The sequence below is a fragment of the Homarus americanus genome, unplaced genomic scaffold (genome assembly GCF_018991925.1).
Source record: "Homarus americanus isolate GMGI-L3 unplaced genomic scaffold, GMGI_Hamer_2.0 scaffold48202, whole genome shotgun sequence".
In the NCBI taxonomy this organism is placed as follows: Eukaryota; Metazoa; Arthropoda; class Malacostraca; order Decapoda; family Nephropidae; genus Homarus; species Homarus americanus.
The window spans coordinates 8,542-80,630 of record NW_024754487.1 but is presented as its reverse complement, the minus strand read 5'-3'; the positions used below and the strand labels follow the sequence as shown (position 1 = coordinate 80,630).

General features: G+C 42.9%; 1 protein-coding gene across 1 annotated transcript; it reads right to left on the bottom strand.

The window, feature by feature from the left end:
• Nucleotides 1-26,370: 26,370 nt before the first annotated feature.
• Nucleotides 26,371-64,491, bottom strand: LOC121855810 (nephrin-like). Its single transcript, XM_042350924.1, has 17 exons — nucleotides 64,328-64,491; nucleotides 63,993-64,153; nucleotides 58,846-58,978; nucleotides 51,589-51,782; nucleotides 51,066-51,179; nucleotides 50,476-50,751; nucleotides 47,276-47,428; nucleotides 46,616-46,783; nucleotides 45,265-45,395; nucleotides 40,359-40,518; nucleotides 39,816-40,017; nucleotides 37,728-37,819; nucleotides 35,595-35,872; nucleotides 30,945-31,078; nucleotides 28,388-28,560; nucleotides 27,822-27,901; nucleotides 26,371-27,200 (listed from the first exon to the last, which is right to left on the bottom strand). The coding sequence occupies exons 1-17, from the start codon at nucleotides 64,489-64,491 to the stop codon at nucleotides 27,081-27,083; spliced, it is 2,733 nt and encodes a 910-aa protein (XP_042206858.1). The 3' UTR covers nucleotides 26,371-27,080.
• Nucleotides 64,492-72,089: the final 7,598 nt, after the last annotated feature.

The following is a 72,089-nucleotide window of genomic DNA, read 5'->3' as shown; positions in this document are numbered from 1 at the left end:
CCCCACAACACTCTGCCGCAACATTTACCAACTAGATCAAAATTTTCTAGATTTATGCACCGTTGATTTATTTATTTTTATCACATATATGAAACGCGGCCAACATGGGGGAGGGGAGGGAGGGGAGGAGGGAGGGGAGGAGGAGAGAGGGAGGGAGAGAGAGAGAGGGGGGAGGGAGGGAGAGGATCGTTTCACTGTACATATCACAAATATTTGAATACTGATTAAATAGTTTATGCACCATCACAAGCACGCAAATTGGAGCAATAAAATTATACGTAAAAGCTATTGGCCAACACAAAATGTTTTTATATTAGATTACAGAGCCGCCATTGCTGGTTGTGGCGACGCTGGGAAAGTTATTATTCCAACACTCGCCGTTGATATTATAAATAAACTATTACCTATTACTTTTTTTTATTTAGATTCAATTGTCTGAGTACTTTTTTTTTTACTATTTTATTGCTACAACTTATGGGAAAAAATTGCATTCGGTCAAATTTATATATTTAATTTAATATGTTTATCGTTATAACATATACGAATTATATCTAAACTAGGTTGAGATATGGTTAGGTTAGGTTAGGTTAGGTTAGGTTAGGTTAGGTTAGGTAAGGTAAGGTTAGGGTAGGTTAGGTTAGGTTAGGTAGGTAAGGTTAGGTAAGGTCAGGTCAGGTCAGGTCAGGTCAGGTTAGGTTAGGTTAGCATACATCAATAAACTACAAGATTTATGCCCTTATAACCACTCAGTTTCTGTAATCCATACCTGTGTCACCATAATCCACGTGTCATCACCACACTCTCAACGATATCGTATTGCATATCCCAGCATTTCTCAGATTCCTCTCGCTTTTGTCACTTTCCTCACGGCTCACAATGATATACACCTGTTGTAAATCAAACTCTCGAGTCATGGACAACTTTCTCATCCTTCGACACGAACAGCGGTCACGTTCTTCAGGTCATTCAGCATAGAGCAGGGGTTCTCAACCAGGGGGGAATTTCCCCCCCTCAGGTTTTCAGGGGGAGGGGGAAACTGATACTAATATGGAAAAAATAAAGGATTTTCAGTATTATATGCATATTATTTGGAATGCACTTTTTGAGGCAGACAATCTTGGAAAGGAGGGGGAATGACATTCTGACATATGGTGAAAGGGGTGCATGGGGCAAACAAGGTTGAGAACCACTGGCATAGAGGATGACGCCCTTTTTTATTTTTTTTAGTTTGTCTGCAAGCAAAGCTCTCTTCTTCTCTTCTTCTTCTCTCTCTCTCCTTTTCGTCCTGTAAAGAGAGAGAAAAAAGAGAGAGAGAGAAGAGAAGAGAGAGAGAGAGAGAGAGAGAGAGATAAACAAACAAGACAAAAGATGGTTGGGTAATATACAAATAAAAATATATGCAGAGACTGACAGATACACACACACACACACACACACACACACACACACACACACACACTAAAACAGATTACAATTTCGTGTTTGTTATTACGCAGATGATAAAACACACTGTGCTACTTTGTGATCCCCCAAGAGCTGATTATTGAAGTCTTCGTATCTTACCAAGAATTAGATCCCTGTGTCGAGACCCGTGGAAAAATGACCAGAAGTCACATTTTATTAATTCTGAGGCTGAGAGAGAGAAAAGAGAGAGAGAGAGAGAGAGAGAGAGAGAGTAACCATTTTTATCCATAAGTTTTACCTCAATAATTCCAGGTGATAAAATTGGTTAGGTTATTTTAAGGTAGTTTAGACTTCCATATATGATTTAAGGGATTCTGTTCCTGGAATAAGTGACTCTTACCTCTAGGATCTTATAACAAGGGTACTCTGCCGCCAGCCACACACACACACGCGCACACACACACACACTAACTACTTAAGAGGACGTCTCTCATTAACAACCACACAAATTATGCAGGAAATGCAGAAGGTAAAAAAAATATCGGTTGGGATGTTTTGATGCCATTGAACCGTCGGCAGGTTGTGTGCCTCACTGACGAAGAGCTCCTGACGATGCTTGTAGACGATCAAGTATTCTTCAACCTGCTGGTGTGTGTATGTGTGTGCTTGTGGCTTTCACTGTAGTTCCAGGAAATTTTGTGGTTGTTGGGGTAAGCGATGGAGGGGCCCAAGGTTATAGGGGGAGGTCAGCCTTGTAGTAGTATAGTGGCGGGGGGATTTTTCCTTGCTTATGTAAAGGGTGTAGAGGTTGAGGTTCTCCTGTGCTGAGGGTTATTGGTTAGTGCCCAGATCACCTGCAGTTAACCCAGCTGTGAGTCGGTACCTTACTCTTGTTTGGTAAGTGACAGCAGTAAGGTGCAGTGAGGGTCAGACTTCCTTTTACGCATACGATTAGCATTCAGTATGTTGTATCAGTATTGCTTATAACAGGATCCATTTCTAAGAGGTAAAGAGAAGAACAGACTCAAAACTTAAGGGAGAGAGAGTCAGGTTTATTCATGGAGACAGAGTCGTGGCTGTAGATCTGAGGAGAGAGACTGTGTGTGTGTGTGTGTGTGTGTGTGTGTGTGGGGTCAAGGAGCCTCAGCCTAGCACCAATATGTTGAGTGAGTGTAATAGGGAGGTGAAGTAAGGGCCTTGGAGTAAGTGCACTACTGAGAACGTCAAGACCATGGTAATTACTAACCCACAGGAGGCTTACACAGAAAAAAAATAACCATATTATTGCTTTTAATTACGTAGACTACTTTACTGTAACAGCCAATAGGGGAGGTTAACTTTATGATGGCTACCAATAGGGGAAGTCAGCCGTACAGTGCATTAAGGCCGGGGATATTAACCTGATAGAGACAGGGGGTATGGCAAGATAACCTTATAACATCTGGAAATAGTGGAAGCTAACCTAATAGCACCCGGAAATAAGGACAACTCGTATCCATATCATATACACAATAAATCGTACGTTCCTCCCTTAGCCAACACACCGTCAGTCCCTTTTATGCCCCAACTTAGGGTTACACAGCGGCGCCTACACTTATGTCCTCGGTGTTTCCTCTTTTACTGCTGAAGTTGGCTGTATCTTGGAGCGGTAATCTGTATGCTGAAGAGCGGAAAATGTGCACTGCCGGTGGCGCTGATGGTGTGGCGATGAGGGTGATAGTCATACTCGGGCAGACAGACACCGGTATTACCACAGGTGTTCATGATGATACAGAAACAGGTGTAGTGTGATTGTTACAGTGGGTGAGGCGGCAGGTACACAAGGAGTCATAATTGAACATGGTCTCATAGATTATACGTGAGGCATGTGTAGTATATTTATCATACTGGGATATTATGAGTCTGACATGATGATGCTCGATACATGGTTACCTGTAGTTATACTGGGGTGATAAGAATATTCTTTATATGTGATAACTTAACAATATGGCCTAAATTATACACCATGATTTATATTAATATTTTCAAAGGGGATAATACGTCTCTTTCTCCTACGTATGGTAATTAAACAAACTTTCTGATATAATATACGATTCTCTTATTCTTATGTTGTTGAGTTGCCCCCTATCTCACCTCAAACGCTGGATAATTAATGGAAGGGATATAACAAATTTAGTTAGATGAAATGATCGTCATATTTTTGGAAGTGTTACTTTGAGTACAGGTAACACACGAGGCGTTACAAACACCGGTTCGGTAAAACGCGAATATTTTCCACCTAGTACGATTTTATTTTATGTTGGCTAATTAAGAGGTTAGTGTGTGTGTGTGTGTGTGTGTCGGACGTGTGTCTGTGTGGCTGTTACTCAAGTATGATTAACGACGGTGTCACAGGAGGTGTTGAGGCGCCCGTCAGCCCTCACCTGCTCTCACCAGCCCTTCCTGTCCCAATGTTTACTAAAGTTTTAATCTGTAATATGTCAACGTCACGCATACATCCTCTGTGCCTTAAAAATTTACAAAATATTTTTAACAACACGGAATTTTATCTGCCCGAAAGTGATGTTTTTCTTACTCTGCCAGCAGCTGTATGCGTGTCTTGGCTACTTACTTAACCCCTGACTGAGATGAATCTAGCTAAAAGCTGTAGTAACTTAGTAATTACTGCCGCTTGGTCGACATAGTGTTATACTGTTTGTGATTTTGATATTGATAAAACAAGAAGAATATAAAATTTACATACTATTATATCCTTATATAACTATTTAGAATATTTTCTCTTTTGCTTTATAACAAAATTCTTCAACACCCGGAACTTTTGTTAATGCGAGGCGCCGTCCCCAGGGGCTGAAATATTTACCCGAGTATTTTATACCAGTTTATTAATATCTAGAGTAACGCTCATAGCTTCTGTACCTTCATAAGTAATAAAAAATGTATCTAATCACGATAGTCCTGCAGAATTTCGCTGTTTAGTAATTATTAAACTTATAATTACAGCTTCTCGTTATATAAGCTTGATGCAAACAGCCTTTTGTACCGTAATATTTACCTGGACTTTAATCTCAGTGTCGCTCTCTACTTTCATTTCTTGCATGTGTCCTCTGAGACTAGATATTTACCAGATATTTAATTAAACTGTTTATTATTTTAGCCGTACATATTATTTACTACGTCTTAGTGTGTGTGTGTGTGTGTGTGTGTGTGTGTGTGTGATGCAACTTTTGTACTCAACTAATAATACAGTATATTAAGTTTTACCTCAGTGTGCCATGGCAGAGGTAAACAAACAAACAACTGTATCCCAAAATTCACAATATTTTCTCACCAAACATTTCTTTTGTACGAGTCATGTAAACAACCTTTCTGTCTTATGTTGCTGTAATGTAACCAAGATGAGTCACTTAAATCAAGACGAAGTAGCAGAATAATTCCCACTGTTATGACTCCACGTGTTGACGGCCAGGTAATTACACACCTGTGACTTGTTTTGATGTACTTAAGTCTTTCACCTGACGAGGTCCTTAATCACCGTTGTGTTATTCTCTCCTCAAACACCAAACAATAACTCGTATAAATTAAAAAAATATATCTATACAATTCTCGTTTTCTGTGTTTAATATCGTTTCAGAGTCCGGGGTGTGGGACAAGCCAACCCCATACTATAACATTTCAATTACTAGCTTATTCTTGATTATTTCTCAGTCCTTTTAGTCATTATTTCCTCTAATAATTGTAAATACTGATACCTAATATTTATGTTTTGCAATATTTTCTTCATCTTCTGAGATACGATCCACACACTGAACTTACCACCAACCGCTGGGCCATGATCTTTATGTCAAGGTTAGGTAAGAGTGAGTCGTGTAATAAATCTATATCCTAACGTGCATAATACTGGTTCGTATAGTGATTAATAGAGCAGTCACCTAATATATGTGGGTTGTTTGGGTAAGAGGTTAGTTAGGTTAGCCAGAGGACTATTCTATTATTTTTGTAATTAATGCTATCACGGTGTTTCATTGGCTACTACTACTACTAACATAACAACATTAACAATAACCCGCCCCCCTTATACTATCATAGTCCTCCAATAGTCATCATCCACTTCAGTATTTAGCCAGAGAATGAATCATCCATTTAAATAAACACAAAAAATGAGAATTAACAGAAAGCTTTCATGAAAAAATAATATCGTATTTTTTTGTGTGAAGCTGTCAGAGCATATTTCTGTTAACCTTGTAGTTTACTGTTGACGATGGCTCTGTTATTGTATCTCGCATATTTAATTCACTTTTTTCTTTTATTTAAATGTTTATTCACTTCATTTTTTTGTGGTGGGGTGGGGGTACTGAGCCAGTTGGTGTATATAATTTTTGTGTTGATCGTGAAATAATTTGTGGGCTAATTTTATACTTTAAATCTGCGTTAAATGTACTCATACCTGTACGTTTATCTCTAACAGTAACATGTACTCATAACTGCACTCTTAATCTTATGTACTCACGACAGTACTCTCTCATTTTCATGTACTTAGGACTGTACTCTCATTTCTTTCGTGTGTGTGTGTGTGTGTGTGTGTGTGTGTGTGTGTGTGTGTGTGTGTGTGTGTAAACAAACCAACACACATATATCATCTTGCATCTCTCTCTCTCTCTCTCTCCTCTCTCTATATCTTGCACTACACGTCATCAATTCCTTTCATCTTCTATTTCCATCTCCTCTTATCTATTGTCTCGGTCCCTGTTCTTAGTCTCCTTCCAACAATCTCTCAACCTCTTCTAAAAGTCTCTACCCAGAAAAGAGCTCTAACTTTGACCCGTCAGGAGTCGCCTGGAGGAGGAGGGGAGGAGGGGAGGGGGGTAGTAAGGTAATGTATCACAGAAGGAAGAACCCCTTGTGACAGGGTATTGAGCCATGGCCGTAAGAGAGAGAGAGAGAGAGAGAGAGAGAGAGAGAGAGAGAGAGAGAGAAGAAGAAGAAGAAGAGAGAGAGAGGAAAGGGAAGAGCTATAGTGTTACACCTAATGGTCTACTATAGTGAGTGGTGTAATCAGGTTAAATAATGTCCAGTATGTCATATAATAGAGCGTGTGTGTGATGGTGTCTGCCTCCTTACAGTATCATAATTGAGATATAATATGTGTATTGTTATATTGTGCCTTTTGTGATACCGATAAATATGACACACACACACACACACACACACACACACACACACACACACACACTACCAATATACCACCTTCACCGCCTCCTACACTAGACCCTGACGGTGAACCTGGCAGTAAAATAAACAATAAGTTGATATAACATTAACCATGATATCAACTGGCCATTATAACACTGCTGGTACTGTTATCATCATCATGTTATATATAATCATGTTATATTCATCATTGTGTATCATAAGTTGTACTCCTATCACGCTAATATATCCCGGTAACATTTGATCATGATTTGTGTGTTGAACAGTTGTCAGTTTTGAATAGTAAGTGGAAGAAGGTAGAAAGTGTATGTCCTGTAGTTGGCTCAAATGAATTCCATGTGATGAATGATAAATATTAGCTTATGGAAGTGAATAATAGTAGCTTAGTGTTTATGAAGTGAAGCATTTATAGTGAAGCTAAGCTTATAGTAGTAGTGTGAATGATAGTGCTTATAGGAAAAGTTATATAAGTGAAGCAGGTGAAGTGAAGCTTATAGTGAAGTAGCTTATAGTTTATAGTAAGTAAAGTGAAGCTTTAGTAATAGTAATAGTATGAAGCTTATAGTGAAGCGAAGTGATTAAAGTGAGATTCATTTCTTCTTTATACGTGAAGGATCGACCCGGCTGATGGCTTGACATTTACAGAGAAACAAACTTTGTTGCGAGTTTACTGATTGTCGTGTTGATGCCAAGTTAACTGCCGTAAGTAGCGTTAAGTGACCTGAAACTACCTGTGTTGAAGTGTCTTTTGTGTGTTGAATTTTGTAAAAAGAACAGTAATGTTAGGTGGTGTTAGGTAAATATTCACACAGTGTACAGTAGTATTTCCTCGGGACCCTTGAAGATAATGAACAATGTTTATACAAGACATTTACGAGTTTTGTAATTTTTTAAAAGACTAAATATTGTTGAATTTTGTAAAAGAGGAAATCGTATGTAAAAAACAACTCATAATTACTTTTAAAATATGTATTGACAAAGTTTGTAATGATCAATACTGATAAGAATAAATCGTATTGAGTAAAACGGTATGGAAATAAAACTCACTGTCGGTTCAAGATGGCGATAATTCACCAGCTTTTGTAAGAGACTGTAGCGAAAGATATTCATGGACTTTGTAAAAACAGTAGGAAGCTCGTCTCCCGTTTGCCTGAGGGAGGAGAGGAATGAGGTAGGAAAGTCCGACTCAAGTTTGGCTTCAATGACTTAATCTAAATTCTGAACAAACAATTGACTTTTCCTGGCCCGAGTTTCTCTCTGTCTGTCTGTCTGTCAGTCTGTCTCTCTCTCTCTCACTTATTTATTTCATTATCTCTACTTATTTATGTATTTCTCTATTATTCTCTTTCCTCTTCCTCCTACTGCTCCACCTTCGCCATCACCTCCAGAGTGGTCTTGTTGATTCATCATGTGGGTTTCAATTCGTAGTAGAACCCAATTGGCAATAGGTCCTAATGTGTTTCAATTCTAATGGTTTTTACTCCTAATGGGGTTCAATCCTAACGAACCCTGAACCTAATGAAGCCTGAATTCTTATGGTTCTCAGTCGTAAAGGTTCACGGTAAAGGTGTCCATAGAGGTTGTGGGATGAGATAGAGAGAGAGAGAGGAGAGAGAGAGAGAGAGAGAGAGAGAGAGAAGGAGAGACAAAGACAGACAGAACGAGAGAGAACGAGATAGCACGTTATCTGCAGTCCAAGACGAAACTTAAAACGTTTCTTCTCCTCGTCTTGAGACTGAAGAAATCCGAGAAGCCATCAGTGAGACATATTTCTCTCTCACACTTTTCAAACACACAATCTGTATTTTTCTGTAGCGAGAGTCTGATAATTGTTTTGTGGTTTGTCCAGTTTTACAGGTGTGTAGCGTGACAGGCTTGTGAGTTTTACAGGTGTGTGGTATGACATCATTTTGAGTGCTGAAGATGTGGGCTGTCACAAGTTTATGAGCTTTATAGGTGTATGGCGTGACAAGTTTTTGTTTTACAGGTGTGTAGCGTGACAGGTGTGTGAGGTTTACAATATATGGTGCGATAAGTTTCAGGGTATAAAAGATGTAGAGGGTGTCACATGTGTAGGACAACCGACACCGAGACTCCTGACCATAACATCGTCAATGAGTGAAACCATACGTGCGTCCTTATTGGTATCATCCCCTGGAAATACCGCCCTTAACACCCCACGTAGAGGAGCACTATCTTGCCCCGAGACACAGGTGACTCCCTCAGGCATTTAGTGGTAATTGAATGAATGGGTCCGCCTGGTAATTAAAGTGATCTGAGTGTCGTTTGGTGATGGCAACTCCTCTATCAGGCCAATCAGAATGCGACATTGTTCCATAAGGCTCTGTTGTAAGTGGTAGGAGGTATATTGTAACATTTTTTACTTACGGGCATTAGTTTTAAGTCAGCTGGGACCACCGTGTATAACAGACCAGTGTGGCCGGTGGTACAAACAACTTCCTCCACTGTGATATTTAGTCCTCTTTTAAAGGTGGACGGATTGTGGAGGTGTCCTGGGTTCGATCCACACACAGCTGGGAGAGGAAAAGAGTGTTGTATCCTCTTTAATGTAATAAGTCTGTTTTTCTTGAATTTTAAGCCTAATGTGAACACTACAAGAGTATGATTATAACCTTTATAGGACAGACAGACAGAGACAGAGATATCGCAGACAATATAAACATAACCCGTATATTATAGTGAGTATTAACGCTATATAAACTTGAGAACAAATATATCAAGATTTTTATATAAGCTACAATAAAGTGTTTAACGTAACATGAGTTTTATAAAAGTTGGTGTTTAAACTTTATATACAACGGCTATATGTATTAGGGATGTGGTAAATTTGTTTATATATATATATATTAATTTTCCATTAGGTCTTAAAGCCTAAACCGATTTTTTTACACTAAGTCGACTGTAATTTATTCGTCTCTCCGTTTTCTTCTCTGTCCGTCTCCCCAGCTTGTTTCTGTCCGTCGTTCGTCCGTTTATCCTTTCATAGTTTTTTTTCCGTTCTCTCAAAAACTTCTGGCCCAATAGTGTTGAAATTATGACCAAATATTCCCTGTATGGCCCGGCAAATGCTGACGTCACTCAAACACTAGATCATTCAACTCACATTTGGTTTTAGTTTGATTAAAATTGAACCAGAATTTTCGGAAAAGTTATTGCAGATTTTTTCTTCTATCTAAGTAATCCCAACTGTTGTACGGGTATAATGCTAGCCAGTCAAACCCCTTGATTACGATGATTTAACCCCTTGATTACGATGACTTAACCCCTTGATTACGATGACTTAACCCCTTGATTATGATGATTTAACCCCTTGATTACGATGACTTAACCCCTTGATTACGATGACTTAACCCCTTGATTACGATGACTCAACCCCTTTGGTCATAATTGTAAGAGGATGGGTTATTAAAACAACAGCATATCCAGATAAATTAAAATGTACCGCCTTTCTTCAACAAGTACATATTTTTAGTCGGATGTAAACGTTTCATATTCCCACATAACAAACCTTAAAATTGCTGTTTTTCTGCCAAACTTGTGGAATTTATCACTTTATGAAACTCAACAATTACAAGGATTTATTTGAAAAGTATATTAGCTTATACACTCTATTCTGTATATAAATATAACATAGTTTACAGTATGATTTTTATTTTCTCATGATTTGTTAGATATATTTATACAGATCAGCACAAAATTCTAATTATCTACCGACAGTTTATTAGTTTAAATAATGTATGTAAAAAATTCCAGCGTGTTTGCAGTGTAATTTCAACATCACAAGAGTTTTTAATCCTGTGATTCCGACACGCTTTATCATCGTCCTGCTATGCTTGGCTTCTTTAATGCCAGTGTAAAAATCTTGTCCGTTTCGCTTCATTATGTATAAATTCATTGTAACTGGAGATGTTCGGGGTACTTGGTTCTAACTACAGGAGCGAACATAAACACCTGTAGAGTTCTGTAGGTTCTTACTAACGGAAATATACAGGAGTGCGCTCACAAGCACAGGTAGTCCTCACACTCCTATAGGGGTCAATTGACCTCACTCTGACCTCTCAGGCGACATGTGGTAAGTGGTACATTAGCAGCTTCCACATGTCGCCAGGCACATTTATCTAAGCGTGTGGTGACATGAAACAGGGGCATTGCCACACGCTACTGACTAGAGAAATAATGTGTATATATAGAGTACATACATGGTATACATACAACATACATAATATACATACAGTAACTCTTATGTTTATTGTCTTTTCCAGGTTTACAGGTAATAACGGGGCGAAAATTACTCATTCATACGCTAGAATTGACCAGGTATCAGTTGCTATATCGATTTATTGAGTAACACTTAAGTGATTGATGGCGTCTTGTTTTATTTACACCCGTGGTAACAACAGACCCCGCCACACCTTTACACCTAACAACAGACCCACACCTTACACCGTGGTAACAGACCCGCCGCCACACCTTTACACCCGTGGTAACAACAGACCCCCGCCGCCACACCTTACACCCGTGGTAACAACAGACCTCCCGCCGCCACACCTTTACACCTGGTAACAACAGACCCCCGCCACACCTTACACCCGTGGTAACAACAGACCTCCGCCGCCACACCTTACACCGTGGTAACAACAGACCCCCGCCGCCACACTTTACACCCGTGGTAACAACAGACCCTGCCGCCACACCTTTACACCCGTGGTAACAACAGACCTCCGCCGCCACACCTTTACACCCGTGGTAACAACAGACCCCGCCGCCACACCTTTACACCCGTGGTAACAACAGACCTCCGCCGCCACACCTTTACACCTGTGGTAACAACAGACTGCCACACCTTTACACCCGTGGTAACAACAGACCTCCGCCGCCACACCTTTACACCCGTGGTAACAACAGACCTCCGCCGCCACACCTTACACCCGTGGTAACAACAGACCCCGCCACACCTTACACCCGTGGTAACAACAGACCTCCGCCGCCACACCTTTACACCCGTGGTAACAAGACCCCGCCGCCACACCTTTACACCCGTGGTAACAACAGACCCCCGCCGCCACACCTTTACACCCGTGGTAACAACAGACCCCGCCGCCACACCTTACACCCGTGAACAACAGACCTCCGCCACACCTTTACACCCGTGGTAACAAGAGACCTCGCCGCCACACCTTTACACCCGGTAACAACAGACCTCCGCCGCCACCCTTTACACCGTGGTAACAGACCTCCGCCGCCACACCTTTACACCCGTGGTAACAACAGACCCCCGCCGCCACACCTTTACACCCGTGGTAACAACAGACCTCCGCCGCCACACCTTTACACCCGTGGTAACAACAGACCTCCGCCGCCACACCTTTACACCCGTGGTAACAACAGACGCCGCCACCCTTGAACTTTTAGCTATAGTAATCCCTTTTTAATATCATAAAGAGCTGAACATATTTTATAGCTGAGCTTAATTATTATATTGACTTACCTAAAAAGCTTGTGCTATTTTTGGCAACAGAAGGAAAATATTTGGAATTAATGTGTTTTCTCGGTGTAAATAAATGTGGATTGTAAAAATAAAAAAAAATGCGCATTTTATCATATTTTAGAAGAGGCTATTGTGTTTATAATTATGTGGTGGTGTGAGGTGATATAATTAATGTATTGTGTGATGTTTTCAGGTGTGGAAGGTGTGTGGGCGTCGTAGGTGTGTACTGTGTGGTTGTTAACGGTGTGGGTGTAGCTAGGAGGTCGCGTAGACGTGTAGTGTATAAGGGATGTGATCACTGAAGATGTGTGGTGTGTGTTGTAGATGAGGCACACACACACACACACACACACACACACACACACACACACACACACACACACACCTTACATGGACTTAATGAAAAAACATGGAATCACAGATACCAAGAAATCGAAAAAAAAATATATAAATCTTTAACATCTTTGATAAAACAAAAATTCTACGGCATTCTTGCACACGTCAAACGTAAACTACTTTGGGAACTTCACCAACAAATAGCAGGAAAATGCATTCTTCTGTCTCCGCAGATGACCTGGTTTAAAGTTGGGCAACACCTGCCAGGGAACTTCTCCGTCTTCCTCGAGAGCCGAACTTAAAGCTTTGCCAATAGGAGACACGGGACTGCACTTTTCCAGCGCTGAGAGGCCGGCAGTTTTATCACTCCGTCAGGCGAATATTTACTGGGTCTTGGTGACCTTCATAGCGCCTGTTAGAAGTGACCTTATTGGTGCCTGACAGAGGTGACCTTATTGGTGCCTGACAGAGGTGACCTTATTGGTGCCTGACAGAGGTGACCTTATTGGTGCCTGAACAATATACTCTTTGTATAACACCTGGATTTTTTGGTCTTTTTATATAAGAACAGAACATAAGAAAATAAGGAGTCTGCAATAGGCCGGATGGCCTGTGCATGGCAGCTCCTGTCGAGAGTCACTACCACTCTCTATCATCCATGAATCTATCCAGCCTCCCTTTGAAACTTTCCAGCGTTCCCGCACTTACTACAAGGTTGCTAAGCTTGTTCCACTCGTCCACCACCCTATTTGTAAACCAGCTCCTTCCTAAACCTAAACTTATCCAACCTGACTGAGACTTATTAGAGCAGCTCAGTACCTTACTGGTTTATGGTCAGTGTCGCGGAGGTTTAAGTCACCTGGCCGGCTCATGACCCAACTGTCTGCATGGTAGAGGTTTTGATGTCTGGCAAACACAGACGCGCGCACACACACACACACACACAGAGGCACAGATACACACACACACACACACACACACACACACACACACACACACCTACAAGCACAGAGACACACTTTAGGTAAACACCACCGAGTCTCTTTCACAGCTGAGAAAAAAATAACACAAAGAAAAATACAAGGCAGAAACAGAGAGGCGAAAACTGTGTGCGTGTGTGTGTGTGTGTGTGTGTGGAAGGATCGTTGCGCCAGTGTTAGTCTTTCCATCCTTCAGATAAAAAATATTGCCACTAACTTTGTGTAGCGAGTGAGGTTAATGAGGCTTTGTTGTATCTCTCTCGGTGTTGTTATTTTGTCTGGTAAATTCTCTCTGGGATCTTAGTTGAGTCCCTCTGTGCCAGCTTAGGTTGGCACTGAAAGACTTAATTACCAGAGCTTAAGTGGCACTGTAGGACATTATTACGTGCAGTTCATTTAGAGGTAATGTGTTCAAATACATATACAAGAGATACAGTTTTATAATATGTCTGTCTGTCTGTCTGTGTCTGTCTGTCTGTCTGTCTGTCTGTCTGTCTATCTATCTGTCTGTCCTTCTATTGCGCCGTAATTTCCTCAACGTGTAACTAAGGGGTGTCGTAACCCCGGGTCATCACCAAGCCAGTTATTCTTAATTACTCGTGAGCAATTAAATCTGCCGACACCTTGCCTGTCTCTGTTGATAAATTACCTACTGTAATTAAATACCTAATCTGTAGCCGAGCCTTAATTCAATTGTCGGCTGAAACATGGTGAGTGTTGTGTTGTTGTTGGTGATGAAGATGATGTTAATGTTAGTAATAATAAAAATTACTGCAGTACTGTTCTTCCTCCTCCTCTTCCTCCTCCTCCTCCTCCTCCTCCTCCCTCCTTTTTTTTTAATGGCCTCCATCCCTTAATATTAAATATCATAATACATAAGTAGCTAGGTTAGGTTAGTATATGTTTGTAATGTGTTAGATTAAGTTAATTTAAGTAAGGGATCGGTTAGGAATATCTTCGGTTAGGTTAGGTTAGGTTAGGTTAGGTTAGGTTAGGTTATTAAGTCATGTAATATTGTACTGTCATGTATATTAGTCAAATTTGCAAAAGAATACTATGTTAATTAATTTTGTTTGAATGTAAACTAATTACATTTTCCAAACTGCTTAAATATCATGGTTAATATTACTATGAAATATTCCAGAGTCAATAGTGATAATAATATTTGTAGTAACTTCCTTTTTTTTTGCCCATATAGTTATCGATAAAGAAAAAATATTCCACAGTGTTATGAGCGAAACGTAATGACGACTGATCAGAATACAAACGCAGGATACTTTGAATGCTTTACAATGTATTAAACAAGAACACAGGCTTGACTTAGTTTAAACATGATATTAGAAGAGAGAGAATACATTTAGATAATTGATTATATAATAGAACACTCCAGCTTATTTTACTTGATGATTGAAGACCTTAATGCTATTTGTCGGGGTTAGGTTGGATTAAGTTAGGGTAGTTTAGGTTAGGTTAGACTCGTTTAGAGTAGGGTAGTTTAGGTTAGGTTAAATTAGTGAAAGACACAGGAGACAATGAGAGAGAGAGAGACTCTTGATTTACAGGGTTCCCGACAGATCCCCTTGAGGAGGCATATTGTTGGTCGTGTGGGTGACGAGGGTAGTCTGGTGGAGGAGTAGTCGAGACCAGGTGGAGGAGTAGTCGAGACCAGGTGGAGGAGTAGTCGAGACCAGGTGGAGGAGTAGTCGAGACCAGGTGGAGGATAAGTAAAGGTCAGGTGGAGAAGTCGAAAGCAGGTGGATGATAGAAGGAGCAGTCAGGGTCAGGTGGAAGAAACAGTGGCAGGGGAGAGAGTGGATTACAGCAGTTGGTCAGAGGAAGCAATTTAGATCCATCAAGATACCTGACAAACCTCTCAAGTACAGAACCTCTTTTATTCACCTTTCTGTTCTAGGTCTTCTCCATCGTGTTTCTCCATATCAAGCTTTCTCCACTTTCCTCCTCTTGTTACTCATGTATGGTAGTATCTCTATCATTATTATGCTTTAATTTTTTTCCATACTCCTTTTAATCTAATTTTTATTGTTATTCATTATTTGCTTTCCTTTTACTTACTGGTTCAGCCGTAAATTAAAATCGGCATTGAGTGTAGTGTATTCCTATAGAAAATGCCTTTGGTCAGTGCCTATGGATGTTCGTTAGGATGCATACGGGTTACTAGAATGTTCATGAGGAGGGAGTAAAGAATCGGTGTGTTATCCAGGTTGGATGTGAGTAAGGCGCATGGACCGGACGGAATACCCCCTCGTGTTCTGAGGGTGTGCTGAAGCTCTGGCCCCTGTGCTTGCTCGCCTTTTTCGCCTTTGCCTCAAAACCCAAACTTTTCCTTCTTCTTGGAAGCATGCCTTGGTTCAGCCCATCCCGAAGAAGGGTGACCATTCTAATCCCTCTAACTATCGCCCCATTGCCCTAACTTCAACCCTCTCTAAGATTTTCGAAACTATCTTGAACTCCAATTTTCTCCGTCACCTTGAACGCCATTCTCTTTTGTCGGATCACCAGTATGGCTTTCGCCAGGCGAAATCTACTGGTGATCTGCTCTCCTACTGCACCCATCTTTGGTCATCCACTCTTAGGGATTATGGGGAAACTTTCGTCGTGGCCCTCGACATCTCCAAAGCATTTGACAGGGTATGGCACAAGTCTTTGCTTTCTAAACATACCTCTTATGGTTTCTCTCCCCCACTTTGTTTTCTAATCACTAGCTTCCTTGAGAACCGATCCATGGCAGTTGTTGTCGAGGGATTGATCTCTCGCTCTTTCTCTACCAATATTGGTGTCCCACAGGGTTCTGTTCTTTCACCTACAGTACTCTCCTCCATCATTTTATCACACTACAACTCTATCATTCTGCCAAATTCTAAAATAGATATGTTAGGCCTCGCCATTTCCCCATAATATGTCGGAAGCCACACATCCTCAACGTTGCTAAAGCTGCCTCCCGAAAGTTGGGAATGCTGTACAGATGCCGTAACTACTTCACTCCTGCGCAGTTGCTTCAAGTATATAATGGATTCATTCGTCTTAACTTGGAGTACTGCTCTGATATCTGGGGTGGCTCCTCTTCTGTCCAACTGTTAGATAGGGTGGAATCAAAGGTATTTCGTCTTATTAACTCTCCTCCATTAGTTGACAATCTTTCTTCCCTTTCTCTTCGCCGCAATGTTGCTTCACTCTCCCTCTTTTACAGGTACTTTAACGGACAATGGTCAGTGGATTTGGCATCCTGTGTACCGCCGGCAAGGCTGTGGGCTCGTAACACACGTCTTGCCCACGGTGCCCACTGTTTCTCTGTGGATGTCAGTCACACTAGAATAACCCGTTATAGTGCATCCTTCTTTCCTCACACCGCCAAACTGTGGAATGATCTGCCTTCTTCTGTGTTTCCATACTCCTACAATGTCTCGCTTTAAAAAGCTGGTTTTCTGGTTTCTTCGTGGTGTAGATTAATATAACATTTCTTTCTCTCTTTTTAATTTCTTTCTATTCATATTTTTTCACCCCCTAGGCCCCATTGTGGGTCGTTGACCTGTGCCCGGATGGGCTAATCCCTGTAAAAAAAAATGTGTTGTAAGGGTATTTACATAGAGCTAACTGAAAGCATTGTCATGTGTAAATTGGTGTTGCATACATGACTTGTTATAGGAATTTCAAATTGCCATCTATCAACAGTTGCACTGTGGACTGACTTGTGCAGTTGGGGATCGTAAATTTAGAGGTACTGTACTGTACTGTGCTGTACTGTACTGTACTGAGTTGGGTTGGTGACTAATTGAATGCTTAGCTGAATGAACTATGTCTCATAACTAAATGTTCATAAGTATTTTCATTTATTTGATTATTTGTTTGGGGAGTTTTGTTCATAAATAATGTTTCACTGGTAAAATTTATTTGGATGTATTTTATATGAAACAAAAGAAACACTGTTTGTTATCCTTTTAGGAGAAAAATACTTTTCTTCTGATACAAGTGAAGCCTGGAGTGGTTGGCCGAGCTTGTGATAGAGCTTGGCTGACTGTCTTAGTAGTAAGAGTGAAAAATCTTATCTCAGCAAGTGGTAAATGAATTATTTTTGGAATTATCTGGGAAGGAGACTGTTCATACCTGAAGTGGAAATATATCACAGGGGGATTATTGGCATTAATCATTGGTAGTTTTTTCATCAAGGCAGTGCAGTACTGTAGTGTCAAACAACAACCCAAGAGTCATGGGGCTTATTGTTTTGCAAGATTTGATTTAATAATCATATTTCTAACACTATTTTTTTTTTCAGCCCATAACCACAGTGCAAGAACAAGTGATGAAGATATATAGAGACAGAAGCATCTTTGGTAAGTACATGACCTGAGTGTTTGAATCATCATCATGCAGGGTCAGTTTTTTCTTTAAGAATCCTAAATGATTAAAATATTTTAGGACCTGCAGTAAACAGGAACCTATAAATGAGTAAGAAAAAAAGGCTAATTCTATCACAATGATAAGATCAGACCTTTCTACTACTGATATATTGATTCCTGTTTATTGTATATCCTAAAATATTTGAATCATTTAGGATTAAAAATAATGTACAGTATTTTGATTCTGTTATACTAGGTTAGGTTTTAATAGGTAGCAGTTTTAAATAAGCACATCCAAGTTATTTATTAGTTTCGGCTTGAAAATTTATTTAAACAAAATAGTAAGACAAAATTTAAAGTTAATTTGAAATTAACAAAGAATTAATGATAGTATTATATAGTTGGGATAAACTCTGTATCCTGAGCCTTGATTTGCTTGGGAACACAATTTATTTATTTTTATTTTTTATTGCATGCATCTTACTAACAGTGCTGCCCTTCAGTATTGGCAACCTAACGGTGATAACATCAGGTACTGAGGTTCATCAAGGCATGTAACAATGTTAGCTGTAATGGTTAAGTCAGGTTACAATGTCAGGATTAATTAAAAGTTTAATTAACACTTTAAAATGTAGTGCATGGAGATATTGTAGTATTTTTTTCAGGTCAAGGTAAGGTATTTTATTGCAGGTACAGCTGCCCACAGGTATAGTGCTCCACCCTTCAGTGGTCTTTCCAAACATGTGGAAACGTTGGAAAACTTTATGAATGAATCAGCAACTGCTCTCCTCACGTTTACCGAGTCATTTATAAAGTGATTCCAACATTGCCGCGTGTTCAGAAAGACTACTAACGGGTGGAACACTATACTTGTAGGCAGCTGTACAACACACGATTATTCTTCAAATGCAGACAAAGTACATATGTATATCTTTCTTTTCACCACATATTTGATATATGAAGTTTGAGTTAGAAGAAATTAAAGTTCATGTTTTTGTTTTAGTATAACACCTATACAGTACAGTACAGTATGCATTTTTGAGGTGCAGATAAAAATACATATGTATTTCAATGCAACACATGCAAATTTAATTTTCATATGAATGTACAGTCAGGTTCAAAAGATCATGTGAAGCAGTGACAGGAATGAGTCTCTGAACTTACCCTTATATGTCATCTGGTGTGGGTGTGTTCTTTTATCTCATTAGGGGCCAATACTGCTTCATAAAACTCTTGGCCCTGACTGTACACACCTTATGTAATTCTTTCTATTTAACATGTATGCAAAGTTTATTTTGGATGAAGGTAAGGCTCATATATATATTTTAGTGCAAGAGGAAATTTATTTTCAGGAGCAGTTAAAATGTGTACTGTATACAGGTTTCCCTCGATCATTCATTTAGCGATTTTTCGGTTTAGTTTTAACGCTCTTTTTCATTTAACAATTGTTAGTATTCGGTCTAGTGATCTTAGACTCATTGGGAAAGATTTGGGAGGGAAGTTCGGAAAAACTGGGAATTCTGGGGTCCAAGTGCTAATCATTACAATGCTGTACTGTACTGTAATGTGGATTATATTTTAAGAAAATTATGTACTGTACTGTTTACAGTATTTTATAGTTTTGTAATATACAGTGTACAGTACTATAAAACTATAAAGTAAGAGAAATGAAGAGCATGGGTGTGTACGTGTGGGAAGTGAACGTATATATTGAGGTAGTGAGCTGTAACTGTGGCCAGCCACACACTCCCTTGTGTGATGCCACGGCATATAGGCGGCAGCCACACACATCTCTTGAGTCAGCTTGGAGACTACCCGGTTGAACTGTGTTGCAGGTAAATGTGAGGAATAATTTAAAATGCAAATAAAAAAAAATACTGTGTTGCCATTTAGCAATCATGGGGCAGGGAACAGTTGAGAGATCCCCCACGCTGCTCGTCCTCCCCTTGCTCTGTGGGCTAAGTATGTCGGGCAAATTATTGGTGTTGAGCTGGAATGCTTGCTGATGGTCACCTAATCCAACCTAACCCAACTTAATATATTCTAACCAACCCTAACTTAACCTATCCTAATCCAACCTAACCTAATCTAACCTAACTTAACCTATCCTCACCCAACTTAACCTAAGTTAACCTATCCTCACCCAACTTAACCTAACTTAACCTAACCTAACTAAATGCAACTTAACCTACCAGTAACATAAGCCAACCTAACTTAATGTAACCTAACCACACAGAAATGTTATATCACCTGGTTTTCACTGAAGTGACTTGATGATGCCAGAAGAAGCTACTTTTCTCACACACTGCTGCTCCTGAAACTAGTTTTAACTTCAATGTTTAGTTAAAACTAGGTTTAATGTTATGCTAGTCCTGGATTTTGGGGTTTCCCCAGCATCCTAAGGTGTAACTAGAGTTGCTTAGTTAATAGTAGTTCGAACAGCTTTGTGGCTTCTAGTTTCAACTAGTTAAAACTGATTTTGACTTATTTTGGGTATTACCTGTAATATACTGTATACAAGGTATATACGTGTGTGTTTCAGTGCAACAATTATGTAGACTTTTTCAGGTGAAAAAAGAGAGTACATTAATGTACATTGTACAGTATAACTTTATATTCTGTACAAATCCATAGTTTTTATTATCATGTGGAGGTTGAGTGTACGTATGTGTTTTTTTATTTGAAGGTAAAGTACAAAAATATTTATTATTGCAGTGCAATTGATTATTATAATTTTTTATTGGGGGTGAAGATCAAGGTAAAATAAAAGTCGTTTACTTTTTTCAGTGCAACACAATGTATGTTTTTCTGGTCTTGACAAAGTCCAGCATTTCCACTAATGTTGTAGAAAACGAAATATCAGTTCCTAAATACCTTTTACCCGTATTTTTTGGTGTGTGTGTTTTCACCAAGGTCTAGCTGCTCTAGCCCCTGTATATTTTTTCTCGGATCCCGGCCATTTTTTTTTCATTCACCAAGACATTTTTTCTGGACCGAAAAGCATTTTTTTTTATCATCAGTTCGAAAGTCTTTTTCTCATACACACAAATGTAATTATATTTTTGGTTCAGCACTAAAGTAAATAAGTATTCTTTTTGGCAGCTCAACATAGTTATAAGGAATCTTCAGATAAAAAATGCACTTTGCGGACAGTATTAATATGTTAATTTTGTCAGAACAACGCCGACAAATTATCAGATCAATATACAGTAAATTCATTTCTGTTTTTAAAATTCAAGAGGACAGTTTGTTATCAACAACACATCATCAGTCTCACCCTTGAAGTAAGAAAATTCATAGAGAACTGGAGTAGGTGTTGTCGTGTTGTCTTCTCTGTCCACAATTAGGATTCACTTCCTGCACACACACACACACACACACACACACACACACACACACACACACACACACACACACCCAGCCCCCTCCCCCCTCAAAAGTGTACATTTGTAGTACATTGTAAGAAGTGTCCCAGTTTGTTTCAAGGGTTTGTGCATCAATCAAGAGGTGACTCAATACACTGACCCGGAGCACCTTGAGGGTTAGCTTGTCAGCCTCAAATATACAGAGGTTCCATTGTTGGATATATGTTAATAGTACGAGTTATGTTACTATTGGACCCTTTTTTAACAAATGGTTGTAGACGTGAACGATACTGAGTCAGTGTATAATTAAATTTTCTGGAGCTGTTGACTAAATTATCAATTAAGTTCAGTTGAATTTATTTCGAGTTTAGTTGTATTTGGTGTTGTTAAGTGAGCTTGATTGTTTCTAGGAGCTTACCATAGATGAATAAGCGTCTATCAGTCAGTGAGTGATTAGATCTGGAACCAAGTCACATATAGAGCTGCAGAGAAGATAACATCCAGAATGTAAAAACAAATGTGGGAACTTGAGTCTCTGAATAGGTAAAAATGTCTTTATATTTTCTTAGGTTATGAAATGTACAAATTACTGAAATATAAACATAAACAGGGTCATCACATGAGGAAAATGGTATATAAAAGCGCAACACAATTGATAATTTTATTATATAAAATATACATATAATAGCCATTGCAGTTATAATCACAGCTTAAGAATTTACAAAAGAAAATGCCAAATAAAGTTCAGTATTTTTTTTATACAAAGGAGATATTTATTATTATTTTAGGATAACATGTACAACAGGGCACCAGAGCCCCTGCTGGATGTTGTTCAAGTACACACACACCTTCACTCACTCGCTGGTGTGGGTGGAGGCTCGACCTTATGTGGCCAGGGCCCCAGGATCAGGTAATTGGTTTAATCTGCTAAGCTCCACCCTGTTTTGATGTCTTAACAAGATTCACTGTCCTTGGCGGTTAATAGGTTGTTAAGATTCACCCAACAACCAATCACCTTAGTTTAGTAAAGGTTGATAATAAGGTTGTGGCATCCTCAGCAACCTCCACAGATCTTGGACGTTGGTTGATTGACAAGTGACTCAGTCAACAAGGAGCAACGAGTCATCGTTGTCCATGAATTGCGACAGATACCAAAATTGGGGATAGTTGGTTTATCAGTCTAATGGCTGATTCTAACAGCCATATACGAGGATTAACGTCATAAGACTTAATTTGTTTGTCTAGTGGTAAGGTATCAGATGTCTAATGTCTTGAGTTCAATAGCACGTGGCAGGACTGAACGGTTAAATAACTGTTAGCTGGATATGTGGTCTTGGTGAGGTCATATAGCCTACCTGATATGTCAGTTCTGGGGTCAGTGGTCACGAGGCTTATACTGGCTTAATAACTGGGTTCCAGCTACTGTGGGAATGCTTTGAGTCGTCGTGACTTGGTTTTAGTCACATGGCTGAGTTCACTACCATGCATCTGGGTTCAACAGTCATATGGCTTGATTTATAATTCACATGACTGTCTTAAACAGCCACACAGTTGGTCCTAACAGTCTTATGTCTGGTGGCAAACAAGTCTTGTGGATAGATGGGTTTAGCTGTGTTTATGGTCCTTATGAATTGACTTCAACATTTGATTTCTAGGTTTTTCAATCATATGGCTGGGATAACAGTCAAGTGGCTGCATTAATTAGTCTTATGGCTGTCTTAATCATACATGTGACTGGATTTACAAGTTATTTTGGCTGGTTTCAGGTTTTGTTTTTTTCATTCAGGTGTCCAGGTTCACGAGTTGTCTATGTTTACCAATAGTATGAGTGAGTTAGATACAGACCATGGGAGACTAATCCTCAAAACATTCGGGTGAGATTTGACGTTCGTATGGCTTAGACTACAAGACCTCTAAGTGACACAAAAGACTCACGAAACTCTTTTAAGGTGCTGTCAGTTTTAGAGGTTCGGGTTTGACACGATATACTCATTTTGATCTTTGTGTCTATAAAGGAAGTGTTTACGTTGTGTTTACGTTGTGTTTTTGTTGTGTTCCTTCTTTCTTGTTATTTCACTTATATCTGTTTGTGTCTGCATCTAACACTCCTTTTCTCTTCCATGTGTGTGTGTGTGTGTGTGTGTGTGTGTGTGTGTGTGTGTGTGTGTGTGTGTGTGTGTGTGTGTGTGTGTGTGTGTGTGTGTGTGTGTGTGTGTGTGTGTGTGTGTGTGTGTGTGTGTGTGTGTGTGTGTGTGTGTGTGTGTGTGTGTGTGTGTGTGTGTGTGTGTGTGTGTGTGTGTGTGTGTGTGTGTGTGTGTGTGTGTGTGTGTGTGTGTGTGTGTGTGTGTGTGTGTGTGTGTGTGTGTGTGTGTGTGTGTGTGTGTGTGTGTGTGTGTGTGTGTGTGTGTGTGTGTGTGTGTGTGTGTGTGTGTGTGTGTGTGTGTGTGTGTGTGTGTGTGTGTGTGTGTGTGTGTGTGTGTGTGTGTGTGTGTGTGTGTGTGTGTGTGTGTGTGTGTGTGTGTGTGTGTGTGTGTGTGTGTGTGTGTGTGTGTGTGTGTGTGTGTGTGTGTGTGTGTGTGTGTGTGTGTGTGTGTGTGTGTGTGTGTGTGTGTGTGTGTGTGTGTGTGTGTGTGTGTGTGTGTGTGTGTGTGTGTGTGTGTGTGTGTGTGTGTGTGTGTGTGTGTGTGTGTGTGTGTGTGTGTGTGTGTGTGTGTGTGTGTGTGTGTGTGTGTGTGTGTGTGTGTGTGTGTGTGTGTGTGTGTGTGTGTGTGTGTGTGTGTGTGTGTGTGTGTGTGTGTGTGTGTGTGTGTGTGTGTGTGTGTGTGTGTGTGTGTGTGTGTGTGTGTGTGTGTGTGTGTGTGTGTGTGTGTGTGTGTGTGTGTGTGTGTGTGTGTGTGTGTGTGTGTGTGTGTGTGTGTGTGTGTGTGTGTGTGTGTGTGTGTGTGTGTGTGTGTGTGTGTGTGTGTGTGTGTGTGTGTGTGTGTGTGTGTGTGTGTGTGTGTGTGTGTCATCCAAACTATACATGACATGAACACTCTTATGACCCTTACTGCCCTCCACCACACACTAGCAAGGCATCGTCGTCTCTCCTCCGGGACAGGCGTGTGTAGATTCTGGTTGTATTACTATAAAAAAACGACGGACAGTTGAACTTGCACAAAAATTCACAAATTCTCAGCTGACATGTCAAGGTCGTGGAAGCTCCATTCTTTATTAAACTCATCGCTGCACTTCTATAGGTCAATGGTCATTAAATTTTGGCATGAAGATGAAATGGCGTTTATAATGGAATTTTTTTGCAATTTTTTATGCATTATAAAACTTCTTTAAACGTAAGTAAATTAATAAAAATATATATCTATAGTGTATATATATATATTCTGGTTTGTTTTTTAAGGGATGTTGGCCATATATTCAACAAAAAGTTGCGTTTTCCAACTGACAGATTGAAGAAAATAAAAGCATTGCAACAATGTCATATATCTCGAACTGTTCCATTAAATTAGAAATATAGATTCATCTGAATTAACGCAGAAATGCAGGATATCTTTCTTAATTAAAATTTACAACAGATAACACACATATTTAGATACGTTTTCTTTACCTATTCAACACATTAGAATCTCATATGAGATGTATGTATATATATATATATTTATCTATATATATATATATATATATATATATATATATATATATATATATATATATATATATATATATATATATATATATATATATATATATATATATATATATATATATATTTATTTTTCCATGACATGAATCGTTCACAATGTATTTAATCATATATGTATATAAAATTAAACATACCACTGAGTCCATACAAAATCTATGGTGTTGATCTACGGTAGACTATTCAAGGCATCATGTACAGATTAACATACACTATGTACACTCACACACAACAGGGAACAAACCCAGAGCTTGTAGAGTTGTAACCCCACACAACCTTCCTTGTTCTTCACTAGGGTGGGGGGAAACAAACTATTCCCGGAGCCTTTAGTTGTAGTTCCACACGACCATTTGTTTTTCTCACCATTGTAAAAAAAAAAAATGACTCAGAACCTTTAGCTGTAACACAACACAACTCAACCTGTCTTGTTCCTCACCATTGTAAAAACTAAGCTTTCCAAGTTTGGAGTTTCGTGCCAGTAAACTGATTTTTCCCTGGGTAGGTAACCCTGATGGGCCACTGAAGCTTTTTTTTTCTGATTCTGGTAATTGCTTTAAGGAAAATACAGGTGTTGGTCTTAGTGCACGCGCGTGTGTGTGTGTCTGTCATCATAAGCTCTCTGTGTTATTATGTGTGTTGACGTTGTTCCACTGTCTGGATAAATGACGCGACTTATCTGTTGGAGAGACTTGTCGACACAGTCTGGTTTTCACGAGAACAAATCTTGGAGAAGCGTCTGGAGTACAGTACTCAGTTACTCATTAGCATTTTCCCTTGTTGTGGACAATGATACAGTACACACGAGTTAAAACACTTCACTGTTAGTACGTTGGCTTCACTCTCCACGGTCATATACGACAATACACTGACACATTCATTACGTCTTCAGCATCGGCAAACACCAGAAAGATTATTACCACAGATCCAAGCATCACTGATATGTGTAAACGGAATATTTATGTTTGTGGCCGACGTAATGTTATATACACTATCTGGAAATATTTACATTGTTCTCCCGTATCTTCACTGTAGCTAACACTAGTTTTGTGGAATGACAAGTATAAAACTACTTGCTCTATATGTTGTCACAGAATCCATGATATGTCCAGTGATGATAGCCTTTGGCAGGTTTTCCCGCCCAAATATAAAGGACCTTCAATCATGTTATATAATACGGTATGATTTATCGATAACCGCTACACCATCTTGGTCTGTTATCTGGTGTCTTGATAAACACATAACAGTCCCTCAGTTAACACCGCCGCCGTGCCCAGGTGTTTACTGTTGATAAGGTCTTGTATAAAACTGTGACAGGCTGTGTAGGGCGTCACCTTCTGTCTTGTACTCCTCCCTGTCACACACACACACACACCCACACACACACACCCACACCCCACACACACACACACACACACACACACACACACACACACACACCCACACACACACACACACACACACACACACACACACACACACACACACACACACACACACACACACACACACACACACACACACACACACACACACACACACACACACACACACACACACACACCCACACAAAAAACAAGTCTAGACACGTAGTCACTCATTTATCCCCCCAAGGAGCACAAATTCAGCGGTACATTACACCAACTTATAGTCTGAAGCACGTGGTCACACCCCCTCACACACAACAGTAATGAGTTTCCAGCGAGGGGCGGGAATGGCTATGGGAGTCCGGAAACACTGTGTCCTCGCTATAGACACACGTGTCCATGGATGAGAGACACAGCAAATACACGTGTTCCAGAGAAATGTCCATGGGTGTGAAACACTGGTTTTTCACCCTAGCTGCAGGTGTCCCCAAGGTGGGCTGGCAGGGTTGTGGAGTATAGTATCTCTTCCCTGACTATCGCTATAAGGTATCCATCCCAGGTGTGTGTGTGTGTGTGTGTGTGTGTGTGTGTGTGTGTGTGTGTGTGTGTGTGTGTGTGTGTGTGTGTGTGTATTGACGACATGACAGCCTCCCTGACCGCGATTACAGGTGTGTGTGTAGTCATTAGTCTCCTCCGACTATCAATACAGGTGTTGGCGTGTACAGGTGTGGACGATATAACAGCCACGGTTACAGGTGTAGTAGACCTGTACAGGTGTGGCCATTAAGTCTTCTCCCTCTCCTCCGATTGTAATTACAGGTGTGGTACAGGTGTGGTCACTTGATCACATTCTCGACCGCAGTTACACAAAGCTCTCGTCACGGCTCAGGTGATGCGGGCTGCCAGAATCTCGGTACAAAGCTCTGCCCCCTGTGCCGTTTGGGGTCAACTGCGGGCTGTCACTTGATCCTTGACCTATGACCTGTCGGAAACACAAATGAATCGTCTTAGAAAAAAAAAAAAACCTCTCCTCGTGTACATGTTGATGATAATTTCTACCTGCGTTCGTGACCTTACCTGTTGGTTGTACCCGTGAATTATGATCGTGTGGTAAATTAACAGTCATCAAGATATCTTAGTGAGATATGTAATTGTTTTTATTGGGAGCAAAACATACATCAGCTTAGACTGAAGGACGGGAGTAAATGGAGCTATTTTAGTTGAAAGGGAGGGGAAAAAGTAATTAGATTCGTCATAAGAAAAAACTCACTATTTTCAATAAAACAAAAGAAAGTGTTATTGCTTTCGTTAAGAGGAGGAAAAGTATAAACTGTTTTCCCTGCAAGAGAGAGGGGAAAAGTTTAACCATTTTAGTGAGAAAGAGGGGAAGAATATAACTACTACCATTGAGAGGGAGAGGAAAAACTATACCTATTTTCCTTGACAGGGAAAAAAAGGTATAGTTGTTCTCGTTGGTGGAAAAACTATAAACTATTTTCATCAAACACGACGAAAAAGTTTCCCTATAGATTTTTATATTAGGTCTCTCTCTCTCTCTCTCTCTCTCTCTCTCTCTCTCTCTCTCTCTCTCTCTCTGTCTTACCGTACTATGTGTGTAGGACTGAGGTCTTCTGGTAGATACAATCTCTGGACACTTTTGACCTTCCAACAGCTGGGCCGTCTCTGTAAGGAAGAGTGGGTAGTGTCTTTATTTACATAGTGTGGGGTGGCCATGTTCCCTCCCCACCACCTCATCCATCATCATCATCATCATCATCATCATCATCATCATCATCATCATCATCATCATCATCATCATCATCATCATCATCATCATCATCATCATCATCATCCACCACCACCACCACCACCACCACCACCACCACCACCACCACCACCACCACCACCACCACCACCACCACCACCATCATCTTAGCAACCATTATCACCCACCATTATCACCACAGCAACAACCACCACCATTATCACCACAGCAACCACCACCACCATCACCACCACCATCACCACTTTCAGGACCACTGCGTGTGTGTGCGTGCGTGCGTGCGTGCGTGTGTGTGTGCGTGCGTGTGTGTCTCATTGGTAAAAAAAAATCAATGTCCTGCCGATTTTGAAACCTCTTAATTTTCAAACTTAGCCTCCATGACTCACCATTGGCAGTCTTCACCACGTCAGGACCATCCTCGTCGTCATCCTCGTCGTTCTCTTCGTCGTGGGAGGCGTGGGTGGCTCTCCCTCGCCCGGTGGCACACAACTTGGAAGCCGTAGTGGATGAGGCACCTCCCACCCCCGTGTCCCTCTGACGGTGCCTTACACAGTTACACCTAAGTGAAGAAAATGAAAGCGTAAATAGTCGTGTGTGTGTGTGTGTGTAATAATAATAATAATAATAATAATTAACGGTTTATTGAAAGAGCTTGGCAGCCAGAAGGCTGAAAATATACAGTTACATATTTGGGGAATGGGTTACGAATTACAAATAATATACAAGTGACATAAGTGACACAAATAAGACATATAGTAACTTAGATGGGGATCAGCTCAAACTACAGTTCATTTCAACATAGTGACAGTGTAGGGAGCAGTGTTTACTGGGAGTGAATACACTGATTTATTACATGTTATTGATAATTTTTACAATGGTTGGGACTGGGCTGTTCTTATAGCGATCAGTTCGTGCACGTATGGGCTGGATGCGGTTGTGGTGTCGAACAGCAATTCTCGGACAGGGGATCTCAGGTGGTAGTAGGGGCCGGTGTCGGGGATGGTGTAGAAGCTTCTTACCAAATTTGCAGATGAGGCCGTGGTGATGGTCAGTGAGAGTCGAAAGGGTCAGTGTGTTGAGCGCTTCTTGATATGTGGAGTAGGAAGGGGAGAGAATAATCTTGCATGCCCTCTTTTGCACTTTTTCTAGGTGTTTACGTTGTGTGGCATTTAGGGAGGAAGACCAGGTGGGGGAGGCATAGGTGAGCTTGGGAAGTATGAATGTTGTGTATACACTGAGGAGCTCGTGTGCAGGAACTCCGAGGGACTTGAGTCGGCGGAGGAGGTGGAGACGGAAACTGGAGGATTTGACAACTTCACTGACGTGTGGTTTCCAATTTAGTTTGTTGTCTATGGTGACGCCGAGGAGCTTCGTGGAATCTACAACCTGGAGTGTGTTCGGACCTAGGGTAATGGAAGGAGGTGGGACAATGTCGGAGGAGAGGTTGATGTGCATAACCATGGTCTTGGTATGGTTGATGGTGACATGGTTGTTGGTGGCCCAGTTTTGGAGACTGGTCAATAAATCCTGAAGGGCGGTATAGTTGGGAGCAGAATTGTGTGTGTGTGTGTGTGTTCGTTCATGTATCTCTACGTATCAATTTTACTCTAATAAGAATCCTTTTATATATATAATTTTTTATCAAGGGATTTTGTTTTAAGTGACTATCCCCGGAAGCGTACAAAAACACATGGATGAAGTTTACACACACACACACACACACACATATACACACACACACACACACCTAAACTCGTCCGGTAGAAATACAATTACAAGGTTATAGGTAAGCGTAGATATATGAACCTGTTTCTGTGGCCAATTTATGTCAGGTTAGCGTGTGTGAGGAGTGAAGATATGGTCACGTCAGCGGTGTGAAGGATGGAAGGGTCAGGGGTGAGTGTGTGTGGACGAGAGGTAATGAGGAGAAGGAGGTGGTGGTAGGTGTGTAATCGGGCAGGTGTGAAGGTTTACCTGAGATGGAGGAAGGGGGGGGAGAGAGAGAAGGGGAAGGGCAGGTGAAGGGAGTGAGGAAGGGTATGATGAGGGAAAGCGTGGGTGGAAGGAGGTATGTTAGGAAGGGAAGGAGTGAGAGATGGAAGAAGAATGAAAGGAATGGAGGGAATTACAGGGAACGATATGATGTTGGAAAGAAAGGTAAAGAAAGAAAAGGAAAGAGGATGATGATTATGGAAGGAAAGGTGATAAAAAAGGAGGAGGGAGAATGAGAGGCAGACGAGGGGGGGGAGGGAGTAGGCAAAGGTAATGCAGTCAGGTGTATTTTGCATACTTGTTGGACCTGACATTGGCAATGGTGGTGAGGGAGGTAGAGGAAGAGGGAGAGATAAAGAGGAGGAGGTGAGAGTGATGATTGTTTAGGAAGGGGGTTCAGGAGAGGAAGAGAAGAGTAAGGGATAAAGAAGGATGAAAGGTAAGGAGTAGGAGGAGGGAGGGAAGTCTAGAGGGTAAGGAGGATGACAAAATGAAGGGCAAGGATGAGGGGTGAAAAATGAAGAGAGGTGAGGAAGAGAGAAAAAGTGAAGGGAGAGGGAAGGAAGATTGAGGAGGCAGCCTAGTGGCGTTGAGGCGATCATATTGGAGAGAGAGAGAGAGAGAGAGAGAGAGAGAGAGAGAGAGAGAGAGAGAGAGATCAAAGGCAGAAAGAGAGAGTCAGAGAAAGATGACAAGAGAGTCATAGATAGAGTGAAAGATTACAACAGGGAGACGGACGGAAAGACAGAGACTGATCAACAAAGAGACAGACAGACAGACAGAGGGCCAGAGAAAGAAAGGTACAAAGAGATAGAAAAAATACACAGAGAAAGAGAAGGAACACACACACCCACACACACACACACACACACACACACACACACACACACACACACACACACACACACACACAGTGTAGAATTAAGAAAAAAGGCCACAAAGGAAACTTACTTGTTGGAGCGCACTCTAGTGAGGAGGATACCAGCTAGGAGGAGCAGCACGAACCCGCCCACCAGTCCCAGGAACACGCCCACCAGGGGAGACACGGGCGGTGCGGAAACATCCCCCATCCTCTTCTCGGCCACCTGGCGATTCAAAATAAAAGGGGGTCTGATCCACAATAAGGGGGTTCTGATCCACAATAAGGGGGTTCTGATCCATAATAAAGGGGTTCTGATCCACAATAAAGGGGTTCTGATCCGCAATAAAGGGGGTTCTAATCCACAATAAAGGGGTTCTAATCCACAATAAAGGGGTTCTGATCTGCAATAAAGGGTTTCTGATCCGCAATAAAGGGGTTCTGATCCCAATAAAGGGGTTCTGATCGAAAATGAAAGGGGTTATGATTATATTTTTTTATTGTATCTCCCTTTCGCTGCCATATAGTGGAGGGAGGCTGCACCATGAGTGATTGGCCCATAAGATGTTTTAGTGGAATTGAAAAATTCTTGCATCTTGTGCTGGTCTGCAAAATTTTGTGTTTCACATGCTTTATTTTTAAACCAGTCGTTCTTTAGATTGCAAAGCTTGCGCTGGGCCACAGCTTTCTTCTTGCGGAAGGTGTCAGCTTTGGTCCGAGACTGAGGGTTGTTCTGCCAGTCACTTAAACCAGCACGTTTATCATCGATGAGTACATTGTTTGCCTGGTCATTTTCATCAAACCAGTCCTGGTGTATTCTTTCGATCTGGCTGAGGGTCTCTGCAGTCTTTTGTCATAACAGTGTATGGAGTATCCCATTTGGCACTGAGATTTTCGTTGTTTGCTGATAGGTTGTTTATCAGCCCAGGCTCGAACTGTTCTCTGAAAGCATGTGCTATCGCTGGATCCTCCAGACGCTTAGTGTTAAAACCTCTTCTGGAGGCTTGCTGCCTTCGCTGTTTTGGGGCATCCTGAAGTGAGAGCTTGGATCTGACGAGCTGATGATCAGTGTCGCAGTGGTACGAGCCACTCTTGGCACGGGTGATGAGGACATCTCGGCGACCTCTTTCTCTGACAATGGTCTAGTCAATGAGATGCCAGTGTTTGAATCGTGGGTGTTGCCACGAACCCTTGAACTTGTCGGTCTGCCTAAACAGGGTATTGGTGATAGTGAGGCTGTGTGCAGCACACTTGCTGAGGAGGAGTAGGCTGTTGGGATTACACTTGCCTAGTCCATTTCTCCAATGGTTCCCTGCCAAATGTTAGTATCTCTGCCAACTCTGGCATTGAAGTCACCAAGGAGCACAACCTTGTCTTCTCTGGGGATAGAGGTTAACACTCTGTCTAGGTCGGCATAAAAGGCCTCCTTAATGTCATTTTCTGCACCCACTTTCGGGGTGTATGCACTGGTAAAAAAGGCATGACGTGAGTGATTCAGTGGGACTTGAAGCGTCATGAGGCGCTCGTTGATCCCAATTGGCATTTCGGTTAGCCTGTGTAGGGTGCGTTGGCGGATGGCAAAGCCAACTCCATAAATGCGGTTTCTCTCCGCAGCAGGCTTACCCTTCCAGAAGAAGGTATAGCCAGACCCCCGTTCTGTGAGTTGACCCTCATCAGGGAGCCGGGACTCACTAATGGCTGCTATGTCTGTGTTATACCTAACCGGCTCTTTTGCCACAAGGGCAGTTCTTCTTTCAGGACACTCATATGTGTCAGTATCCTGAAGGGTCCTGACATTCCATGCAGCGACCATGATTTTGTTCGGATCTGTGGTTTTGATTGTGTTTTCGACCACATAAGGATGACCTTACTGGGTGCGGTTGCCCAGTCAGGTTGTTTTTTTAGGCAGGCTATGTTTAGGGCACATTTTCTAGCTCCCTCCCCATGTGGGGTGAGCAGAGTGGCTCCTCGAAAGGGCTGCTCAGTCGCACAGACAGGACCGGATTGTACTTGTGCCAAGATCATAAGCGACCATCTTATCTGTGCTGCCTATGTGCAGAGTTGTGACTATAGACTCCTGGTAGTCATCTCTGCCTATCCCCGTCGCCACTCGTCTGTCGCCATGGAACTTTTGGGAGTATAGGGCTTTTGATGATGATGAGAGGTATGATGAGCTGGATGATGGCTGCGCATGAGTTGATTTATGTGGTGAGGCAGGAGCTCAGGCTGCAACCACACATCTTGGCTCCCCCTTTTCCTGATCCAGTGGTGCAAGAGTTTCAACGACTGGGGATGGAGAGTTGCAATGGACTGATGATAGCCCAGTTTGTTGGGTTTCGCCTAAGTAGCCTGTCCATCAGGCTTTGCCTTCGTCTGCCGGTGTAGTCGTTGGGTACCCATGGTGGTCACCTCTTCCGCCTACACCGCCGTTGGGGTCTTGCTGGAGCACTGATGTGGGGCTCCACCGCAGATTTTTCGTTCGGGGTTTACTCCTGTTGCCTTAAACATGCCAAGGTTAATCTGTAAGGCAGTGGCGCAATGGATGATAGGCGCCAGGACGTGTCCACGTGCCAGTTGGCCTATATGCGCCGTCCCTCTGGGGCCCACTGCTACTCCGACATCCCCTGCTGGTCTAGCCTGGGCCCACGAGGCACCCAGTTACCGTGTGTTGCCACGAGGAGGCACAGGAGGACTTTTGATGGATAAGAGGCTGTATACTGGCAGGGAAAAACTTATGCGAGTTGCTTCCCTGTTGGCCACGAGGGCTAGCCAGCGGCGGCAGCTGGGAGAGAGAGGGAGCAAGCAGTGCTTGCACCTTGACACTGACAAAATGCTGCCACACTAGACGCATTTCACCACCCTGTGTGCGAACACACACACACACACACACACACACACACACACACACACACACACACACACTCACTTCGTCCTTAGTAATTTCTCAGAACAGAACATTGAATATTCCTAGTGTGTGTTTGTGTTTACAGTATGTACGTGTGTAAAGTGTGTGTGTGTGTAAAGTGTGTGTGTGTGTGTGTGTGTGTGTGTGTGTGTGTGTGTGTGTGTGTGTGTGTGTGTGTGTACAGTATACAGTACGTATGTGTACATGTGTGTGTGTTGAGTGCCTATGTATGTATATGTGTGCGTGATGAAAAAGTTAAACACAAAGACGCCCCCCCCCCTCCTTCTGTCTCTCTTAATTGCCAGCTCAACCAAGTTTTTTAAAGACGCGACACACAAAAGTTGGAGGACGAGGAGACAATTATGTATCATGTTTAATATTCTGGGCGGGAGGCAGCGTGAAGAACGACGGCCAATTGCTATTAACAAGATCAGTCCCCACCACCTTCTGTACTTCACTCTCTCCCTCTCTTTGTGAGTCTTTTGTTGAGATTGCTTCTCTCAAGGTCCTCCTCCACATCACAACAAGGTCCTCCTCTACACTATAACAAGGTCCCCCTCTACATCCCATCAAACTCCCCCTCTACATTATAGCAAGGTCCCCCTCTACATCACAACACGGTCCTCCTCTACACTATAACAAGGTCCCCCTCTACATCACAACACGGTCCTCCTCCACACTATAACAAGGTCCCCCTCTACATCACAACACGGTCCTCCCCACACTATAACAAGGTCCCCTCTACATCCCATCAAACTCCCCCTCTACACTATAGCAAGGTCCCCTCTACATCACAACACGGTCCTCCCTCTACACTATAACAAGGTCCCCCTCTACATCACAACAAGGTCCTCCTCCACATCACAACAAGGTCCTCCTCTATACTACAACAAGGTCCCTCCACATCACAACAGGGCCCCCTACACTATAACAAGGTCCCCCTCCACATCACAACAAGATCCTCCTCTACACTATAACAAGGTCCCCCTCCACATCACAACAAGATCCTCCTCTACATCACAACACGGTCCTCCTCTACACTATTACAAGGTCTTCCTCCACTTCACAACAAGGTCTTCCTCCACAAGACAAAACAAGATCCTCCTCTACACTATAACAAGGTCCCCCTCCACATCACAACAAGATCCTCCTCTACATCACAACACGGTCCTCCTCTACACTATAACAAGGTCCTCCTCCACTTCACAACAAGGTCTTCCTGCACGTCACAACTAGGTCCTCCTCCACTTCACACTAGGTCCCCATCCACACTCCTGGCACTAGTGATATAAAGTAATACTAATCGAAATTATCCGTATTGCCATTGTTTATGATTAGCCTCTCAAGTTGGGTTAAATTTAATTGTTACTCGTTCGCGTTATCTTGTTGGCCTGTCCCGGACCAACGAAGGTGAGGACGGGAAGCGTTTAGTTACTGTTTACACTTCCCAGGACGGCGGAGAACAGACAGAAATGTGTTGATCAGAGCGCTAAATACCCTTTCCTTTGAATTAATGTAATATCGATTGGTGGGTTCTGACCTCTGACCTGTGACCTGACCTATGGGTTGACCTGCGATATTCTCTCTTCAAAATTACGTTAGTTCCTCCTCAGCCAATTTCGACTCGCTTAAAGGTGGATGACGTCAACACTCACCTGAATTATTTTGAAGGTGTTTCACGTCATAACTCAGCTGATACACCTTAAAGGAGGAAGGAACCATCATTCATCTGACTCACTGTAGGACATTTGGCGTCACAATTAAACTGACTCACTTTAAAGTATACCATAACTAACATGACTCACTTTAAGAATGGCGTCACAACTAACTCACTCACCTTAAGACGGATGGCATCGATCTCCTCAGGCTCACTAGCACCCTTAGCGTTGACGGCCGTGATGGTGATGAGGTAGTCCTGCCCGGGAAAGAGTCCTTCAACGTGGAACCTGGGCTCTTCCTCCTCTAGCGTCGCCAGCAGGGTATGGGTGGGGGAAGCGTACACCCTGGCCACGAACCTCTGCGGCAGCCCTCCGTCGTTACCAGGAGTACAACCAACCTCCAGGGTTCCCACCGTCAGGTTCACCAACACGCAGTTACCCACTCTCTCAGGAGGACCTGGGAGGGTGGAGGCAGAGAGAAACAAGGGGTTAATGAGAGACAGAGAGAGAGAGAGAGTAAGAGGGTCCAAAAGAGATGGCGGAGGAAAGGAAGAGGAGGGTGACTGAGAGGGGAAGTAAGCAAGAGAGAAAGGAAATAGAGAGAGAGAGAGAGAGAGAGAGAGAGAGAGAGAGAGAGAGAGAGAGAGAGATGAGAAAACACAGGGAAATGGCATAAGCAAGAAAAGTTAAAGGTAATTGCATTATGGCGGCAGGTGAGGGTCGGAGCTGTCTAGATCACCTCCCACCAGTTACCTACATCACCTCCCATCACCATCCACCTGCATCACCACCACCACCAGCTGCTGTCTAGTTCACCACTCACCAGCTGTCTAGTTCACCACTCACCAGCTGTCTAGATCACCACTCACCAGCTGTCTAGATCACCTCCCATCACCATCCACCTGCATCACACCACCACTCACCGCTGTCTAGATCACCTCCCATCACCATCCACCTGCATCACCACCGCCAGCTGCTGTCTAGATCACCACTCACCAGCTGTCTAGATCACCACCTTTTTCCATCGCCGAATATTTTTCATCCAAGGTTCACTATAACGTTCCGCTTTAAGTATCGCCGCGGAAATATCCAACTGGAAATAGATAGGTGGAAATAGATAGGTGGAAATAGATAGGTGGAAATAGATAGGTGGAAATAGATAGGTGGAAATAGATAGGTGGAAGTAGATAGTAGGAAATAGATAGGTGGAAATAGATAGGTGGAAATAGATAGTTGGATATAGATTCATTTTGTGTTGACAGTCGTATGAATATTCAGACCCTCATGAATATATGCATAGGTAAGTATCTCGTCTCTCGCTGCTGCGGTGTTCAATAAAAACATAAATCTATTGAGAGATAGATAGTGTTCTTGTTCGTGGTGTGTGTGTAACCCTGACACACACACACACACACACACACACACACACACACACTAGGTCCTACACAGTCATAATTTTTTAATAGAAGTCAAACTTTTTAGAACTATATACATCTCTTCGGGTGTTCGATTAAAGGACTGATTAAGTAAGAGAACTGTGATTTTTTTTTTATTAAACGATTGTTAAGTCGTTAAACATCCCTGAAATGTTGACCAAATTTACAGTTCAGATATTTCATAAAATTTTAGGTACTACTGAGGTCTTACATTTTAAAGGAATAAAGTCCAATGAGGTCTTGTTTTTGATAATGTGAATTTATTAGACACTCAAAGCAGCAAGACCGAGAGGCAAGGAACGTTAATCATTGTTTTCGAGGCGTGAACGTACAGCCAACGCAGGATAATTAGCCACTCAAGAAACAGTAAATGTATTGCATCGTTTACCTTTGCAACAGTATACAGTCCATCGCCCGTAATTACAAAGTACAACTCATGAATACCTGACAGTACACTAAATACTGGACGGAGAGTGACAGTAAAGTACCTCCTTTGAATGTGATTAAACAGAAAGAGTATTAGGCTCTGTCACCGCAAAGGTATATCAATTATCACTCAACTGTGATGTATTACCAGTTAGATACAGTCAGTCACTGGGCTCGAACAGTCAGTTACCGTATAAGTACAATCACTAGTCAGTTGCAATTAATCACCAGGTAGAGACAATTACTAGGTAGACAGATATATGCACTAGCTCCAGGACGTGTCTATAGGGCGATGGGCGAGGACCGATGAATTTCAAAATGAACATCGCGACTCCTGTTTTCTCGGTACGGTTGTCAAAATCCTTCGTCCGTGGTGTCATATTGTCTCGCATCAAAGTCGTAAAGATACTTTTTGCCGTGAGTACAAACAGCAATCAGTGTTACTCTCACCTGCTTCCACGACGGTGAACATACAGGGGTCGGCTTGCATCCCGACGGAGTTTGTCGCCCAGCAGGACAAGGTGCCGTAGTCTCTCGCTGACCTGACCGCGGCAGAGATGAGCAGATTAGTACATACAAGGGAGTGAGTGTCTAGCTGGAACGGGAAGGGGGAGTCAAACAGGTACATGGTCAAACTTGAGGGTTCAAACTGAGGAATGCTTATCAATTTCTGGTCCTCCTAAGTTTAACCCAACCCAACCCAACCCAACCCAACCCAACCTAACCCAACCTTACCTTTGTGCCCTTGGTATGAAAATTCGGTTCCCGGTTTCTATTTCGGGTCAGGAGAAATTAATTAAGTCAGTTAGACTGTTTCTCATTGCCAGGCAGACCAAGATAAACTGTGAAGGTTAATTATATTTTTGAACATGTAGTCTGCGGGAACACACCGTGATGAACATGCACATCTGTTGAGGGAACCTGTTGTTGGTATATAAAATGGGGTGTCAAGGTAACAAGAGGCGGTTTACAATGTATATCTGTATTACCTGTTCATACCTGCACTAGCTGATTATAATAACAGGTGGCATCTGTTGTTCTGATGTTATTTATGTTGTTGTAGTACAGAAAGGTTTGGGGGGAGTGGTGTCAACATCCTTGGCTGTGTTGTAGGTGACAGTGATGAGGTCTTGTAGTAGTGGTATCAGCTAAGTAGATACTCTTATACTTCAAGGACTAACTCACTGACTGAACAACTTGGGTAGCTCATGGCCGATTCGTGGACATATGTTTGTGATGATGGAGAACGTACACACACACACACACACACACACACACACACACACACACACACACACATCAACGCAAAACATACAGACCGTCGGCTCTTTTTTTTTGTTTACTTGTACAAAATAAGTGAAGAGGGTATTATCTACTTTCTCCCAGTAATGACAGAGGAACTCAGAGTCATGACGTACGAACCATCATCACGCTACCTCCACCTGCTCCAGATACCTCACAACACACCTGTCCACACACCTGACTTATACCTGTCCACACACTTGATTGATACCTGTCCACACACCTATCCAGACCTGTCCACATACCTATCCAGACCTGTCCACACACCTGACCACTACCACTACAACACGGGATGGCCATAAGGCTTTATAAAGAATAAAATATAATAATGGGAGATACGAAGAGGGCTTAAGAGGATTACGCTGGTGTGGGAGAGCGGAAGAATCTTGAATAAAGGGAAGGAGTCACGCCAGGCGGATAAATCAGACGAGGGGTTAAAGCGGGTTGATATATAGCGTAATATCCTCTGGTGATGTGTATTATTTTCATTATTATTATTCTCTCTCTCTCTCTCTCTCTCTCTCTCTCCTTTCCCGTCTTTTGTGTGTATATGTTATCTTTTCGTTCACGTTATCTTATCTTCCCTCTCTCCGTTTTACACCTTTTGTTTCTCAGTGCTTGTGAACGACATGTGTTTATTGCTAGCCAACTATACCAAACTTTCCCAAGCTCAGAGGAGACAATGTGTGTGTGTGTGTAATAATAATAATAATAATAATAATAATAATAATAATAATAATAATAAACGGTTTATTGAAGAAGTGTGTGTGTGTGTGTTTTAAAATGCATTCAACGCTAGTAAAACTGGAGCTTAAAAAGACATCTCAAATACCCAGTGATATTATGATCGTAGTCAGGTCACCTCGAGGCTTCAACATTTACAAAGTTAAGCTCTCGTTGGACCAGACAACACCTGACCAATTAGCAACAAAGTCCTCTGTCTGCAACACCCTCTCGTCTGCCAATGTACGACGAGTCTGACTTTTTCACTTAAGGGTAAGTGGCCTCCTGGGAGTGAGGTGGACGCTCAGCCAAATGACACCGCAGAGAACTGTTGTCATTGTTGGTGCTGCAGTAAGTTGCTGAGGTCGGTGTTGACCCCTGGAGGAGGAAGGGGGGAACTTTGTTGATTGTATCTCTGGCTGCTTTATTTATTTTTTCTTCTACCTAACCTAACCGACACAGACAGACAGACAGACAGGCGGATGGTCAAGTGTTGCTGGGTTAGTCTCTCACCTGGGCGTGTAGTCTAAGAAGCTGTGACCTTGACGAACTTTGATCCTGTGCCGCTCCACCTCGACAGTGTCCAGCGTGTTGTTGAAGTACCAGATGAAGTGTAGGTCGTCGTCAGGCTGGGCGTCCACTCGGCAGGTCAGGCGTACGTCTTCTCCCTCCGCCACCGCCACCGTCTGACCCCCACCTATGCACACTGGGAGATCTGCAGGAGGCGATGGAGGGAGAGATAAGGTGAGGGAGGGAACGAGGGAGGGCGAGAGTGAGGGAGGAATGGGGTGAAGGAAGGAGCGAGAGAGAGAGAGAGAGAGAGAGAGAGAGAGAGAGAGAGAGAGAGAGAGAGAGAGAGAGAGAGAGGAGCGAGAGAGAGAGAGAGAGAGAGAGAGAGAGAGAGAGAGATCCATTAGATATGTGTGTGAAGAGCTGATGGTATAATGTAGTCAGGAACACACACACACATACGCACGCACGCACGCACACACACACACACACACACACACACACACACACAGACACACACACAAACATAGGTACATAAGTACTCACAGCGTATGGAGAGGGGGACACTGTTGCTCGTGGTGGTCCCCAAGGGATTGGAGGCGGTGCAGGTATAGTTCCCAGCTGAGCTCCGCCGTACCATCTGTAGCACCAGGTTCCTGTGAGAGACGATCACTCCCGCCTTTCTGTCGGGGTGAACCTCCTGGCCCTGTACAGGTGAGGGGGTGGGGGGAGATATAGTGAGGTGTTGTTTGGTGTTGTTATTGCTATATATTTTATTGACCTCCAGTATCCTCTTCTACGACTACTACTGCTATTTTTTTTTAACGTGGCCTAAAGCCTTCCCCAATAGCCACACCTTTGCCACAATTTTATTACCTTAAAATTAAATATCCTAATACAAAAGTAGCTATCCTAGCTGTGTTGAGTTAGTTGAGCTGCAAATCTATGCGGCATTCAATGACTGTTGCGTCATAGTCAATATCTGCAACTGTTGTCGGCTTTGGGGCCGATGCTCTCGTTCTCCTGAGGCAGAACAAAAAAGACCCAAGGAGAGAGAACGACAGTCGACATCTCATCCAGTCTGTAACATAACTGACGGGCTGCTGCTTCTTTTTGGATAGCACATCCGCGAGTCTGGCGTAGAAGCATCTTGCACTTGGTCCCATCCCACCAGAGGTTGTGAACACCAGAGGAGTGAAGCTGTTTTGTTCAACGTTCTGAATTCTCTCCCCATATGCCCTTATCTTGTCGTTCTCGTTCCTCCTGTGTACAGCATCGAGAGCTAAGTTACGGTGACATGCGGCCATGGGATGAAAAATCCTGATGTCGAAGAAGGCTCGCTGTCCCCGCGTCCAGAATCTGTGAGCACTGACGTCAACACGGGCTTCGTTGGATGTGTTTGAAGTCCTATGTTGGAAATTCTCACCGTCCAATGGAAGGAGGGTCGGTTCTACCCTGACATCATGACAGATTTACTTCAACATATTTGCTGTTAGATCCCTTACTTCGTCATGCCTCATGCATATGAAGATCCCCTTCTTGCACACCATAGCGTGATCAACGTCATAGGAAGAGCCACACAACGCATTGGGAGGGCAAACCTTCTACTAGCCAACCGCACCTTAGAGCAATGGCATCTGTTAATTCTTATTTATTGAGACTGAAACCATTTGCCCTTATCGGTAATGTAGTTAACCAGTTCGAGGCCCCCACCTCCTGCGCTATAGCTACTTTTTTTCAAATTCTCTGGTACTTGCAGCATCAGTTGCTGCAACTTATCACTTTGGCCGTGCTGTCGTTCTGTCGTAATGGACCTTCGAATCTTGTTTACTTTACTGGTATCCACGTCATCTGTTGCATTCTGAGCTATTATGTGGTCAGTGAGGGCTGCCGTGAGTTTTGATGTTCGGTGGCAGCAATCTCCCCTGGATTGGTCAATCCCATTCCCCCAAGTCTCTGTGGTAGTGCAAGGAGTGATCTTTCTGTTGGGGTTAAGTGAAGGTGTTTCACTAATTTGGGAATGAAATTGACGCTGATAGCTTCTTCCAGAGGGTGAAGGAGGGGTCCGATATCAGGGATAGTGCGCATCAGGTAGTTCCAGCGATGCTTGACTCCATGAGTGAATTCCGCAAACGCCGCATGTGGCTCTGTGTTAGCAATCTCAGACAGTGCTTGGATTTCCCTAACCCACTCATTCACCTTTCCCGTTACGTACTCGGTTTTGAAGTCCGTCGTGCCAATTACTACTCATACTACTACTACTACTACTACTACTAAAGTAAACCAGGGGAAGAATATAAGGGATCAAGAGAGAGAGAGAATAATTGAGTCAGTGTTGCAGTGATTGACAAGGAGAAACAATGATGCCTCACATGAGAGAGAGAGAGAGAGAGAGAGAGAGAGAGTCCTGATAAGAGATGAAAGGTTAGTGTACATAGGAGAGACAATACAAAGAGACTGATGGAAGGGGATGGGGAGATTATTTACTGGTAATGGGGAGACAATAAGGAGAGAGAAGGAGAGAGAGAGTTATGAGAAGAAATAGTCCTGAGAGACAATTAGGGTGTGGCAGAGAGAGAAGAGAGAGAGAGAGGGGGGAGTGGTGTTGGTATGTTTAGGTTCTAGCAGGCCTACCAGTTCTGGGTGATGTCTACAGGTCCCAGTGGTCTATAGGTTCTAGCCATGCCTACTAAAGGTCTCTGGTGATGTCTACAGGTCCCAGTGGCGTCTATAGGTTCTAGCCATGCTTCACTAGTCTCTGGTGATGTCTACAGGTCCCAAGTGGCGTTCATAGGGTTCTAGCTATGCCTACTAGTTCTGGTGATGTCTACAGTCCCAGTGGTCTATAGTTCTAGCCATGCCTACTAGTTCTGGTGATGTCTACAAGGTCCCAGTATGCCCAGGAATTTCTAGCCATGCCTTACTAGTTCTGGGTGATGTTCACAGGTCCTAGTGTATGTCTATATAGGTTCTAGCTATATGCCTACTAGTTCTGCAGTGATGTCTGCTATGTCCCAGTGGCGTCTATAGGAGTTCTAGCCATGCCTACCAGTTCTGGTGATGTCTACAGGTCCTAGTGGCGTCTATAGGTTCTAGCTATGCCTACTAGTTCTGGTGATGTCTACAGGTCCTAGTGGCGTCTATAGGTTCTAGCTATGCCAACTAGTTCTGGTGATGTCTACAGGTCCTAGTGGCGTCTATAGGTTCTGGCGGAAGTTTATGGGTGCTGGGACCTTCTAGGAGAGGGGGAGGCGCTGGCGACGTCTACCAAGGCATTTCCTTATTTCCATATTGATGACACTCACGATCCCTCATCAATTCCCATAAAAGAATTACATTTCCAAGCGGGAGAGAAACGGAGATGACTTCATCCCTCAGGTTGGTTAATTCTCCTTCAAGTAGAGGAAGGAAGGAAGGAAGATAGATAGCTAGATAGATAGATAATTGTCCTTCTTCTGGGTATGGAAAGGTCTAGTTAACGTTATAGAGAGGATGGGTGTGGGAGGGATAGAGTGAAATTAATGGGGAGGATAGGGTAATGGGCAGGTGTGCTTTGTTACGGGTAATGGATAGGTCTCAGTGGTTAGAAATAGATAGGCTTCCTGTATTGATGGATAAGACTCGGATTGAATACGAGAGAGAGAGAGAGAGAGAGAGAGAGAGAGAGAGAGAGAGAGAGAGAGAGAGAGAGCACCTTTCAGTAAGCTAAGAAAAAGCTATCTTATTATTAAACACACACACACACACACACACAGTTTTAGTTTTGCATTATTTCCTCTCCTTCTTGCCATCTCTCCTCCACACTTCCTCTTCCTTCCCCTGATTCGTACCCAGGCAGGTGTCGGTGAATGTAACCCATGTCTGAGTGTGTGTGGTGGAGGTAGTGGTGGTGGGTGGTGTTACCGGTGGTGGGTGGCGCTGCCGGTGGTGGGTGGCACTGTTGCTGCTGGTGGTTGGCACTGCTTCTGATGGTGGGTGGCACTGCTTCTGATGGTAGGTGGCACTGCTGCTGATGTGTGGCACTGCTGGTGGTGGTGGGTGGCACTGCTGGTGGTGGTGGGTGCACCATGGTGGTGGTGGTGGTGGGTGGCACTGCTGGTGGTGGTGGGTGGCACTGCTGGTGGTGGTGGGTGGTACTGTTTCTGCTGGTGGGTGGCACTGTTGTTGGTGGTAGCGGTACAATTCGTGATATTTGTCCTCCCCAAATCATACCGAAGGGCTTAAATTCCTCGCTCGTGTTGACAATCTCGGCCGAGTGATTTAATGTTACCCCGCGGCATTCTCGTCCACCCCAATTCAATTTACACTTAAACCCCGGCCCTCATACAAACAGGTACTTGTCTCTTTATTTCAAGAAGTTGTGTTCCTCCTGCTATTTTTTTTTGTGTGTGTGTTAAATCGGGAACAAGAAGGTTGGTTCTTTTTATTTATTTCCTGATATTTTTTTTCTCTCTCTAAATCTGGAATAAATCTGTTTGTATCTTTATTCCTAAGGAGATTAATCTCTTAAATCTGGAACAGTAATTTTTTTTCCCATCGTGATTATTTCTTTGTATTTTAACGTTAATAAAGTTCCGAACTTTATTTGTGAAGGAAAAATATATTGAAATTTTACCCAAAAATATCTCGTTTCGTCATTTCTTTCTCTCTCTCAAAATAAAGAAAATAATATCGTTTTTATCCATAAATGTCAAAGTCACAAACTCCTCGCTTCTATATTTTCTGAACCCTGTCTCATTATAAATAGAAAGAGTAACTCACTTTATATCGGCAATTTTGTATGTGACATTATCTACAGCCTTTAATACCACTCCAAGACGTATCATATAGATCTAGCCATTCAACTCAAAACAGACGGGTCTTATTTTCTTTCTTTTTGTTCCTATTTTTATTGTTTTGTTTTTTTACGTTTGTTTTTTGTTCCGTTTTAGTCTCTCTCTCTCTCTCTCTCTTTTGTTTGGTTGTTTTCTTTCCGCTTCATATTTTCTTCTGCGTTATCTCTCTGTTTCTCCCTACTCCTCTCTTTATATGTAATCTCCGTCTTCATCTATCTCCTCTTCTTCTTCGTCTTTGTCTTTATTTATTCACCTTCCCTTGTTTCTCTCTTTCCTTTCTATTCCTCTTCTGTCTTTTCGTCTTTCTTCTTGTCTTCTCTTTGTTTACATATTCATTCATCTTTCCCTGTGTCTTCCCCTTCTATCTCCCTCTGCCATCTCTCATATTCTACTATCTCTCCCTTTTTGTCTTCACCTTTATCCATCATCTCTCCCTGTATCTCCTCCTTCTATCTCCCTCTATGTCATCTTTCATTATATTGTCTCTCCCTCTCGTCCTCTCTCCTACATTACACTCCCATCTCTCTACCTCACCTCAACCTCACCTCAACCCCACCTCAACCTCACCTCAACCCCACCTCACCCTCACCTCAACCTCACAGGTCATCAATACTCACGTTCTTGTTCCAAACTACGTCCCGGGTTGGAGGGTTACAGGAGATCTCACACTCGAAGTATACGTCCACGCCCTCAGTTATGGGTCGGTCACCTAGATTAGCCCCCAGCCGGAGTTTCACCCTGGGAGCAACTGTTTGTAAGGTGGGAGAGAGAGAAAGAGAGAGCAGTGGTTTAGTTTACTGGAGATGATTGGTTGAGAGAGAGAGAGAGAGAGAGAGAGAGAGAGAGAGAGAGAGAGAGAGAGAGAGAGGTGATAAGCTACTACACGAGAACACTAAATGAAGAATGAAATGGATGAAAAGATGCACAAAGAAATTAATAATAATAATGATAATAATAAACAACTTCATAACTAGAGGCGACAGACATTAGTAACTCCTATAATATAATGTAATGAATAATAACAAGGATTATTTATATTCATTATTCACGTAAATCACACATGTATAAATTGTACTTATAATCCAACAGTCCTTTATTGACTTTCACTCCATTCACAATAGGAAGATTCTTATCGCTTAAATATTCCATTCCAATACAAATACCGAGGGAGGAATTTGTGTCCATTACAAAAACTGATAAGAGAATTATGGTTATGATTTTAAGGCCTCCTCTTGGGCGTCCTGGTAGCAATTAAAGAGTTTTAGTAGTGTAAGTAACAGCTCACAGAGAGGATTAAATACCCCTCAGATCGGTGAAAGTATAAAGCCTTCGATGCCACTAATGGGTATTCGATGCCTGGTAAAAAAAAAAAAAGAGTGCATGGTAATTCAATCCAAATAAATGCAAATTCGATATATGGAATTTGCAAACATTATGACCTAGTTATCGTCACCATTAGCAGTAAAATACATTTGAAGCTTACAAAGTGGGCGGGAATTTGCAGATAAGTCAATTATCATATTTATGGCGAGTGAGATAAAGCGAACTATTTCTGCTGGCGTGTCGGTCGTAATGTTATTTCTCTCACAATTTTTACGCGTGACCACAACCAACAACCTTCCCTCCAATCGGGGTGTGTGTGTGTGTGTGTGTGTGTGTGTGTGTGTGTGTGTGTGTGTGTGTTTCTAATTCTCTAATAATCTGAGTAATATTTACCTTCTATATACGTAGATAATCAGCGGTTTATCTACCTGTTCATCGATCTCTACTTGCCTATCCACCTTCTCAGACACAGGTAAAAATCTTGATAACTAGTCATCTCTTTATGGTGGGCCCTATAGATAGTTTGGTAACAGTTAAGACCCCCTCCTCCCCCCCTCCCCCTGCAGGTATGAAACGTCAGGTGACACAGGTAACATAATTAGGTCACCCTTGCTTCAGGTGTATCATCAGGGTATTGGTACTTACAAGTCACCTGGAGGACTGTGGAGGTGTGGACGCCCTGGACTGATATGTTAGGATTGTGTGCCCGGCAGGTCAGCTTCGCCCCGTGGTCAGACGCCTCAGGCACCAGGCTGACATGTGACGAGGTGGTGTCCCCTATGACGCGTGACTGTAGGGGACGAGAGAGTGGCACTAGTGAGAATGTAGGCAAGAGTGCCACTAAATAAATGATTACCTGCAGAAGTAAAGTAATATATCAACTAATTTCATCAGATAAGAATCATATACGAAGTTACAATAATGATAAATAAAATAGTTTTCGTGTATTTAAACATATCCCTCTTGATGGAATTGAATTTGCCAATTAATTTAATGAAGTTCGAGTGTTATAAAACGTGAAGGTGTCGTTGAAATATACAGGAAAAATATATAATATCAGAAATCAAAGCAAACATTTATACCAATACTCCTATGTGATTTATGTACAGGGTGTCCCATAAGTTAATTTGTCGAGGTGTATCAGAAGGATAAGGAAACTTTTTGGTATATACTGTTGCAGGTTGTATTGGTGGGGGGGGTGTTAATGTTCGGCTGACAACAATGTACGGTGTGTCTGTGTTTGTTTGTGTTGGACTTAAAATAGATTTTGTAAGACTTGATCAAGGCCATGGGGAGAAGACTTACCGTGCCCTTGAGTTTGATGGTCTTGCCTCCCTGTGTCTTCTCCCAGAGGATAGAGGCTGAGGGGTACGCACCGGAGGCCACACACACAGGCTTCGCGGGCGCCCTCCACCAAAGGCTTCTCTGGCGCCTTCACCAATACTGACGACGGCCGCACTGCAACACACAGAAGGAGAGGGTGGATGATGTTGAGGTCTTGAAAGTTTATCGTAAATATTAGAGAAAAAATTAAACGGGAAAGAGTGAATGTAAGGAAGCGATAAAGAGTGAAAGTAAGGAAGAGATAAAGAGTGAAAGTAAGGAAGAGATAAAGAGTGAAAGTAAGGAAGAGATAAAGAGTGAAAGTAAGGAAGAGATAAAGAGTGAAAGTAAGGAAGAGATAAAGAGTGAAAGTAAGGAAGAGGTAAAGAGTGAAAGTAAGGAAGAGGTAAAGAGTGAAAGTAAGGAAGAGATAAAGAGTGAAAGTAAGGAAGAGATAAAGAGTGAAAGTAAGGAAGAGATAAAGAGTGAAAGTAAGGAAGAGGTAAAGAGTGAAAGTAAGGAAGAGGTAAAGAGTGAAAGTAAGGAAGAGATAAAGAGTGAAAGTAAGGAAGAGATAAAGAGTGAAAGTAAGGAAGAGATAAAGAGTGAAAGTAAGGAAGAGATAAAGAGTGAAAGTAGAGAAGAGATAAAGAGTGAAAGTAAAGAATAGATAAAGAGTGAAAGTAAGGGAGGGAGAGAGAAAGAGATGAATAGAGAATTACACAGATATATAATGAGAATGGGGAAGAGAAAAAGAAAGAATAGGTATAAAATAAAGAGAAGGGGGAAAAGATAAGTTAATTAGCTTCCAGGGATGTGTCTTTGCTTTGATGGTCATTGAAGCTGTCGGGTAGTCTTGATTCCTTATCTTTGGTTATTCTTCAGCCATATGTCTTAGCTGTTATGTATTTCAGCCATATGTCTTAGCTGTAATGTATTTCAGCCATATGTCGTAGATGTAATATATTTCAGCCATATGTCTTATCTAATATATTTCAGTCATATGTTATAGCTTTAATATATTTCAGCCATGTCTTATCTAATTAATTTCAGCCATCTGCCTTAGCTGTGATATATTTCAGCCATATGTCTTAGCTGTAATATATTTCGGTCATATGTATTAGATGTAATATATTTCGGCCATATGTCTTAGCTGTAATATATTTCGGTCATATGTCTTAGATGTACTATATTTCAGCCATATGTCTTAGCTGTAATATATTTTAGCCATATGTCTTAGATGTACTATATTTCAGCCATATGTCTTAGCTGTAATATATTTTAGCCATATGTCTTAGCTGTAATATATTTCAGCCATATGTCTTAGCTGTAATATATTTTAGCCATATGTCTTAGATGTAATATATTTCAGCCATATGTCTTAGCTGTAATATATTTCAGCCATATGTCTTGGCTTCAATATCCATCACGAGACTCAAGAGGTTGGTTGATACAGTAGCTGAGCTGGGAGCTTAAACTGGTCTAATGGCAGCTTATTCAGTCATCTCTCACCGCCCCCCCTTTCCTCTTCCTCCTCTTGCATCTTCTCCTCCTTCCTCCTGTATCTTCTCCTCCTTCCTCCTCCTCCTCCTGTATCTTCTCTTCCTCCTCCTATACCTCCAGCACCTCCTCTTCCTCTTGTATCACCTCCTCCTCCAGTACCTCCTCCTCCTCCTCCAGTACCTCCTCCTCCTCTTCCTCCTCCTCCAGTACCTCCTCCTCCTCTTCCTCTTCCTCGTCGTGTACCCCCTGAGGCTGGCAGAGACCCAACTCAAGGTGTTTGATCAGCTGTCATCAAGACCCTAGGCAATTCACCGTGGAGTCGCAGCATTTCCAGGTGACATGGGATTACCTCAGTTCATAAGCTGCTGGGGGGGGGGTATTCACTACTCCTTCGCTGTGTAAGCCCAAGGAACCCACGTTATGGAGGCTGGGGAAACATATTTAGTGGTGTAGGTTTTATTTCTCCATTTTTTCCTCCAAAATATTTTTCGTTCCTGTTGTGCATCTTTTTAACTTGATACGTTCCTGTTGTGCATTTTTTTAATTTGATACGTTCCTGTTGTGTATTTTGTTCAACTTGATACGTTCCTGTTGTGCATTTTTTTTGGCATTATGATGATCCGTGAATTATGGTAAAAGTAAGTCAAATACGTGTACAGTAAATTCTCGAGGATCTGTTATTAATTACGGTAAGATACATAATACATTACGTTTAAGACGTGTACTGAATTCACGTTACGGAACACGATAACTGAGTAGTGCTTTACCTTAGTCTCTTGAGTACAGTGAATTAGTGTACTCTGATTAAGTTATATTAACCCTTGAAGGCGACCATGGTCCATTCTCTTGAGTACGATGTGTAATCCTCGAGTATGATGTGTTAATCCTCGAGTATGATGTGTTAATCCTCGAGTACGATGTTTTAATCCTCGAGTACGATGTTAATCCTCGAGTATGATGTGTTAATCCTCGAGTACGATGTGTTAATCCTCGAGTACGATGTCGTAAGGGGTTAAAGTTATTCGTGCTTCGTTCCATTATGGTCTTAAGTTCTATTATGGGAGTAGAAGAAGAATTATTTTCCTAATATTTTCTAAACCAAACTTAGTGAATTATTATCGTTATTAATTATTTCCAGGTTACACTCCTATATTTATCTGGGTAATACATGCTTTAAAAAGTTTATTTCTGAACACCTTGAGCATGGTACAGTTTGGGAGGTTGTAGTTGTGAACATAATTGTCTCTTTTAATTGTTCATCGTTAAGGTCATTGTTAAGGTGAGGTTTGCTTGACATACAGGGATGATACGCGAATTGGATCGTTATAGTGTACAGTCGAGGTCAAAAGTCACGAACGCACGAAATTCAGACTTGTGAATCCGAATAGCATTTATGGGCGGTATAATGGATCAGTGTCTTCTGCTTCGGGTTCACGAGAATGAATCTGGGGCGTCGGTGAAGCAGCAGAAAAGGTATGACAAGACTTTTGATCTCGACTGTATCTTACACGACAGTGACGGACGAGCATTATTAATGTTGCAGATGGTGACGAAGTGACTAAACTCCAGCTAACTGATACAACCAGAGGGTCGTCAGATTAAGTTAGGTTAGGTGTACGTTGGGATAGGTTAGGTTAGGTTAGGTTAGAGAGAGAGAGAGGGAGAGAGAGGACACTCACAATAAACGTCGAGGGAGATGGTGGTGGAGAGCGCCTCGGTGATGTTGTTATTGGAGGCTTTACAGGTGAGGTTGGCCCTGGCGTAATCTCTGGTTAGTTCGGGGATGGTTAGTTCCGTCCTCACGTACATCACTCCCATGCCTACGTCGACGCTCATGAGGCGGCCTCCATTGACTTCCTGAGAGGCTAAGAGGGTGCCGTCCTGGCCTAGCACGAGGCTGCGGTTGGCTAGGAGGTGGTTCCCTCTCCACCAGGTGACTTTGGGTGGTGGCCGGCCTGTAGGAAAGACAAGAGAGGTCAGTATGTGTTAAGTTTGAAGGCGTCATGTTTGCTCTAGTCCAAATGGGACCTACCCTAACCTAACCTAACTTACCAACGTAAGTTACCAATAACTTAATCTAAACATTAGTTTTTTAACCCAGTTCAAGTCGTTCCCTGCCCTTATACTGTAGATCGAAGTTTTAATGGGTCCCAGTCCTAATGGCCCAAATGGGACTCGACCTCAATGGTTAGGATACGTTCTATTAGGACTAAGTTCCGTTTGATCTACAACCCTTAAATAGAGAGAGGGAGGTTGGAGGACGACCTACCGCCTGTAGCGACGCAGTAGAGGGTGAGTTTGTCTCCCTCGGTGAGCGGACCCAGGCTGCCGGCTGGCACTGCTCGGCTGTTCTCGTCTTGAACCACGAGACGGGACGGTACCACTGTAAAAGTACATAAACACAGGCACTCTATTAGTATAGTTACATTATTAGTGTATTATTGTAGTTACAGCCCAACTTAATCACCGTATTATTGCGGTTTCAGTCAGGCTATGTCACTTTACCCCACAAGTATCATATTTTGATTACATAATTTACTCTGTATGTAAAGTATCATGGAAAAGGGGATTTGAAAAAGGAACACAGGATTGGTACATTGCAGTGAAAGTAACGAGATGTAAAGATGAATCGATGTAAATAGAGACAGAATAGAAGGAAGTAGAAACCACAAAAACTCAAACCTATCCAGTGAGAATGAAGAGGAGGAGCAGAGAAGGAAGAGAGACTTACCGTGAAGCTAACGAAACAGACATAGGGTAAGGGGAGGGGGTAAAGGTGGCCACACACTCACCATATACAGTAAGGTTGACAAGGGCTGACCTCGTGGGACCATCCTGGAAGTCTACACGACACTTGTACCTGGCGGCATCTGACCCCAGCAGAGGGTCAAGGGTCAGGTAACTCCCCCTCAGCTCTGACCTCACACGACCTTTGATATCTGGGTCAGCATACACTTCCTTGTCCCCACTCTCTCGCAGGTCGAGTCTGGAGGGAAAAGGCGAGGAAAAAAGAACAGAATTAGACAGGTATTGGTAATTAGAGTGTAATTAACTTCATTTCATTAAATTCTTTGTAATTGTGTAAGGTAGCGATGGTTGAGAGAATTGAGGAGTGTTAAGAAATAGAGATAGATGGTGTGAGATAGAGATATGAGGTTATTGGTGGTGTCTCTTGGTAGTTCTGGGGAGAGATGATAGAGAGATAAAGTGTCTGGGTAGTGGTGACTGGTCTTTCCCTTCGTCTGCCGTCGTTCACTTAAAGTCTTCCCCCTCGTCGTTCACTTAGTCCTCTCCTTGTCGTTCACTTAAGAGAGCCAACAGCAGATAAGAGGTAAAGAGCTTGCCCGTTTATCCGTAAGACTGTTGCTTGTGTGTGTGTGTGTGTGTGTGTGTGTGTGTGTGTGTGTGTGTGTGTGTGTGTGTGTGTGTGTGTGTGTGTCTTCCATATACCGTACAGCGGCTTAAAGTCTCCCCAAGAAAGACGGTGTGTAGGGAGAGGTGTTGTTACGAATTAATATTATACCGCTCTGACTTTCAGTTTATCGGTCAGTCGGTTGGCCAGTCAGTCAGTCAGTCAGTTAATCATTCAGCCAGCCAGACAGCCAGCCATTCAGTCAGTAAGTAAGTCAGTCAGTCATAAGCGATTAACACATTAGGCTGACCAACGAAGCCCCAAAACTCAAGAGGTGACACAGAAGAGATGCCGAGGTGACTGTAGAGGGTGTTGGTAGTTAAACGTGGGTGGCGGTTACCGTAGACTTTATACCATCCCGTGTCTACATGTACTAGAGTTGCCGATAATACGTATTTTTTTCAAGGTATTACTTTTTTTTTTTTGCAGCCGTGAATTTCAGTTAAAAATTATTAAAATTCCACGAGAAATTTATATTCTATTTTGTATGATTTTTTTTTATGTACCATGAAAAAGTATTACTTGAAGTTTTTCTTTAACTATTGAAGAAATAAAAGTCATTGATAAATATTTTAAATTTCAGAGGATTAAATTAGCTGCTATAAAAGGGATGTTACTTTTTTTTTTACTAATACATTTTTACATCACCCCCTTTATCAGTCCCTCTGTATTCTCTCTCTCTCTCTCTCTCTCTCTCTCTCACGCACACATCCATCCCCCACTTTCCATTCCCTCCCCTACAATTCCCCTGTACTGAAAGCCTTTATTGTGTAGGGGTCGAAGTGTTTCTTTCAACAGATTTTTTTCCCCCAAACATTCAGGGAAAAAAACAAACAGGGCAACAGTGTGACGATAACAACAGCAACGATGGTTAACTTACCGCTGTAGAGGACAATATGACGAACATACATACACTTAACATCTATATTTTAGTCTTTAATCGTTAATGACTAACCTTAATCACTCTATTTAAACACCCTAGTTATCACCTACCCAAGGAAGCACATTGTCCACACGCAAATAGGTAGACAGAAAGGTCATGATGGGACTAACACAGATAGATTTTGTTGCTCAGTGTCTATATACATATATTGAAGGTTCTCAGGTGCTATATAGAAGGGAGGTTACCATTTGTTATCGAGAGGCACTGCTGTTAAGACACTACACGGGGCCAGGATTGAGAGCTGTACTATACGATGAAGGTTAGGTTAGGTTAGGTTATGATAGGTTAGGTTAGGTCAGGTTAGGTCAGGTTAGGTCAGGTCAGGTTAGGTTAGGTTAGGTGAGGTGAGGTTAGGTGAGACGAGACTAGACTACCAGCTGTTATATAGAGTACAGTCGTATGTAATATAACTTCACTGGGGATTAGTCGTCATAGAGAGGGAAGGTTGACAGCTGTAATATACAGTAGAGGGATGATGGTGAGATATGTACTGTACTGTCAAAGGATGATTGTCATGCGTCATGCAGGAACTGTCAGCTGTCGTAGAGATGATTTCATTTGTCATGTGTGACGGACGCTTCTATAGTTAATACATTTCACTTTTTATTTTGTTTACTCTAATTGTCAGTAATTAATAAATGCTGAGTGTTGTGGCGTTGTCAGCAATAACTGTTATGTGTGTAATCATTCCCTTGTAATAACCAAATATAAAGACCTTTTCCCCAGTTAGTTAAATCAACGAGAATACGTTTTATTGTAATATAAACATATGCTGTATTTACATAAGTTTTTAAGTATTAAAATATACTTAATTATTTTAGATGTTTAATATCCGACACGCTTTCGTTACGAATATTTAATTTTAACCTTTAGAACTAAGTTGAAATTATGTTAATTTAAAATATCTCTCATAATGCACTCACTGTTAATACAACCTTTGGGGTGACAGAGAAACCTCACTAAATCATACAGCATAATATTTAAATACCGATAATTCGTACAGTATTATACCAGCCAACGTTATATCTGCTAATTCGGAATAACACTGAAATTGGAGGAACAAATATACCCCCCCCCCCCATAGCAACACATTGATATCTTTCGCAGTGTTACGGTTATTCCCAACAGCACCAGAAATGTCCTGCAAAATTCGGAATTCTAGCTTTGTGTCCGGCTGTTGAGTGCCACGCTAGTCCGGCTGTTGAGTGCCACGCTACTTCACCAGTCTACCGTGAGTCCGAGTGACAGTCTCTCTCTGGTATTTTGTTGTAACACCTGTACGGCTAATCCTAAAATACGCCTCATTTTACAATCCTCCTCGTTAGTTAATTCGAATTGTTTAGCTTTCACTCTATTTATTCTGTTCTGTCATTATAAGTTCATATTCCTTAATTAGCGTGACGTTGTAACCTCCCTGACCAATCAACAGACTCCCCCCAGGGACGACGTCACCCTACAACACAGTCGTCCACCAGGCTATCAGTGCATATTCGTGAGGCGGAAGCATAATGCCCAGAATTCATGGTCTCTTGTTCCTTTGTGTTCTTTGTCCAAGGGGGAGAACGGAGGAGGTGTGTAAGTTATGGTCACATTCCAAACGTCTCCAGGCCAAAATAAGAGGTGCAGTTAAGCCTCTGGATGGATACACAGGTAGAAAGGCTGAAGGCGACCCCGAAAATGTTATAGTGTGTAGCGCCCAGTGACACAGTGTTGAGTAAATGTGTTCCATCAACATAACGCTATTATACTCGTCTCTCTCTCTCTCTCTCTCTCTCTCTCTGTGTGTGTGTGTGTGTGTGTGTGTGTGTGTGTGTGTGTGTGTGTGTGTGTGTGTGTGTGTGTGTGTGTGTGTGTGTGTGTGTGTGTGTGAAGGCTTCCCACCTGCACCCCGTATAATCATCATCATCTACAGTTGTTAATGGGGTGACCTTATAAATACTTCTGTTATCTCCAGGAAGCGGTGTACTGTAGGTGTAAGCGAGTATATTTAGTGAGTTTCTGAGAAATTTCTTGTGGCCTGTTTCCTCGACATCACGTATTTCTTTAATCATATCCTTTCACGGTGTTTTACTGGAGTATGCAGGAAGTTTTTTAAGGTGTGGTGACCAAATGGTGGGCGCCTGAATACCCTCCGTCCACCCAGCTGTAAATGGGTACCTAATTTCACGGTTATGGAAGTTTAGGTATTTGGTCGATGGTGTTACGGCCATATTGCCTGCCTCCTTGTATACCGAAGGTTTAGTGGGGCTGTATGCTGTATCCACGCCGCCCTACACGACCTGTGGATTCCAATATCGAGGAATTCAATGATCGGTGTGTGTGTGTGTGTGTGTGTGTGTGTGTGTGTGTGTGTGTGTGTGTGTGTGTGTGTGTGTGTGTGTGATACTCTGGCAGTTTGATGTAGAAGTTTACTCTTTTTTGATGGAAGTTGTGTACATTACCAGCTGACGCCATACCTTCGTGTTCGACTGAGTGATGAAAATGTTGTTGTCGTCGTCTTTGTTATTGTTTAATTATGTTCATGTTAATGTTCGTGTTATTGATTACTCTCGTGTGTTAGTGTGTCGAGAAAACCAAACAGGGAAGTAGAGGTGACTGTAATAAAGGCCCAGAGAAGATGATACTTCACCTTCAGATGGCTATTATATTATTAATCTTCCATACGCCAGATAGTGAAGAACCTAACCTAACCTAACCTAACCTAACCTAACCTAACCTAATCTCAGGCAAATTTCCATTGTGCTCTAATCTTAAGAAAATTACAGCCCTTCAGTTTTAAGCAAATTGGGTGTTGGAAAAGCTGAACAAATGTTGCACTAAATTGCAAAAACATCGCTGAGAATATTGCCTATCTTCTTCACCTTATTGGTAATAATATGCAAAGTTTACCAGGTGGGTGTGGAGGACGATGCAGGTAAATCAATATTGTGATAACGGTGGTAATGATGAGGCTTTGTGTTGCCTCAAAGTTTTTGTTAACAAGTTGTTCGCTGTTAGGCTGCAAGGCCCGCTCGGTGCTTGCTAGTTGAAGCACCTAAATTTCACGCAGCAATAACACTTAATAAATGTGTCTTAAACTTGGTGATTAATAATATAGAAATAAAACGAGAGAGAGAGAGAGAGAGAGAGAGAGAGAGAGAGAGAGAGAGAGAGAGAGAGATAAAAGTGATTTATTTGATAAGTAAAATGTACAGAATCTCACCATGGCCTACTCCGCCTCTTCTTGCTCAGGGCGGCTCGGTTCAATCAATCAGTCAGTCGGTCATGGCAATATCAACGCGTAGGACTTAGTGGCCGTAATGTTTACCTAATACCTTAATGGCGAGGTTCTTAATGAAACACAACAGAAACTCCTCCGTTAATGAATACGTCTGTTTGTTAATGACCTATCTGGACGTTTTCCCTGACCAGTGAGGTGGGGGCAGCTTTGGTCAGGTGCTGTGTTGAGGAGCTGCTGTCAATGTGAGGCTTTATGTTTATGGTTATCTGGTGTATGTTTGAAGCTGTGTGTGAGGCTTCAGAGGGCAGTAACTAGGTGTCTGAAGCTAATGGTGTTGTGTGGCTTCAGAGGCAAAGTAACTATAGGGTGTCTGTGTATAATGGTGTGCTAAAAAGCAAGGCTTCAGAGGGCAGTAACTATTAGGTTGGTGGTGTGGGTGTTAAGAGGAGGTGGGTTATCGTGGTTAAGTTAGGTTAGGTTAGGGTGGCTTTATCTTCCGGTGATATCATTTACATGTCGGTAAGAATAGCATAATTGAGTTATAATGTTTTGGAGATACACAAAAAAATATATAAACTTTATTGATATACTAATGTAGTTTTTATTTTCACAGGTAATGTCTCTCTTAATGAGCTGACAGATGTTGTAAGAAACTCCGTATAATTAACCTTTGTTTTACCGCATAGGTATAAATAGAAGCTCAGGGTGACTTTTTAAATTATACTTTCTTTAGCAATCCAACAAACCGCTATTATATTTTTTGTTAGGCTTTTGGCTAAGTATAAATAAACAATGAAAACAAAAGAATATCTACGCGACGTTTTTTATTTCTGTCGGGAGTTACAGTCTGGTAGAAGGAGCTGCAGCTGATGTTATGACGAGGTGATGTTATGACGAGGTGATGTTATGACGGGGTGATGTTATGACGGGGTGATGTTATGACGGGGTGATGTTATGACGGGGTGATGTTATGACGAGGTGATGTTATGACGAGGTGATGTTATGACGAGGTGATGTTATGACGAGGTGATGTTATGACGGGGTGATGTTATGACGAGGTGATGTTATGACGGGGTGATGTTATGACGAGGTGATGTTATGACGAGGTGATGTTATGACGAGGTGATGTTACGTGAGGGAGGGAACGTGTAGCTGACTGTGAGTGCTAAGGTCTTTTACTGCATTCTTTTATGTCTCTATTAACTGACTCATTAGTACCACCTGGGAGACCGAGTTTTAAGGTGTGTGTGTGTGTGTGTGTGTGTGTGGTCCCAGGTTCGATCCTCAAGTCAAATTTATTTTCGTCAGTTTTCCTTGATTGGTGGAGTTTGAAATAGGGTTTATGGTTAGCCAGTGCAGTTAGCGAGTTGTCCGGTCGTCTTGGGTTATTCCTTGATATTGGGCCATACAAGTCCGGCATATCAGGGGTTTTAATGCAAACTTCCCTGAAACACGAGCGGTAACACACACACACACACACACACACACACACACACACACACACACACACACACACACACACACACACACACACTCACCACAGAAACATATACACGCGCGTAAGACGATCGACCTTCTTCATAATTCCTCCCCCACATCCTGTTGACAGACACACACACACACATACAACGAGCCTCTGTCCCACATATAACTGGCCCTCCACAGGTAAAAAAGGCATCCGTATCCTGTGAAATTATACATCATTCAGTGCCATCCATCAGTCAAACACACACCTCACAAAGCACACCTGCTGTGAGTTTCCACACCTTAAATTACGCCCCGAATTACCTGTACACACCTGTATTGACCCTGAAGTTTGACCTCTCATAAGTGATAGTTTTCTTGTTTCTGTTGATGATATAATGTTATGTATCTTTTACTGTTATTGATGTAATGTTATGTCTTGTTCTTATTGGTGTAATGTTATGTTTTGTTCTTATTGATGTAATGTTATGTCTTGTTCTTATTGGTGTAATTAATGTTTGAGGTATACACCGTTCCCTGACCAGGTATGTAAGGGAGAGGTGAATGACTTTAATGACAGTGAGGCACCAGGGTGTTAGGTGATTAATCGATAGTGTATACCTGTAATTAAGTGACAGGTATATTTCGTTTTACAATGATAAGGTGATAATGATCTGTTTGTGTGTGTGTGTGTGTGTGTGTGTGTGTGTGTGTGTGTGAGATAAGAGGTGAGTGTTTTACCTATACTTGACCGAGTTGCAAGCGGTATTATGCGTAAGTAGTGTCATAGACGATAAAGTGTGAGGAATGTAGATGGTGAATGATGATGTGTTGGACTAAAGTGGAGTTTATACAGTGGTCACGGTAAAGAATGATGGTGTAGAAGTAAGAGTAGTACTAATGGTTTACATACACGGGCAAAGGTCAAGGGCTAATTAATTATGTGTGGAGGTAAATAAACGAGAGGAAACGTATATACTGTACAGAGGTCAAAGGTCAAAGGCACTCACGTGTAGAATGGCCGGCGAGCACCGTCCTTATACCAGAGCACCAGGATGGGCGTGTCCCCTAGCTGGTTCTGTATGACTACGCACGGCAGCTGTGAGGGAGCTCCTGCCACGCCCGCTATGGTAGACACCGGCACTGAGGAGGAAAACATCATCAATTAACACGTGAACCATCTGTTTGGGAAGAGGATAAGTGGAAGGAGGGAGAGAGTGAGGGAGGGAGGGAGGGAGGGTGAGGTAGGGAGGAGAAGGGGGATTAGATATTAACTAACAACCGAAATATTCTAATTACTCTACAAATACGGATCCATACCATCGTTAAATAGAGATGATGTATATTGTAAACTGGAACTAAATGCGAAGAAAAATAAACTATTGAATGGTATCCGACTCCACGTAATAGAGAGACAGTAACCTTATATTGATACCTGTACTATAGATGGGGGCATGTTAGGATCTAAGAGGGATTTGAGAGCTACGTGTTGATATGGTAGAGTAGAGAGGAAACCGGGTGAGTAGACCACAGTCGGACCCACGCGTTTATTGATTAAGTGAATGCCACAAGGAGGTCTTCATTGCACCGCTAGGAACAATGCTGCACCTCTAGGAACAATGCTGCAATACTAGGAACAATGCTGCAATACTAGGAACAATGCTGCAATACTAGGGACAATGCTGCAATACTAGGAACAATGCTGCAATACTAGGGACAATGCTGCACCACTAGGAACAATGCTGCAATACTAAGAACAATGCTGCAACTCTAGGAACAATGCTGCAACTCTAGGAACAATGCTGCAACACTAGGAACAATGCTGCAATACTAAGAACATTGCTGCACCACTAGAAGCAATATCTTGATCAATTCACATATTCAATCATTATCAATCACTTTATGCATTAAATTCACGTGTCCGAGACCCTCCCCTCCCCACCCCATCACCTCACGTGCAGGGCTTAACACATCAAGGTGCTCAATATATCCACCTTTAACCATGGATAATATATACTATGTACCAGACATTTCTTAAGTTTATTAAAAGGTTTCTTGATGAACAAAAAAATAAGCAGGAATATGGCAATACTTAAGAGGAGGAGAATTACAAACTTGGTGCTTTAAAAATTGTTTAGTAATTAATGATTCGTTTATTATCCTCCCCCTCTCTCTTTTACTGCTGATATTCACTATGGATATGTTTGTTTTAATCGTGATGATGGGCGTGTTGGAAGAGTACCAACGGCGTGTAGAGTGGAGGGGGTGAGGGAGAATGAGGAAAGCAAGGGAGAGATGGGAGGAGTTAGGGGGAGGAGGGGAAGGATGGAGGTGGGATGATTGAGGAAGAGATGAGAAATGAAGGAAGGAAGGAAGGTAGGTGGGAGGGAAGAAGGGAAAAGATGGGGAGAAGGAAAGGAAGGAAAAATGACGGAATGAACGGATGAAAGGGGGAGGAAAAGAAGGAAGGGAAACCAAGAAGGGGAAGGAAGAAAGAGAGAAATTAAAGGTAAGGAAGTGAGAAAGGGGAAAGCATGAAGAGAAGGAAGGACGGATGGGGAGGAGAGGAAATGAAGAAAAAGATAATGGAGGAAGTGAAGAAGAAGAAGAGAGAGAGAGAGAGAGAGAGAGAGAGAGAGAGAGAGAGTCATAATTTCCTCCCCTCTCCATTTTTCCCTCCTCATGGGGTGAGGTAGGGAGAGAGACAGATCAAAGCTCTCTGACGGAAGTAAAATTGTATCCGAAAAATTACGACCCCTTCTGGACGACTAATTATACCATTAACCCCTTGTGGACGATTGACTTCAGCCTTTGAGAACGATGATTTAACCCTTTGAGGACGATGATTTAACCCTTTGAGGACGATGATTTAACTCTTTGATGGTTTAACCCTTTGAGGACGGCGACTTAATCCTTTGAGGACGATGTTTTAACCCTTTGAGGTCGATGACTTAACCCTTCGAGGACGATGACTTAACCCCTTGAGGAATAGTCGATCTCCCGTGTTCCAGGCTGGTCGAAAGTAAGATCAACTTGAGAATTAGTTTTGTTTAAAGGTGTAGAAACTGCCACAAGCATAACCACACTCAGTACACTCCAGGAAGACCGGACACTTACCCAACTGCACTGGCTATCCATTACCCCGGTATACGATCGACTAAAATACATACATACATACACACATTCATACATACATACACCAATTACTGCTGGGTATGGGTACACAAGGAGCAAATGGCGTACAAAAACCTGCTCATAGGTTCACTCTGTCCGGGGATCTAACTCAGGGTCATTTACTTGCGAGAGGAGTCTGCTAACCACTGCGCCACAGACCACCAAGGGAAGAATACACCATGTTTATAGGAGACGGCAGGAGATATCTCTATCTTATCTCCGTAATTGCCTATTTCCCCTTCCCCCCCTCCCACTCCCCCCTCCCCTCTCACTTCCCCATGCTCTAAGTGTCCCCCTCCCCTCCCCTGCCCTGCCTTGCCACCTCTCAACTTACCTCCCACGTATCCATTTGTGTTCCTATACACCGTGTTTAGTGGTGTCCTAGTTGGCCACCTACAGCATGGGGTTTCAATACCAGTTCAGTGCCATGAGGAGAAGAGAACCTGTTGTCTCTCTCTCTTTATCATGGTACAGTAAGTGCGATCTATAAAGGAAAAATATAGTTCTCGTTCATCTTATTATTTTGGGTGTTGGGGAGTACCTGGGTGAGTTAAATAAGGTGGTTTAAATCGTAAAGCCTCTCTTACTACTACTACTACTACTACTGCTACTACTGCTAATACTACTACCTACAGTACATGAGTGTTAGTATGTCATCTAGCCTACTCCCTACCTTTCTAATCTAACCACCACTGCCATTACCAGTACTTGATACCACCTGTGTGATTCAGCAGGTGGGCAGCACACACAACCACTAGCTTGAGACATCATCTTGGGCTATCAGTATCGATTATTGATTACGGGGATAAACAAACGAGTCAGGAACATTATGTGAGGTGATAATGATGACGAAGTGGCGTCCATAAGGGGTGAATTGGGGTAAGGGAAGGGGGGGCTCATGAGGAGGAGGTGGGGAAATGTCTCAAAGGAGGTTGATTGGCGGGAGGGGGTTGAAAGGGAAGGGGGTCTTATAAGGGAGGGGAAGGGGGTAGGGGATTCTCATTGACCCTGTTTCTTCACTCACCCAAGAGACAGATGTGACGGACAGGTATTATACAAGACGGCTCATTCATCATTGTTAGTTCTTGTGTATGACTGTACGAGTGTGTGAGTGGAGGGGGCAGTGTGTATTTCCAGGTGAGTTGATGTGTACGTGTGAGATGTGTGTGTATGTCGATGTGAGTTTGTGTCGATGTGAGTTTGTGTATGTACTTTCCATTATAGAGAATCCTAAAAGAGTCGTGTGTGTGTGTGTGTGTGTGTGTGTGTGTGTGTGTGTGTGTGTGTGTGTGTGTGTGTGTGTGTGTGTGTGTGTGTGTGTGTGTGTGTGTGTGTGTGTGTGTGTGTGTGTGTGTGTGTGTGTGTGTGTGTGTGTGTGTGTGTGTGTGTGTGTGTGTGTGTGTGTGTGTGTGTGTGTGTGTGTGTGTGTGTGTGTGTGTGTGTGTGTGTGTGTGTGTGTGTGTGTGTGTGTGTGTGTGTGTGTGTGTGTGTGTGTGTGTGTGTGTGTGTGTGTGTGTGTGTGTGTGTGTGTGTGTGTGTGTGTGTGTGTGTGTGTGTGTGTGTGTGTGTGTGTGTGTGTGTGTGTGTGTGTGTGTGTGTGTGTGTGTGTGTGTGTGTGTGTGTGTGTGTGTGTGTGTGTGTGTGTGTGTGTGTGTGTGTGTGTGTGTGTGTGTGTGTGTGTGTGTGTGTGTGTGTGTGTGTGTGTGTGTGTGTGTGTGTGTGTGTGTGTGTGTGTGTGTGTGTGTGTGTGTGTGAAGGTCGTTTGAGATATTGCACTGTTCGCGGACGCTGTACATCAGGTCGTGAAAGCATACCTCGATACATAAGGTAGTAGTGCACTTGACCGCCGCCACAAAGGAATGTATTACACACACAAGATATTATTGAGGGATATGAAAGGTGACATTAGTTTTAAGTGTGTGTGTGTGTGTGTTTGTGTGTGTGTGTGAGCCAACCAAGTGGACTAGCTGTTGAAATAATCTGGATGTGGTTTTCTCGACGAGTCAGATCCTGTAAACTGTCCCTGTTGTGTTATCACTAAAACATCCACTAATATTCTTTATTTTATTTAATCTCGGGATAAATTTTATGTTGTCAGAATATCCACAATAAACAATTGGATAAGATGGATAATACAGGAGATATATGTAATAATAATAATAATATAAAAAAATAAATAAGAGATTGAGATTAATTTTATAACCATTTCATATACGACAGAAATTTTATATATATGTACCACTGATATGCGGCAAACTAGTATTTCATTACAGTGTGTGGAGCCGCCCGCCCACCCCAGTGTTAAGTCCAAAGAGATTTGATTAAAATTTTCCACCAAACTTGAATGCCCGTGACTCACACACACGGTACGTTGTATTCAGACCGCAATATACCCGCTGTATGAGAAGATAACCAACTTGTTCCTGTTTCACTATAAATACACACACACACACACACACACACACACACACACACACACACACACACAAATAAATCATACAGTTTCCTCGAGCTGTTTTCTGTCGTACAAGGGAAGGAAAGCAAAATTTTCATGTAGGCTTATGGTTGGAAATTTGTGAGCGAGGATATGTGAGGTTAAAGCAGAGAGGCCGCCCGCCCGCCCTCACACCACATCCAAGTGAGTGTCGGAGTGTTGCTCTCAGTGGCCGTTCATGCCTCTATGAAGACCTGTGTGGACATTCAAGTCTTTAAAGTGGGTTTCGTTGGACAAACCGAACTCTAGAGAACCACCCAGGATCTGTGAGGGCCCTTAGTGGCTTTGGGAGGACCCTTGCTAGCTCTGGAATGGCCCTTAGTGGCTCTGGGAGGGCCCTTACTGGCTCTGGGAGGGTCCTTAGTGGCTCTGGGAGGGCCCTTAGTGGCTCTGGGAGGACCCTTACTAGCTCTGGGAAGACCCTTAGTGACTCTGGGAATATTCCCCACGGTTTGGAGGGCTCCTTAGTGGCTCTGGGAGGGCCCTTACTGGCTCTGGGAGGGTCTTTAGTGGCTCTGGGAGGGCCCTTAGTGGCTCTGGGAGGACCCTTACTAGCTCTGGGAAGACCCTTAGTGACTCTGGGAAGACCCTTAATGGCTCTGGGAGGGCCCTTAGTGGCTCTGGGAGGACCCTTAGTACCCTTAAGGACTCTACAATGGTTATTAGTGATCATTCAGGTTTTACGTTGGTCTTCAGTGACACCCAGGGATTATTGTCTCCCTCAGAGCCCCAAAAGCTCTGTAACGGCCTTTATTGGCTACCTAGGGTTCTACCTCAACCTCGGTGCTTACCCCGAGCTCTAAGACGACCCACAATGGTCGTACATGGCTTTACGACAGTTCTCGAAACCACCCAGGGTTCTGCGGCGACCTTCAGGGTTTAATGCCTCCTCAGTGGCCATCCAGGGCTCTTGTACAGCACCCAATCTTGATTGTACGACGGCCATAAGTGGCCATCCGTTGGGCTTATGTTGAGTTTCAATGGCCATTTGGGGTTCTGAGGTGGCCCTCCGTGGTCATTTGCGGGTCTAGGGCAGTCTATTGTCTTACACTCTCTTGCCCTCTCTCTCTCCGCCTCTCCCACACCTCCACACGCTTCCATTATCAAAGACCATTTCCTTCTCAGAAACTGAAAATTGCATCCTGAATCATTTCATGATTAGTTGGCACCACATTTTTGTACTACCCGCGCCAGGTCCGTTTGATAAAGTCCCCCGTAAAATTTCTTGGTAAAGTGGGCGTGAAAAAGGTCTCGAGGCAGGAAGTTGGAAACGACGTGAAATCTAAAAATGCTGATTTTTGCCAACTCAAGCAAATTCTGAACAGCTCTTGCACGTTCCGGTCAGATGCAGTAGGTGTAAATAGGGTCACAGTCGACGTGTTTAAGTTGTTGTAATATGAGGGGGAGGAGAAGACCATGAGTGGAGTTGTCTGTGTCTGAGTCTTAGTGGAAAGTATAAATGGTTGATCTTCTTAACAGCTTTTGAAATTTGACATCATCTGAGGTCTGTCGCTGATGTGTTTAATGGACGCTCTTGTACTGGCCCATATATTTTTGAGTTGCCGTAAGAGATTTTTTTTACACAAACGTTTATGATAAGATTGTGTTGTAAACCTCTGGCTGGGATAGTGTATGGACGACCCCACACGAGACATCCTGCCATGATCACAAAACGTTGCCAGGGGTAGAAATTACTTAACCTTTGTAGCGTAAATTAGTGCTGATGAATGTGTGTGTGTGTGTGTGTGTGTGTGTGTTTTGTTTATTTTTTTTTAAGCCAAGGTCACGGGGTCGATAGTGTTGTCGGGAGAGGGCGTGGTTGTAATCACTGCTATCGTCCTGGAAACTGGAAATAATCACGCGAATCTTGATGTTCCAGGATTAAGTTAGGTTTAGTTACTTCCTCTTGATTCATACGTAAACAAGAGCTAAATTTAGATACTTTCTCGTAGTATGAACAAAAACAAGAGAAAATACGTTTTATTTCCTCTGTCCATGTGTCTGTACCGTATGTCTCTCCTGGCTATAAGTTACTAAACGTTAACACCATGAAGGTTTAACATAAATAATTCACACTAACTCTTCGCTAACAAGATAATGGAGCTTTGGATTAAACTAGTTAGGCTTTTGTCCACCAGGTTTTTAACTTTTAAATACATTTTTTTATTGGTCGTATTTGGCTTTTGTTTTGATGTAACTTAGATTAGTTATATTTCTAGATTTAAAAAGAAAACATAATGCAGAATATATGTTACTAACGTCTGTGTGTAATAATAATAATAATAATAATAATAATAATAATAATAATAATAATAAAAACGTTTATCTATGATTGTAACTTAGTTTCTCATACGGTTGATAATAATTACCTTATGTAAATATAATTGTGTAATATAAACTATGACATTGGCTTAACTACAACGATATTTTTCCTCCTTTAGGATACAATTACAAGAGTGATTAATATTTTTTTTTCGACAACATTAAACAAAAACAAATGTAGAATTAGTCTTTCTTATATAAAATACTTAATATTATTAAATTTTTTTTTTGGGGGGGGGAGGAGGTAAAAATGTTATTCCCCTCAGGTAGGAATATTGCATCTCATCCCGTGTGAATTTGCAGGTAAGGGGGCACAGGTAGGCACTCACCTTTAGTCAGGAGTGGCACTGTACACTCTACTGACCGTTCTGACACGTGTCTGTTGTATAAATACTGTACTCAATACTCAAAGGGGGAGGGGGGGGATGTATTGGCATTGGATTATTACCCTGCTTCTTATATCTCTCTCTCTCTATCTCTCTTCTCTCTCTTTTTATATTTCTCTTTCTCTAACTGTAGTTTTCTGTTTGTCTCTTATCTCCTTTATTCTTTATCTTTCATTTTTTTTCATATGGGTTATATGTCAGAAACACAACACGTATTATCTTTAAACCTGACAACACGTATATAAATATTGTACACATTACACGTATCAAACAACCACACAAAATACAGTTATATATACATATCTTTGACACACACACACACACACCACACACACACACACACACACACACACACACACGTATTCGACATAAACAAAAAACACGTATTCGACACACACACACACACACACACACACACACAACACCCAAAACACACACACACTCCTATTCCACACACAAACACACACATTCGACACACAAAACACGTGTTTCGACATACACACAAAACCTACAAATCTTATTCGACTCAAAAAACACCAAAAAACTACACACTCACACAAAAACACACTCAACACACAAAACACACTCAACACACACAAAAACACTCATTCAACACACAAAGCGAGCGCCATCAGAGGCAGAGAGCAACTTATCGTTCGTCTGGCGCTGCTGAGTGTTCGTGCTGGCGCTGGTCCTTGTGGCTCCGGGGTCGAAGAATACAGAAATCTAATCATAACCAGAAAATACCAACTCGAGGCCCTACATCTTCGGCTCTAAATTGAAATGCTGATGTGGTAATTCCTCTCTGATTATTCCTTCTACTGTGGTGATTGTGGTGGTGGTGGAGTGGAGTGGTGGGGTGGTGATGGTGGAGGTGATGTTGGTGGTGGAGTGGGAAGTGGTGGAGGTGGAGTGGTGGTGGTGGGGTGGTTGTGATGGTGGTGATGGTGGTGGTGGTGGAGTGGGGGGGGTGGAGTGGTGGTTGTGGGGTGGTTGTGATGGTGCAGGGTGATGTTGGTGGTGGAGTGGGGGGGTGAGAGGTGATGGTGGTGGAGTGGTGGTGGTGGGGTGGTTGTGATGGTGGAGGTGATGGTGGTGGTGGTGGTGGGTGGGGGAAGTGGTGGTTGTGATGGTGGGGGTGGTGGTTGTGGTGGAGTGGGTTGTGGTGTGATAGTGGGGCTTTGGTGATGATATTGTGATTGTGGGGTGGTGTTGATGATGATGGTGGCGGGTTGTGATGGTGTTGTGAATGTGGTGGTGATGGTGTGATTGTGGTGGTGGTATGGTAGTGTGTTTGCGGCGATATCTATAATTAAATTGTACTGTTGGCAAGGTGTGTGTGTGTGTGTGTGTGTGTGTGTGTGTGTGTGTGTGTGTGTGTGTGTGTGTGTGTGTGTGTGTGTGTGTGTGTGTGTGTGTGTGTGTGGTGCGTGTGTGTGTGTGTGTGTGTGTGTGTGTGTGTGTGTGTGTGTGTGTGTGTGTGTGTGTGTGCGTCGTGTGTGTGTGTGTGTGTGTGTGTGTGTGTGTGTGTGCGTGTGTGTGTGTGAACTACAGAAGGAGGAGACTTAATAAGCTTTTAAAGTGCAGAGAAGACCAGATATATTTTTCTCTTCTCAATTGCCATCGTGTCACCAACTCGCCCACCTCCTACCACCACAACTACCACAACCACCACATCACTACCACCACCCACACTACCACCACCTCATCACCACCACCCACGCCCACCACCACCATCGTCCACCAGCAGCAGCAGCAGATGGAGCCCTCAGTAGGTATCCAATATTCCATAAAGCAAGGAGTAATATTTAGCACTGAGGACATAGACTGGTTCCTGGGCATATATTATACTGGGGAACCTGCCTGGCTGTACCAACAATATGCATATAAATATATCCATAGAGATGGATACACGCATTGTATCTGATATTGGTTTCTTTATACAATTCTTACGTTATGGAAATTATAAGGGAAGTTTTCTTGTCTTTTTTAACATTTGTCTCTCTCTCTCTCTCTCTCTCTCGTTTATGTTATGGCAGCCGTATATATATATTTTTTCTTGGATCACCTTTTAAAATATACCGTGTGTGTGTGTGTGTGTGTGTGTGTGTGTGTTGTGTGTGTGTGTGTGTGTGTGTGTGTGTGTGTGTGTGTGTGTGTTCTAGTGAGCCTGTTTTATACTATTGTCTTTTCTAAATCCCTTGCTCTGTTCTTCCTCCCTCCACTTCCCTCCAATCTTTTCTCCCCTCCCTTCCCCCTTCCTTTCCCCTCCTCTCTCCCTCCCTTCCTTTCCCTCCTCTTCTCTCCTCCCTTCCACCCTCCTTCTTCTCCCCACTCCCATCTTTTCCTCCCTCCTCCTCTCCCACTTCTTTTCTCCTCCCCTCACCCCCTTCCCCTCCTCTTCTCTCCCCCCTTCCCTTTTCCTCCTCCTTCTCTCCTTCCCCCCCCTTCTCTCCTTCCCTTCCTCAATCTCCTCCCCTCCTCCTTCTCCTCTCCACTTCCCTTTCCCCTCCTCCTTCTCTCCCTCCACTTTCCTTTTTCCCTCCTTCTTCTCTCCCTCCACTTCACATTCTTTTCCCTCTCCCATCCATTCCAATTTTTCCCTCCTCAAAACCACCTCCTGTCTCTGTCTCTTTCCTTCTCCTCCTCTCCTCATCTCTCACTTCAATGGTTTCTACTCCCCTCCTTGAGTATGTTGCGTCACTGGTGGAGGGGGGATCAGTGGGAAGAAGACGAAGTGGAAAAAGGGTAGGGAATAGAGAGAGGAGAGAGGAGGAAGGAGATTAAGGTGGTTGCGTGGCCCTTATGCCATGGCTCGGGGAAGGTACGCGGTAGATGACCCTTCCCTCACCCTCCTCCTCCCCTCCCCCCTCCTCCCCCCTCACCCCTTCCCCTCTCGTCTCCCCCCTCTTTCACCCCCTCACCCCCCTCTCCCCACCCCTTGCTGAAGTTTTAGTGACGTCAGTAGCTCATATTTTTAATTATTGTTCACTGTTTCAATTTAGTTGTTCACTAGTTGAGGATACTTGTTCATACACGTTGTTTTTTGTTCGTTTTTTTAAGTCGTTTGTTCATAATTTTTTTTTAGAGTTTTGACAATTTCTAGATTACAATTATTCTTGCATTTGGTTTACTATATTTTTTTATCATTGAAAGTTGATCATCATTGAAGTTGTTATTTACCTTCTTGAAAGAAATCCCTCAACATACACAGAAGCTCATCGTTAGGCACCACTTGATGTGGTTAATTAATACTGACCTCAGGAGGTCTCGCCCACCCAGGGACCAGGTAAACTCGCCACTGCCAAGTTAAACACGTCACACTCCCTGCTAGGCCTCCATCTCCATGCCTCCATCCCTCTCTACTTTCTTCCATGTCTCCCCCTCTCCCTGCCTACTGAATACCTCCCTCCTTCTTTAATCCTCCCTCCCTTATCTTAGTCATCTTTCTCCTCACATTTTCCTATCCTCCCTCCCTCCTCTCCCTCCTCCTCCCCTCCTCCTCCTCCTCTCATTATTGTGTCTTCCTTTCTAGCTATTCTTGTCGCGCCCTCTGCACTCCTCCCCCTCTGCCACCGCCCTCTGCCACCCCACCCGATACCGTCTCGACCACCCCTCACCCCCGACCTGGTATGGGTCAGCCAAATTCCCCCTCTCTCTCTCTCTCCCTTTCCCTGCCTCCTGATTCACTCCTCCCTCACCCCACTTTCTCCCTGACCTACTCATTATCACCTACTCACCCCCACCAATTATCTCCCCAGCTCACTTTCCCCCCACCCACTTTCCTGACCTACTCACCCTCACCTAATTTCTCCCTGACCTCCTCCCTCACCACTTCTCTCCCTAGCTCACTTCCCCCTCACGCCTTTCCCGACTCCTCCTCCCTCCCCCACTCTATCCCTGAATCGTCCTCCCCCTCTCTCTCCCTAACCCTCTCCTCCCTACTCTCTGTCTCCTAGCCTCTCCCTTACTGATATTAACTACTTCACACACACACACACACACACATTGTAAATAACAGGTCGTTAAACAGAGAGAGAGATTGAGTGATCACTGTCATTTAGCGATGATTTTTAAAGTGAAATCTGAATTGTTGGTGACAATTTATGTCCGACAGAAACTGGCGGCGACGGATGATAAAATAAATTCTTTCAGTAGATTAAGTAAATTCATTCAAGTTTCGGTATTTGAAATTTGATTAATATCTGGTCAAAACTCTTCAGAAATAATGACAAAACTCACACTTATCATCATCACTCACTCTTAACACACTAGCCTAGACAACACTCCTCCCCATATTCCAGCCTGAACAACACTCACACTTATCATCACTCACCCTACACTAGCCTAGACAACACTCACACTTATCATCACTCACCCACATAACACTTAAGCCTAGACAACACTCACAGTATGTTAAGTCAATATTTAACACTACATGCAGTTAAGTACATAATTATGAAAAAAGGTTTGTGTTTAGTCAGTGTTAAGAGTTATCTATAAGGGAGAGGGAGGGAGGAGGGAGGATGAGTGTGAGGGAGATGAGGGGAAGAGTGAGGGGAGAAAGGAGGCAAGCAGGCAAGCAGGCGATATGTGTCTCCTCCAACACCTTAACTTGATTACTCTACTCACACCCTCCAATCTCTTCTCCTCATCGCCTCTCACTCTCTCACTCCTTCACACTTTCTCTTCTTCCCTTCCTCTCCCTCCTCCCTTTTCTCCCACTCCACCTCCTCCTTAGCTGGCTCCATTGTTATTTTATCTTTCTCTCCATATTTTCCTTTCTACATCTCTTTAGCTGTTTCCCCCCCCTCTCTCTCTCTCTCTCTCTCTCTCTCTCTCTCCTCTCTCTCTCTCTCTCTCTCTCTCTCTCTCTCCTCTCTCATGGAACAAGAGCACAGTACACGACCATTCACCCACCACCCAGTGCATGACCCCAACTTAGCAATGTGTGGAGAGTCGACAAATGATTATTCTCCGGGTTACTTTTCAGGGAGAGACAAACCTCTTCAGAAAATTTCCTAGAAGTGGCTAGCGTGAAGAAGTTCGGGTTAAAACCTCCAACTGCTGAAAGTTCCCCCACCTGACACTATGTGTTGTTTCGTAAGCAAACTTTGATTACCTGTATTGACATCATTGACCCATTGTATGCATATACCAGTACCCACCTTCCCCGCCTCCTAAGCCCTCCTGCACTCATACTGTCACACACACAACCCCTCCTGCACTCATACTGTCACACACAAGCCCTCCTGCACTCATACTGTCACACACAACCCACCTCCCCTGCACTCATGCTGCCACACACAACCCTCCTGCACTCATACTGCCCAACCTCCTTGCACCTCCTGCCATGCCCACACACACCTCCTGCACTCATACTGCCACAGCCCTCCCACTTACTGCCACACACAACCCCTCCTGCCTCCTGCACACACAGCCCCTCCTGCACTCATGCTGTCACACAACCCTCCTGCACTCATACTGCCACACACAACCCCTCCTGCACTCATGCTGCCATAGACAACCCCTCCTGCACTCATACTGCCACACAACCCTCCTGCACTCATACTGTCACACACAGCCACTCCTGCCTCCTTTACACAACCCCTCCGCTCCTGCATAGACCATCCTGCACTCATACTGCCCACAACCCCTCCTGCCATCAACCTCCTGCACACACACAACCCTCCTGCACTCCATACTGCCACACACACAACCCCTCCTGCACTCCATAGCCCTCCTGCACTCATACCTCCTGCCTCATGCTGCCCAACCCCTCGCCATGCTGCACACACAACCCCTCCCCTCATACTGCCCACACCCTCCTGCACTCATGCCCTCCTGCTCATGCCACACACACAGCCTCCTGCATCCA

Coding starts and splice junctions, on each gene's coding strand:
- LOC121855810 (XM_042350924.1), bottom strand. CDS start 64,491: ATGGCCATTGAAACTCAACATAAGCCCAACGGATGGCCACTTATGGCC. Junction 40,519..45,264: donor ACGTAGTTTGGAACAAGAAC/GTGAGTATTGAT, acceptor TCACCTGTACAG/GGCCAGGAGGTTCACCCCGA. Junction 28,561..30,944: donor ACTAGAGTGCGCTCCAACAA/GTAAGTTTCCTT, acceptor TTCTTCACTTAG/GTGTAACTGTGTAAGGCACC.